The 71,817-nt window shown below is 43.2% G+C and overlaps 1 protein-coding gene and 1 long non-coding RNA gene across 4 annotated transcripts; one reads left to right on the top strand and one right to left on the bottom strand.

Annotated features, from left to right (window-relative positions):
- Positions 1–486: 486 nt before the first annotated feature.
- Positions 487–16,211, top strand: LOC144218342 (uncharacterized). Of its 2 annotated transcripts, none has more exons than XR_013331120.1 (3): positions 487–635; positions 5,725–5,808; positions 15,953–16,211. It is a non-coding gene; the product is annotated as an uncharacterized LOC144218342 (long non-coding RNA). The 2 variants fall into 2 exon arrangements; XR_013331121.1 differs by lacking the exon at positions 15,953–16,211 and adding an exon at positions 10,061–11,863.
- A 3,588-nt stretch (positions 16,212–19,799) lies between these two features.
- On the bottom strand, positions 19,800–27,055 carry OSR2 (odd-skipped related transciption factor 2). 2 transcript variants are annotated; one of them, XM_077748193.1, is made up of 4 exons: positions 26,715–27,055; positions 22,163–22,932; positions 21,002–21,101; positions 19,800–20,251 (listed from the first exon to the last, which is right to left on the bottom strand). In XM_077748193.1, exons 2-4 carry the CDS (start codon positions 22,816–22,818, stop codon positions 20,177–20,179), a joined length of 831 nt encoding a protein of 276 aa, XP_077604319.1. In that variant the 5' UTR covers positions 22,819–22,932; positions 26,715–27,055; the 3' UTR covers positions 19,800–20,176. The 2 variants fall into 2 exon arrangements, with proteins under 2 accessions (XP_077604319.1, XP_077604318.1); XM_077748192.1 differs by having other exon boundaries at positions 19,800–20,333.
- Positions 27,056–71,817: the final 44,762 nt, after the last annotated feature.

Raw genomic sequence — 71,817 nt, forward strand, 5'->3', positions numbered from 1 at the left:
TGAAGGGGCTCTGTCCCGGCCCTCGGCCCCCGCGCGGCACAGCCTGCTTCCGCGTGCGGCACCAGCCCTAGCTGTCGCGAGCAGTCGACAGTCCCGTGGGAGTCTCAGCTCTACTTTCCCGCCACCTCTTCGGGGGGCACTGCTGGTCCCGTTCCCATCTGAATCCCCCCAGTGCGCTTATCAACGAGTACACAGAGGTAGCGCAAGGAATTGGTATGAGCTGACGAGAAACCAGCTGCGGGCGCCGTGGTCGCCGGGCCCGTCCGCAGGGCTGCAGCTTTTCCCCCAAGTTCCGGGCCTGCGCCCAGCGTCGCCTCACAGGCCTTTCCCTGGGCGCACCGCTCGCGGCGCGGGAGGCGCGGACACGAGCGTTCCCGCACACACGCGCGGGGGCCTCGCTCCGGGCGCGCCCACCTGGCTTCCGGCCTCCGCCTCACGAGCAAAGCCGTCGAGGACGGCCGTTTGGTTCAGGCGCGAGGCCGTCGGGACCGCAGGGGGCGTGCGCGCCGCTGGTCTTACAGGCCGCGGGGTGTGAGATGCCGGACGGCGCTCGGCGAGACGAAGAGGTTTCCCGGAACCGTATTTGGGGGCTCGTGAGAGTTTTTTTCACCAAAGAGCGCCAGGAGAGGAGGCCGGTAGGACACCCTAGGCCTCGCCCTCCCTTTCTAATCCTCTCCCACNATCTTTCCTGCTTCTCCTTCTCCCTCGGTCCCTTCTGGGACCCTCTCCTCCCGCACTGCCTCTTTCTTCCCCTTTGCTCCCTTGCTCTCTCACTCCCCTCGCCTGCATCCACCCCTCCCTCCCCGCCACCACTCTCTACTTGGGTCTTTTTGATTGCCCACCACCTCTTAAGTTAATCGTTTCTTAGTTTGGAAATTATCTCCGGATATGAGGTTAATTTCATCTTTTTTACCTACTGTACATAATATGGTTTCTGCTATACAAGGGGGCGCTGCATAAGTATCAAACTCCTTTAAAAAAAATTCTTTAAAGGGAATGGATTCCCACGCGTAGGGGTTTTACGGGAAAGTTCTACACTGGTTATAGGACAAGACCACTGTTTCTTTTGATCTCTGACCCACCCAAAGGGCCAGGGTGCTTCTTGTGAATGGCGCGCGGGGCAGTGAGCACCTGGGGTCCAGGACCTAGGCTCGTGGTCCTGGCGGAGCCCCGAAGCTGTGGCCCCAAATCGGGCGCCCTAGGTAAGGCCCTCCCAGCTGCCCGTAGACTCTTCTGGCAGAGCAGTTCCTGGAAGTCGTCTCTGGCCAGGCACCGGAGCTGCGGGGCATGCCTCCAGGTTGCTCGATTCGGCCGCGGACTCAGGCCTGGCTTTCCCTCTTCGCGTCAACTCCTTCTTTGGAGAAAGGCCGGAGGTGTCCGAGAGCCTGGATTCCCTTGGCAACCTTTCTTACTCTCGTAGGGGCAGATTACACAGAGCCCTGAGCGTCGCCCACGTGGCTTCTTTCTTTTTGCTCTGTTAGTGTGTTGACCTTATCTGTTTAAAAAAAAATTCTGTATAATATAGATTGTATATAATAAATATATTCTTACCGATTACCTGGGCTTGCATGAACAGAAAGGTGTTAGCAGTGGGCACAAGTGGCGAAGAGTCTTCCAGGAGAAAAAGAGATTGCCAAGACTGCAACTGGGGGCACTTAGGGCCACGATACAACTCATGCTTCTGTTGTGTACTAAGTGGCTTTGGGCAAGTCACTAACTCGCTCTTTCCCTTCATGTCCATCGTTTCCTAAATGAAAGTTGTCGAGTAAGCTATGTGATACTGGGATCTTGTTTCAACCTAGAGAATCTCCCCGACAAAGAAGCTTTTTAAAAAATCTGATTAGCTTTTGAATTGGTTTTGCTTTTCTTCTTTTTAGCCCCTTTTATCTCTGTTACATTCAGAGAAGGAATGTTGGGAAACAGCTTACATTGAAAAGGAGAAAACATTCAGCGAAGTCTGAAAAAAGTGAAGAAAAAGAAAGTGATGAGATCAATTAATGTAACTTTTTTTAAAAACTTACCCAATTTCCCCAATGAAAATAAAACTGAGCAGAGCCTTTTGGAGCTCAGCTTCGGGTTCAGATTTACAAAGGAAAACTGAAGCTCAAGTTTGTAGAGGGCAGGATGTGCATTGGCTTCCTAGGTCCCAATCATACTGTAGATGGAGTACCCCAGGCTGCTAAATGGAGTACTCTATCTACATCTTAACTGCTTGTTCCATCAGATGTATCTCAAAGCAGTTGTGTCTTACTCTTCTAGAGGTTAAGGGTGGAACCTGATCCAAGTAAAATGGAGAAATAAGGACCAGGTGCAGAAGAATGAAATGTGGTTTAAGGCATCTCCAATAACATGCCACCTAACTCAAAGTCCTGCTTATGGCTTCTTAGGTTTACACACAGCATGGCCAATGGCTAAAAACTCTCTTCCTAAATTCACTCCTTGGTTAACAAAGAGTTTGTATCTGTTATGAGCTAGGCACTAGGAGTTAAGTGCTGGAGATACTGTATTTAACAAACGTTGGGGTACAATTTCAGGCTAGTGAGAGAGATGTGTAGACTGAAAAGTGCTGTTGCATAGTGATACATGGGTATCATGGGAGCATTAAGAAAAAAAAAACAGAATCAAGATCAAGGAAAAGCTCTACAGAGGTGTGCCCCTTAAGCTGAACTTTAAGGAGGGGGACTTGGGCAGTTGGGCGAGGGCTGGGTTTGGGGCAATGAGTAGGCATTCAGATGATGTGCCTGAAGGCCCAAGGCTAGAAATAGCTTCCTTTAGAGAAGTTCAAGTAATCCTCTAAAGCAAAAACAAATGGTAAGAATGAAAAATAAAGGGATAGTGGGGAAAACAGCTGAAGAAGCAGGCAGAGAGCCTCTATCTTGAAGAACTTTATGTGCTGAACTTGAACTTTATCCTGAAAGCTAGAGGAAGCTCTTAAAATATTTTAAATGAGAAATAAATGATAAAATTTTCATTTTAGAAAGATCACTTTGATGGGAATGTTGAGGACACAAAGGAGGGTTGGGTAGATTATAGAGAAACCAGTTAGAAGACTATTGCAGTAATAGCTGATAGAAGTGATGAGAGTCTGAATTTAGATAGTTATAGTGGCTGTAAAATGATATTGAGGGAGGATAGGGGGAGATGGAGGGAATGATATAAGAGGTAATAAAGGGAACCTAAGAGAACCTGATGGCTAATTGAGTATGAGGGATGAATGAAATGAGGAATAAAGATTCCTAGGCTTCTAGCTTAGGTATCTAGAGATTTGAAGGTGCTACCTACTAAGAGGAAAGCCAGGACTGGAACAGAAAGAGGATGTGATCAGTTTGGGAGCATGTTGATTTTGTTGTGTTTGTGAGACACCCAGGTAGAGATGTCAGATGAATGCGTATCTGGGTCTGGAGTTGCGTACTGATCTGGGCTGAGGGTAAAGATTGAGGTCACCAGCATAAGAATAGTAACTGAAGCCGTGGGTTTGATGAAGCCATTCAAGAAAAGTGCCTAGTTAAAAAATAAATTTAGGAAACACTAGCAGGCCATCAGAGGAAGAGAAAACCTTGAAGAAAACTAAGAAGGAATGGTCAGAGAGGCAGAAGGAAAACATAACAATAAGCATCATTTTGGGGGTACCTATTATCTTCTAGTCAGTGGCCTAGAATCTTTATATACATTATTTCATTGAATCCTTATAGCAACCCAAAAGGTAGATGTTTTCAAATAGAGAAATTCAAGTGCTGAGAAGTTAAGGAACTTGACTAGAGTATGTTTAGGCTCTGAAGTCAGATGAAACCTAGATTGAAATCCCACCTCTCAATAGCTATGGGATATGAGCAAATATATAATCTCGCTGACTCTCGATTTCCTCATCCACAAAATAGAACCAAAAGAGAACCTACCTTGGAGGATTATTGTGAAGATTAGATGAGGTAACATATGTAAGATGCCTGGCACAGAGTGAGTACTCAGATGCCTGATAGTTATTATCCTTATAAATAACTATAAACACATAACACTATGTTAACTTGAGTGGCTACTGTGTCTTCTTTAGTTCTTTGACACAAACCTGGACTCAAAATTCTCACCAAAGGTCCATAGTGCACAACTGAGTTCTGATCTGGACTACTATATTATGGTAAGGCTTTACTAAAGATGTGGGCATGGCCAGATGAGAATGAACACAGAGCACGACAAAAAGCTAGATAAAGTGAAAGTATATCATTTCATTTTAGGATCTCCTACCAATTTCGCACCTTCCTGCATAATTCCTTGGAGAAGTCATCTCTCCCAAACCACCAAGGAAGCATTGTTAAATAGTCAATATACATCAAAGTCCAATAAGAGTGTGATCTCACAGGGCATCAAGAGTTCTCATTGCCAAGACCCACCTTCCAAGAGAGGAACTTATCTGAAGAACTGCCCCTTCCAGATGATTCATATGGGGGATGCCACTTTTTTTAGAGTTGGCATGCCTATCTCTAGGAGTATAGCCTTAAACTATGGCCTCAACAGTATAGCCTCACTAGAACACAACAAAATAAGCCCAACATTCATATAAAAGTTACACTGTTTTTCGTAATTCTTAGAAAAGATGGGACTTCTTATATGAACTCTTCTTAATCTTCTGTGACTCTTAGGCCATCTTCTACTCAAAAGTCACTCTGAAAAGGAAATTTGGATAAAGCCAGAAACTTACAATAATCCAAATACAACAAAAAGATATATAGCAAAGGGGACCTACCAGACTGAAAGGAAGAGAAAGTTTTTGTCAGTATAATTGAGAAAGAACCACAAATTTATGTTCTCAAAATTGAAAGATGTAAGCAGATATAGAAATGAATAAATTATCGGTTAGTGTTCACTCATGTGTTTTTAATCCCGTAATATGATTAGGTATTTCAAAGTATAGAGACTTTTGATCATGGCTTTAGTACAATTCATAATGGCAGTTCTTTTTATTTGTTTCTTCACACTTGTTTCAAGGAATGTAGAGACATATTCTGCCCTAGGGCTTCAGTTGGTTTACCTCTAAGGTGATGCCATGCAGATTTTTTGAGGACTACACACAGATAGAGATTTGGTAAGCAAAAGATTCCAAATGTAACCTTATTTGCCCATTTAAAAAGCCATAGCCATTAACCATTTTTATGGTAATAGTTACCTGTGAAACTTAGAAAAGCTGAAATGTATTTCATTGACCCACAGCATCCATTTTTCATGGGAAATGTTCCTCTTTAGGTTAAGAATTTTAATGCCATCTGTCAGGACAGCAGTACATATCCCCCAGACAACAACAAAAAAAGAGTTGTGGTTAGGCCATGTGGGACATGCTGTGTTAAACTTTGTTAATCAGGTCTCTTTACTACTGGGCGTGTCAGAGACGTTAACTGTTGATGTGCTTTGTAAAGTTTTAGATGTATTTAACTACTAAATCCTTTTGGTCTCAGAGGGTCTAAAGAGACTTTTGTGTTACAGATCATGCTTTGAAGTAAACTACTCTTTGCAATTACCACCTGACCATTACTGGGATAGCATACTTCCACTGGAGAAAGTCATTTGAATGCTCTCTCATCACATTCACTCCCACCAGTGAATCTTCCTTATCCTCTCTGTTCCTCCTTCGCTGACGAGGGAACCTTCTGCATATTGCCACAGAAGTCAATGCATATCTGGATCACAAGATATTTATTTATTAATGTTTTTCTTTTTCTTTGTCTCTTAAAACAGATTAATACAGTGCCCAACACATGAAGATACTCAAATATTTGTTGAATAGCTATCAAATGAGCGAGAAGTACTGGAAAAAAAAAGGTAAATACAATCAGAACAATTTCTCTGTTGCAGATATGCCTTAGGGTTCCTTNGCTCCTGTGAGTGGAACCATAGCTATATAATTCTATTGGATTGTTTCCATAAGGTTTTAGCTCAAGAAAGAAAACATGACTAGGGAAAGGAATCCTTAATTACATCTTAAAAATATGATCAAAAGCAACATTTAAGAAAAGTGTTTCCAGGGAAGAGCTGAGGATGACACCCGGTTTTATAGTAATTCATTTTCCCATACCTCAGAGCATGTGATCAAAGCTGATATACATTATCTCAGGCTTAGTACCAGGGTGATTCATTTTTTTTTTCTTACTTTTTTTTGAAGCTTTTATTCTGATGAATAAATAGATTAGGAAGAGCCAAACCTGGGCTAGCCAGGTGTAGACTCTGAGAGTCCTGCTGCCTGATCTGTAATAATACCCCCCCCCCCTTAATGAAGAAGCTGTGGCCTTTGGCACCTTGAAATAACTATCATGCAATTCAGATCCTTTTGAATCAAGATAGGAATAATAGCATGTTAAAACTTGCAAGAGGAGGACAATGAAACCTCCTCATTAAATGTGGAGGAGGTTGCAAACAGATTAGTTATTAGGCAAATCAGTGTGATACAAGTCCTCCTGACAACCTGTATGCTCAGTGCTGGGATCATTCAGTTAACCTGGGCCCCGGATTTAAAAGATTCAGACCCAGTAAGGCTTCAGCTCTAACCAGTTAATCCTCCTTCCTACCATACCACCAGAGGAGGAAATAAAAGTATGAAGTTTCTAATTCCTTCTCCCTCCTCCCGTAAGTTGTGCCCAACATTGATTCATTGACAATTGTTGACACATCTCCAAGGAAGACTGAAAATTTCCTAACTTTACTGGCATTTTTGCATGTGAATAATGAAAACTTCCTAGTGTAGAATCTGAATAAAGAAATAAGAAGCAGTGTATTTGTCTGAGGACCTGGTGGTGTGGTGACAATTCTAAACATCTTACAAAGTTCAGCTCAAACATCTCATCTGTTTATGTGAGGGGAATTCTCTGCCTCCTCCCCCAAGTCTGCAGCTTCGAGAAAATAGAGGGCAGGCCTAGGATCAATCATTGGAAGGTGCAGTTAGGTGAGTTTTGATTAAACATAAGACTTCTATAACATTCAGAGTTATCAACCGTACAACCTATGGCTTCACAAAAGAGTGAGCACTCCTCCAGTTAATACTATATGAAAGTTGGACAAAGACATTTCTAAAGTTCCTTCCAAACCAAAGACACTGCTGTTCTTGAAGCATAATGAAGAACACACCTTTGAAAATATGCTAGCTGTCCTGACTAGCAAACCAGTGTCCCATCAGCTCTGGTTCTTACCTTCTTTGAAAAGTCATGTTTCCTTCTTCATTGGTTCTGAGAACCTGGGAGGGAGGTGAGGCTGAAATGTAGAAAAAAAGTAATACCTCCTGAGAAACTAAAACATCTTGAACTCATACATATTCACTGTTGGATATTTTGACAGAAAATTTCAAAAAAATTTTTTAAATAAATTATCAGTTTCTAGGAAAGCTTCAAGAGAATTTATAAAGCTAAATAGTACATGTAATAGTAATTATAATAATAATAAGTACCTAGGGTCCATACTGAAGTTTATAGCTTTCAAAACACGTTCAAGGAAATTCCTTTACTTTATTAGTTTTTTCTCCAGTTCACTGCTTTCTGTTTTTTTATGCAATAACTTAATTGAGATATAATTCATATGCTGTAACCTTTACTGATTTTTAACCTTTTATAAATAGTAAGAAATAAACTTAATGCTAAAGAAAAAGTCTTAACTTTATTTTTTTAATATTTTTATTTATTTATTTTTAAATTTTTTAATGTTTTATTTATTTCTGAGAGAGAGAGAGACTGCGCTGAGCAGGGGAGTGTCAGAGAGAGAGGGAGACACAGAATCCGAAACAGGCTCCAGACTCTGAGCTAGCTGTCAGCACAGAGCCTGATGCAGGGCTCGAACCCACGAACCGCGAGATCATGACCTGAGCTGAAGTTGGACGCTTAACCGACTGAGCCACCCAGGCGCCCCTAATATTTTATTTTTAAAGCAATCTCTACATCCAGTGTAGGGCTCAGACTTACAACCCCAAGATTAGGAGTCTCATGCTCCACTGACTGAGCCAGCCAGGTGCCCCCAAAATGCTTTAACTTTAAAACAAACAAGCAAAATAAATAAATAAATAAATAAATAAATAAAACAAATAAGCAACTCTTCAAGAGTCTGTATCTTACTAATATTTAAATTTAACTATGTGAGATAGATTGTAAAGAAGAAAATATTTTGAGGCAAAGCTAGAAAGACTTTTGAGGCAAGGTTAGAAAGAGAAACATTGATGATATAAGTGTGCGTGTATGTATGTATATATATACATATATCAGAAAATATTTTGACAAAGACAAAGGTTAAGAGGAAAAAGACATCTGAAAAATAATATAAGAAGACAAACATTGATGATATAAGTGTGTGTGTGTGTGTGTGTGTGCACATGCGTGTGTGTGCGTATACTTATCAGGGGAGTGCAGAGGAGACAAGGGAGTATGAAACCTGGAAAGTAAGTTTAGTTTGGTGAATATCAACAGGGCTGATCAGGGCTTTTGAGAGAGGATGGGAAAGATTAAGAGACTAGCCAAGTTAATTTGGAAACAAGCCAGGTCCACATGTAATAAGCTAAAGAATTGTCTAAAAGGATAGGTAATTTAAGAAGGTGGTCAAAGAAGGCTTACTGCACAAGAAGCAAAGATAAATCAAAATAGACTGGTGTCCAAAGTTTAACTCAAGGGAAAAAATAACTTGTACAGATTCTTGTGGTATATTAAAAAAAAAAAAGACAAATGGCAGATACTCTATTAATCAAAGATTCATGCTACATTTCTGCATTCTGTGTTTTGATTCCAATCTGAAGTGAATGATTCACCAAAAAAACCACAATGAAAAAAAAAAGATTGCTAGTTCAACAGATACTAAATAATCTATTTTTAAAGACAAATATAATTACAGGATCCAGTTAAAATAATGCCTTTTAAAAATCACATGTGAAGAAGAAATATGTATTATATTTGAACTTAAAATATGACCTCTTAAATTTTACCAAGTGTTCCAAGCATAAATGTAGCTAGAATTAGTGTAATGATGATCCTATTATTTCATATTCATTTTAAATGTTAGAAAACTTAAAAATCCCCAGTGGATTTTTCACATCAGAATTTATTTCACTTAGTATTCTTTACAAAATGAAATTGTTGTTTTTACTCAACGTCCATTTAAGTCACAGTATAAATTAATGCATGCCACTTTACTATAATTAGAGCATAACTGATTAACCAAATGGTTACTACTACTACTACCACCACCACTACTACTACTACTACTTCTACTACACATAGTGGAAATTTTCAAAGCTGATTTGTCTTTTACCATTTTGTACTGCCAATACCACATATTTTCACTTTTTAACCAAATTACTCTTTTTATGTCATTTGTTCCAAATAATCAGTCCAGTTACTTTTGTTAAACCTGATTGGATCAGAGTGTGTACATGGGCAAGTTAATCATAACTGAGATTTCACAAATTACTAAAATGCTGTTCATTTGTTAATATTTAAAATTATTATTAGATATAATTTATGCACATTTGTGCACTCTGTGTACTCTTATAAAAAGAAGAATTAAAAACTCTGCTCTTTGAATACTTGGAAAATTTTAAGACACCTAAATAATATGAAAATAAACATTTCTTACTTTTTTTAAATCACAGATGTCTCTGAAAATCTGATGAAAGCTGCAGCTTCCTCTTCCCCAGCAATGTGTATATGCACATGAAATTTTGCTTACAATTTCACAAAGTTTTTAGACTCTCTGAAGTCTGCCTATGGACCCACTAGAGTCCATGAACCCTAGGTTAAGAACCTCTGCAATAAACCCACACTTGGCTTTGGCAAGATAGAAAACTTACCATTAGAAAGTATGACTGTTTAAGTGTTCATTCTTTAGGGCCATGTATCTGAAAGGAATGATTAAAAAAAAAAAAATCCTCCCTAAAAAACTTTGGCTCAGTTATCCCTCCTGTTTAGCCTTAAAATGAGGACCAATTTCCTTTGGGTCAAACCCCAAACTCTTAGTGTCTTGACTTTCTAAATGCTTGACAACTATAGACACTTTAATGAAATCCAAATGGGTGAAATTCAACACTTCATTCTGATGCTCTTTACAGATGTTCTTAATAAGGACACTGAAGAAGCCTTTAGAAGCCTAGCTTCACACATCAGCCAAGGGAAGAAAGAATTCATTGGAAAATGAAGATAATAAGTAATTCTGGAGTGTTCCTGTACCAGTCAATATCAAGCACTTACAACATAAACCTATAATCAGCTTTGTAGGGAAGCGTGTAGTGCACAGAGGTAGAGTCTATTGATAGATTCCTGGGTAGCAATAGTGTTAGACCATACTACATTCTGATGTTGAATAGTTAAATTCTGCTCAGAATACTTTTCCCATAAAGGCTTTTCTACAAGTGACAGCTTTTTTTTAAAAAAATGAATATAGAAAGAAGCTGAAACAATCCTCTTTGCCTATCATAATATTAAAGCAATGTTTAATAGCAATGAAGACAGAAGTTGTATAAATGCTAGGATTTTATAAGTAGAATGGATGTTATCACACCCTGTAGGTAGATTAGGTCACCATAATCATTCTGTTCTTCTACTCCCTTTGTTTGCCAACAGCGGATAAAAACTCACCTGAAATTTGTCTTCAAAGCTCTGAATAGGATAGTTGCAGTCTGGGAAATTATTTTCCAGAACATTCTTTGAGGCCATCTGGAGAGAAAGGTTGGCACACTTAGAAACAAAAGCTTACATTAAACATTTTTATCAATGAATTTGCAACTTTGAAGGTGAAAAAATACTCAATTTTTCTGACAAGATATTAGTGTTATGGGCTCTTTTCTTACAATTTTCAAAGGAGTAGTGTCAGCTTTATAGGAATGTGTGGAAGTAAGGCACAGTAACCTGAAAGGAAAGATCAGAAAGAAAGGTACTCAAGATTTTGCATTAGATTAGTCAGGCTTGTGAGTTCTGATCCAGAACCTGTCACTTTTATTTCCTATAGAGCCTTAGGCAATTTACTTCACTCCAAGACTACTCCCCCATTCATCTCTTTCTTCACCCATGAAAGGAAGATAATGCTGACCTACCTAATATAAGAAAGTTGTGTAAATTTCATGTTGTGTTCAAAATATTCCAATAATTTAAAAACTTATTCAGTTAAATTTTAGCATTTGATAAATTTATAACTTTTTATCTTATGTCTTAAAGTGGAGATGGCCACAAAACAAGTGAGATATTGTCTGTGTGTTTTTACCTAACACCATCAATAATTAGATTAACATTAAGTTAGGGAGAAATCAGGAGGAAATATAAGTATTTGGGAAGGTAGAGAGGGAATACAAGACTTGAGAACTGGATTGAATGTCAGGAAAATAACTTTTCTTCACCTCGATGGTCTCCATCCTCAAATGTAGTCCTTATCAATATGTTTTTATATATTCACATTTTTTAAAAATGTGGCCTCCTTCCAGTAGAATGTAAACTCCAAGGATGTAAAGAATGTGGCTTTCTGGTATACCAGTATATCTCTAGCATCACAGAGTAGCTGCTCATTACATATCAATATTAGTTAGTTCCTAAAGTCCTTTTCAGCTCTAAAATCAACTTTAAAAATTTAATTTAATTTAATTGTTAAGTAATCTCTATACCCAACGTGGGGCTCAAACTCATGACCCCAAGATCAAGAGTCAAATGCTCTACTGACTGAGCCAGCGAGGCACCTCTAAAATCAGTTTCTTCTTTGGGGATAAAAAAGGCTTATTATGAAAATTTCCAAGCATGTAGAAAAGTATGGAAACTAACATAAGCTCGTACACACATCACTTAGTTTTCTGAAGTCTTAACAATTTCAGTATTTGCTTCAGATGTTTTTAAGCAATAAAATATAAATACAATTGAGTCCCTCTTCAGTGTATAGTGTCCTTAATTTCTTTTGTCTTTCTCCCCAAGTAACTGATATCCAGGATTTAGTATTTATTATTTCCAAGAACATTTTATACTTTTACTATATTTATATGAACGATATATCATGCCTTAAAATGTACATGAATGAGACATACTTGTCATTCTGCAAACTACTTTTTTGGTTAAGTTATTGCCTTTTTTCTTTTTTTTCCTTTTTTTCTTTTGACCTGGGCAGGAGGTAAAGTGTTAATCAAGTTTACAAGAGCATCATCTTTCTATTTCTAACTGTTTCTATCTCTGAACCCATAGAAATGGGGGGAAAGTCCTTATAGAAGTCAAAAAGGTTAACATAAAATAAGGAACCTTCATATGGATCTAGATCAGAATCAAAAACATGGCCATGTCCTGTCATCACATTATGATATTTATAACACCACACTGCCAATAAGTGATGTTGCAAAAATATGGTGCCTCATAGTAAACACTGCAGAGGACTATGAATGGGTCCCACTGAGCTTATGACTATGGTCCCGTGCACAAGTGAAGTAATTTTTAGGATAGAGAAATACTGACTCTTTAGACCATAGCAAAATAATGAGAAATGTTCATTTCTGGCCCATAGTACCAGTTGAACTATTGTTTTAATTCTGGCCTTAAAGAGACAAAATATCTATTAGTTTAACTTTATGTTCCAAATGCTTGATCTTGTGCAATTCATGTAGACTTGAATTTCAGATGATCTATTTGGAAAGCTGAGTTGTGGGAACAACTTATCTTTACTATTAAGCAGCTACTATATTTCAATAGATATTTCCTCATTCAATAAATATTAAAATGCAATAAAGAATATGAGAGTATTTGTATATCTACTTAATGTAGTTTCTTTTTCCTAGATTAATTTTTTGTTTAGATAAGAGACATAGGGCAAGAACAGTACAGTTTCACTGGGAAGTTTACCTTGGTAAAAAGACAGGAGCTATTACATTCTATCTTGTCAATGATCCATGGATAATGGGTCACCAGGGGATTTAAGAACTGTATCTTTCAGTTCTTGCCAGGGAGGTATCTCAGTGTGCACTGATGTGAACCATAATATGACACACCTTGAAGAATCTTCAAAACCCTCAGGCACTCTCTCAGCTGCTGTCATGAAGATAGGGGGCTAAAGGTTGTCAGTTAAGCATAGTATTTTATAAATAATTTCAGTAACAATGATTTTCCTATTTCTCATGTTAAATTCTAATAAAGAGATTTAATCCTCAGGTTTAGAAGTCTTTCGACTTCTTTTCCATCATCTTAGAGGAATTACCTATTTACACCGATATGGAAAAACAAAAGACCCAATAGATATATTGTTTTATTGTCAAGTGTGTGTGTGAGGAGAAGTTGCAAAATACTATTACTCTGTAATCCTATTTGTGTGTGTATGGTTTTAAGTATATGATTACCTTTGCATATCCACAGCAAAATATCCAGAAAGACAGACCAAAAATGTTAATAGTGGCTACCTCTGGGGAATGAAACTAATAGATTCATTAGTGGGGGTGAGGAAATAAGAGGCTTCTACTTTATAGACTTCTGTACGGTTTGAATTTTTTTTTACAATAAGCATGATTGTTTTTATCAGCTGAAAATGATAAACACGTTTTCTTTTCAATTTAAAAACTTTACTGTTAATCAACAGTCATCCAAAGAACCTCTAAAATTTCAGAAATTTTAGAAAAACACATGATATGACAGTTTCAAGTAGAAATTAATTTGTAAACCTGCATTTATTTTTACTGAGTTAATGGCATATTTTATGAGAGAGAAGTGATATGATTTCTTGGTATTTTCTAGCTTTTGTGAAGTGAACAATGCTTATCTAATAATACATTCATGCTTACCTCAATGAGAACATAAATCTTACAAGGTAGTGCAAACTCACATTGTACAGATGAGAAACTGAGCCTCAAAAAGGTTAAATGTTTTGTCCATAAATAATTCCAGAGCTTAAAAATATTCAATCCATCTTTTCTTTTAATATTTATTTATTTTGAGAGAGAGAAGGGAGGGAGAGCACATGAGCAGGGGAGGGACAGAGAGAAGAGAGAGAATCCCAAGCAGGCTCCAGGCTTAGCACAGAGCCTGATGCAGGGCTAAACCCCATAACCACAAAATCATGACCTGAGCCAATATCGAGAGTGGGATGCTTAACTGACTGAACCACTCAGGTGCCCTAAATCCATCTTATGACTTCATGTCCATAAGTCATATGGCTTTTCCCATCACAAAATATAGTCACCTACTCTGAAATTTTAGTGTAACAATAAAACAATCTAAAAAAACAATTTTTAGGTTGTGCATACACACACACCTCAACACATAAAGCATTATTCATAACAAGTTAATGTTCTCTATTCAGAAGCCAAAGTAACAAATCATTTGGTGACAATATTTTGATCTACAAATAAAAAACAGAATTATTTTTACCTCTGTTGATTTTCTCATCTTATTCGATTATTATATTCTCTTTATTCTCTTGCCACTTTAAGTTAGCAAATGGATTAAGAGAACAAAAAATAACAAAGAAATAAAATATCAAAGCCAAAGATGTCTATTAGTGTAAAAAAGAAAAAATCTAATTTGGAGACAGCCACAATAGAAAAGAAAAGTACATAGACCATAGAAGAGTAATAAGAATAAATGCAGAGGAAGATTTCACCACTTCAAGGACATGAGTAAATAAGTAAAGAAAAGTGGGTTGAAATTTGTTTTATGTTTATTACGGTAGGCACATAGTAAATGGCTGATGGATAAGATAAAGGGAATGATGGTGTCAAAGGCTAATGCAGACATTCTCAGTTTGTAATATACATAAGAACTACCTGAAGTGTTTGTTTAATATACAGAGTTCTGAGTCTTTATCACCAGGAATTCCAAGTCACATACTGGATTAGGAAGAGCCCAGAAATAAGTACCCTGGATAAGTCTGATGATCACACCTGGAAGAACACTGAGCTAGAATTACTGAAGCTCTTAAAAGGAAGAAAACAAAGAACCAGTGTACTACAGAAACCTAGAGAAAAAATAGGAAAAATAAATTTGAATGGAAATCAAGGAAAGGAGAAAAAGGAACTAGTAAGATGTAATGAAATTAAAGAAATGGTTTAAAAGAAGCAAGAAGGTATATGTGGGTTTGTGTGACAAGAGACAAGCAAAGGCTGGTCAGAGGCAATAAAGAGGGGGAAAAAATGAGGAAACTAAGGCTTTATATTGAATTTTTAAAATAATGTTTATTATCTTTTCCTTTATAAAAGTAACACATGCTTATTGTGGTAAAGTTGAAAATAAGAAAAGGAGAAGAGGGGCACCTGGGTGGTTCAGTCAATTACGTGTCCAACTTTGGCTCGTGAGATTTTGGCTCAGGTCATGATCTCATGGTTTGTGAGTTTGAGCCCCAAGATGGGCTCTATGTTGACAGCTCAGAGCCTGGAGCCTCCTTCAGATTCTGTGTCTCCATCTCTCTCTGCCCCTCCCCCACTCATGCTCTGTCTCTCTGTCTCTCTCTCTCAAAAATAAACACAAAAAAACTTTTTAATAAAAATTTTTAAAAATGTAAAAAAAGAAAAGAAGAAGAAAAACACATCTTTGGCTTGTTACTCACGAATCACTCTTATTAACATTTTGGTATATTTTCTGCTAGTCTATTTCTGCTTAGTTTTTTCAAGGTTTTATTTGTTTATATAGTTTGGGTAATATTGCATATGCCATTAAATATCTTGCTGTGTTATAACATAAGCATAAGGTTATTGACAGAAACTTAATTTTTAATATCTGCTTAATATTCACAACACTCAGTTTTCCTTTCTTCCTTGTTAACAGAAATCAGGTTTTGGTTTTTTTTCCAGGCAACCAAGAGTTTCAGAGAAGGCTAGCTCCATTTCTATGCTTAGAAGATGAGTTTTATTTAGTCTAAGTCCCTTATGGGATAAGTCTATTTTCCTTGTCAGCAATTGGCTGAGGAAGGAGCAGGTTGACCTAATTCTGACCAATAAGTTATATGGGCCAGTCTACAGGTTGGATTTATGCCGAAATTCTTAATTCTTAAACAGCGATACAAGGAAGAAATAAATCCTTTTTCTTCCCGTGAAATGTGTGTGAAAAGGAAGAACTAGCACTGGTGGTTGGAACTGTTGCAACCATCTTGTAGCCATGAAGAGAGCCAGTCTACACACTAAAGATGGGACAAAAGAAAAGTAAGAAGAACTGGGCTCTGGATGATCTTGTCAGTCCAATTAATTATGCATCTCTGGATCCTACCTTTAGACCTCTTGTTCTGTCAGAAAATAAATCCCCTATTGTTTAAGCCTCTTTTATTAGTCAGGTTTTCTGTGTGTAGTAGAAAGCTATACCTAATAGTATAATATATACCTAGTATAATGCCATACATAACAGATATAGCATTATGATTTACCCAACCATTTCCTCTTATAGACTATTTGGGTTACTTATAGTTTTTCACTATCATTTTTTGCCTTGGATAGTTATATAGAAAAAGTTATATAGCTTAGATAATGTAATTTGTGTTGGAGGGGAAAACAAGCAATAAAGAAACAGGAATGAACTTGAAATATCTCAGGTCATCAAAGCTGAATCACTCTAAATCTCCACTCCCTTTATTGCTCATTACTGTCAGCAGAGGTGGTTATCAGTGGAAAGTTACATTTCAGAAGAGAAAATTGAGAAATACATTCTCAGTATAATACAGTTAATAAACGTGAACACAAATAATCCTCAAAAATATAAAACTTATTCCTTTTTACAATGTGTTATATGGTTTCATCAACTTTTCCTCTTATTATTATAATAATATTAAAGTTACTTTGGGAATATGAAAGCTAGCACATTATGCCATGGTAAAACCCTTGTAGTAAAATTTGCTGTAGATTTTATTCTGTGTTCAATCCAAATGCATGTTGTCTATCATGTTAGCAATATTCAAGAACTAATGTTTCCCAAGTACCTTCCAGGGGTAGGCTGCTCCTCTAGAATCAAAAGAAGGGCAAGGTACCTCACTGAACATAATTTAAGTGAAGAGGTTCAAATGTCTACGCTAACATCTGACAAATGAATGGTAGAAGAAACTTCCAGTATATGCTTCTGATTTCATCACTAGTAGTAGTTAGGCTTATTTATAATTTGAAATTTTAGATTTGTTTGCTTTTCAAATATTCAGTTGTCTTAGAGTTAAACTTTTGAAAGTTTCCTCATGTAAAAGAGGATGTGCCTGTGCAAAATAGAATTTTAATTACTGCACTTATAAAGCCCTAATACAACAATGACCTACATTTCAATATTAGCATCAATCATGTACCTAACACATTCATAATTTTACATTAATAATTGATTGCAATATAATTAATTTTAGATATTATTTTTAAAATCCCACACATGGATTGCAAAATAAGATTAAAGTCACAGCTGAATACTTAACTGTTGTACATGAAGTTCTTCAGCACTGTGGTTATGACTCGTGATAGTTCCCATTCCTGGTCTCTGGCCAGGAGTATTGATTCATGTGTTGACTATGGTAGAGGGTGTAAGGAAAACACAGGCTAATCTAAAACTCAAATAATGACTCTTTCCTAAACCAAAAAAAAAAAAAAAACACCAAAACCAAAAACCCACACCAAAAACTCAGATTAATTTCATAAGCTACAGGGTATCATTTTCCTTATGATGTCTTATAAGTTTTTCTCACATAAGATTCATTTCCTGCATTCTTGAACATAAAGAAGAAAACAAACCTCTGAATTTGAAGAGGAAAGAACCCACTGTTCAAAAGTTCCCCTGAGATCATGAGGTGTGGAAAGAGAATGAAATGAGGTAGATCCCTTTCTGAGTCTAGATGGTTGCTGGCTTCAAGAGTGCAGATTGAAGAAATGAGGTAGATCCCTTTCTGAGTCTAGATGGTTGCTGGCTTCAAGAGTGCAGATTGAAGGAAGAGAGCTATTAAATTAAGCCCTATTGTAGATTTTTAAATTAGCTGAGTAGTCAAGATCCCAAAGTGTCCATTTGTTAAATTAATGACTATATAAATAAATCAACATTAACTTTTGAAATAGTGTGTATCTGGGAAGAGGAACTGCTTTTTCCACTTTCTCTAATTTTTCCTCATTTCCTTCTGATTCCCATTGTTTAACTAAAATAAATGCAGAGGAACCATATTCCTATCTAAATATCCTTGTGACAGGGACTTCAAGGATATGCTTGAGCTTGATAGCGAGCAAGGGTCATTCCTTGATAATTGGACTGAACCCTGTGCAATGGAATTCTGACGCTTATAGTTGGTTGGGGTGGGTGGGGAAGCGAGACTGAGGACATGGAAAATGCCTGCAGGATTAGGGGAGCTCTAGGGACAGTCAATGTGTAACCCTGCCCTAAAGTATTCAAATCATCTGTGCCAAGGTAGGCAGGATCTTGAGAGAGGAGAGGTAGGGAGGTCACTGAGTTAATTCTGTACAAACACAAGAAAACAAACAAGAGTTTCAGTCTTCTAAATACCACACACACATGCACCCTCACACTCTATCCCTGCCCCCTCTCCTCAGTGAAGGCTTGGACCCATCCCATGTTGGGAAATACATTTGTGTGAGCATTAGACACACAGGCTTGGTGAGTGGACACTTTGTTGGATAGAATTCATCTCTCATGAGAAGCATAAGTGACTTCCAGCCAGTTCCCTTGAGAACAGAGTAAGCATTGAATCTGGAACACTTTTGAAACCTCTTTGTAAGTTGTGTTGAACAAGGCACTGGCAAAAAATTTGGAATCTAGTCCTCAAATCGCTATGTACCCTTCTGGAGGATTCTAAAGTACAAACACAGGATGTGATGCCTAGTCCCTAAAGATGAAACATGCCATCTAACACAAATATAAAAATGAAAAAATCTGAGAATACCTCATTTACCCTATTGTTCAGTGTTAAAGTCTGTGAGTACCTTCTGGGCTGCTGGGCTACGGGTTCCTCTGATGTTCGCTCCTTACGTTCAATGATTTCCCTTCTAGTCTCTGCATAGTACCTTAGTTTATCTGTATCCAAAACCTTCTGCCCCAATCCTATATAGGTTGACATGATACTAGTGTCACATTCTCAGGAATCCTCTGGAAAAGGTTGAAATGCCTCATAAGATTATGACATACTCCCCATGAGCTTCACACAGAGTACCTATACTTGTGTCATTTTCCCAGGGACAAAAGATCAACCAGTGATGATTGTCACTTTGCAAGTGACCTAACTCAACTCAGCCTTGCAGAGAAATCTGAACCTTCTAGAAGAAAACATCTCCACCCTAGGAAAGCAATATTTTCACAGCTAAGTAGTTTCTCCTTTCTCCTCTTGCCCTCCATCTTCTGAAGGTTGTATCTTCCTGCACTCTTCTACTGAAACCAGGATAAAGTCTCTGTCTGCAGTGCTAAATCATAGTGTTCAAAGTCTAATGGTAAGAGAAGTCCATCATAAACTTTGACATTAGGTCAAGGACTTTTCCCATCTTGTGCTTTCAGGTAGGTCAGTCATGGAGTTGCACGTTATTAATAATGATCATTATATTGCTTTTATCAGAAGGAATAATACACAAAGAATTAGAATAAACAAAAGAGGCTAAAACCTCAAGGGTATTAATTTTAATATCTTTGAAAAACAAAAATTCCAAATCCAATTGTCCAATTCAAAAATGCCATAATACAGAAAGGGAAGAGCTGACATTTCAGTAAGAGAATTGTGAGAAGTCTTATTTTAAAAACCTAGGGATAAAGAACACCCTCAATGTTGAGTATTTCAGAGGCATCCTACTCTCTCAGAACCCAGAGGAAGAACAGAATTAAATAGCAAGACACTCTGGCAGAAGTGTTGAAACAAACAAGAAAAAGTTTTATTTTGAAAATACACTCTTTAAAGATAAATTTGGCTTCCATTTTCCGTATCTAGGTGCATCCAACAAGATACAAAAACGAACAAAACAAAACAACAAAACGAAGACCCACGACATTATGTACAGAGCTCTAAAATGAGCTGTGAATATCTACAAGAAACTAGCATATACTCTTTGTGAAGGGATGTACTGGTGTAGCTTTCTACAGTCCTCAGTCCTTGAGAAGAAGAGTTAACTCCCTGGAGCTGCAGGTGCAGCTACAGCAAGGGAAGAGCTGGGGTCAGTGAGGGGTTGGGGGTACGACCCTTGGGTGGGAGGCGTGGAGAGGTGTCTGGGGAGGGGAGCAGCGGCGGCACGGGACACATCCTGGGCTTCTCTAGAAGTCCTGCCGCGGGGTGTGAGTCAGGCTGTGCCGCCGCAGATCACAGTTTCGCCTGAACACTTTGCCGCACCGCTCGCAGCTGTAGGGCTTGATGTCTGTATGGGTGAGAAGGTGAGTTTTCAGATTACTTCTCTGATTAAAGGTTCTTCCACATGTGGGACATTTGTGTGGAGATTCCTGTTCAGATGTGAAGCAAGCAAAGGATTAATCCTTCACACCACCACCGCACCCTTCTCAATAGTTTCTGTCTTATCGGTATCACAAGCGTTAACCTAACACGCGCACGACAACAAAAGAGGGGACTTGCACGAACAAATCTGGGGCCTAATCCTCCAATCATGAGGGCACACGCGCAGGCACACATAGAGGCCCGATTACACTGATAACTGCCGGTGGCCACCGTGGTGGGCTTTGTGATTTCCAGCTCTTTACATTTCATCACCGTGTCACAGGCAGGAAAAGGAGGAAGGAAAAACTCTAATCCTCTCTTAAGGAACGACATTCTCCCGGGTAATAAGGCTCCTCTTTGCTGGAAAATTAAACTATTCCTCAATGTTCTGAAAACTACAAATTATGAGGCCCCTGGGAGAGAGAGCATATGGGATTTCACCATGCCTCCATTATCAAAATTACCTTTATTTCCTCCCAAACACGAAAGCTTTAAATGCAGGGCAGATGAGATGGGGGGGGGGGGGGNTAAAAACAGTTGAGTGCTGCTTTCCCCACTTCGAAAACTAAATCTAAACGAGCCTTTTAAGAGAAAGAGCCTGGCATTGAGCACCTTTGTGAGCAAAAAATGATAAAAGGAAACCAGCCATTGTTTTTAAACAAGAAAACAAACTTACCTGCATATGTAAAGTTTTGTGAACCGCTAGAGTTCTAGACTGACAAAATCCTTTCCCACACTCCTGACATTTGAAAGGTTTTTCTTTGGAATGGATATACCTGAAAATCAATATAAGGTTTCATTGAAACGGTTTTACACCACGGTGAGGAGTTTCTTTTGACAGTTACTCAAAACGAAGTCGTGAAAGGGCAAAAGAAACGGGATTCCCATTTATGTTTATAGATTGTATTTTTTTTTTCTGTGTAATTCTGTTTATGGTTAACCTCAACTAACAGATTCTTCAAAACATTCACCGGACGCCGGCTTTATCTACACTTGATCGCCCTCTCTGGCGTATTCTGCAGCTCAAAATCATGCCGAATGAGTCCTTGGTCTATACAGCTTTCTCCGGGACTGAAACTGGCCAAATCAGGATGTTAGGCAAGGCCGAATTTAGGAGAACCGATTTTAGCGAGTCTCTAAACAGCCGCGGAGGATCCCAACAGAAGTCCCAGTGCTGTTGAACTACAAGTAGAGCCCAAGAAAAGATACGCCCACCCCCACTCCTTGGAAGCTTTTACCGGATGAAAACACTTAGTTATAGTATTTCTTCAATTGCCATTTAATAATGCAGAGTTTAAGGTCGTGGGATGTGGCGGGGTGGGGACCTGTTTGTTTCTAAATTCAGTGATCTCAAGACCCCCCAAAATAAAATAAAAGGTCCCCTAAGCAGGCTCTGGGGCGCACCTGGGGGTGCGTAGATAAGGAAGGGAGGGAACCCAAGTAGAAGTGGCCCGAGTAGACTTCTAGAAATGGTCTGACGGCAGCTATAAGTGGTACCCTCCGTGGGAAGGTCTTTGGGGTCCCTCGGCTTTACCTGTCCCACCCCCCACTGGCGACCCGGAGGAAACTGGGAACCGAACACCAAGACCAACCCATCATATTGTAGCTGCCTAAGACTGAGGAAAGGCCCTCCCGCATCGCAAACAAGGACGCAGCGAGAGACAGCAGAGGAAAAAGGTAAATGCTGGGGGTTAGCAGCAGCTGGCCAGGGAGGGGCTTTGGGCAATATATTCTGGTTTAGAGGGGATTTTGGTGACACTTGGGACTGTCTATCAGGACTCGGTATTCTGGACAAGGTCGACTTCCCTTCCCAGGCCAACCTCTTATCCCACCTCACCTGTGATCCCGCAGATGATCTTGCCTCCGGAAGGCCTTGTGGCAGATGTCACACGTATACGGCCTCTCGTCCGTGTGGGTCCTCTCGTGGATCAGCAAGTTGTAGGATTTGGTAAAGTGTCTGCCGCAAAACTTGCAGATAAACTCTTTTTTCGTTTTGGAGGGCAACCTCCCTCTGGAGGGCTTTCTGTCCGGAGTCAATTTACTGAGCCCCGAGATGGGGCTACCCAGCCCCGGGCTCAGCTTGGTCAGGTCTCCCATCTTAGGGGGATCCTCTTGCGTGGCGGCCACGGCCAAGTTGGCAAAGTCAAAACGGGGCCGGTCCTTGTGCAGGGCTGGGAGGACGTGGGCAATGGCCCCCTGCTTGGGGTGGAAGAGGTGGGTGGTAAAGGGCAGAGCCGGGAAGGGGAAGCGCGCGTCCACGAGGCCCTGCGCCGCCGCCATCTCGGCGATGGTGGAGCGGGTGATCTCGTGCACGTTGGGGTACCCCAGCGTCCAGTGGTTCATGTGCATGGTCTGCACGGCGCTGAGGCCGTACAAGCCCTGCAGGTGGTCCACGGCGGCGGGGAAGGTGTTCACGGCCTGCAGGAAGGAGTAATTGGTGAGCTGCAGCGACGGGTGGAGCGGGATGGGCGCCGGCAGGGCCTTGCTCCCCATGTTCCCGGGCGCTGGGGGGCGGAGGGAGCCGCCCCTTTCTTCCAGGACTCAGAGGCAGGTGGGCGTGGGGGCTCCGGCGAGAACCCAGAGAGACAACGGCACGCAGAGAAAACCCTAAAAATGGCAGGGGAAGAGAGGGGGAGAGTTGTGACTATTACCCGAGCCGGCTCGGCCTGCCCTTTGGCGCCGACGCGGGTTAGCACACCTTCCTTCAGAGTCCTCCTCCGCACACTACTCCAGGGCTCCCAAAAGGAGTGGCGAGGGGTCCGCATAGCGCCTGCCGTCCGGGTCCGAACCGTGCTCAGCCCTGGGGCCAGGGAGTCGGGCAGGGCAGGAAGTGGCCTTCCGGCGAGCCGGGCGCCCCGGCGGCCCTGCCGTGGGCGCCCACGGGAAGGTGGGGTGGCGGACACGCACGGAGCAGAAGACCCAGGCCCCGGGGGAAAGGAAGGCGGCTGGGGAAGGCGGTGCCTCAGCAGAGGCAGCACCCAGTTCAGCCCATCCAGCCCACCCTGTCCGGCGGAGCTCGGGCAACCNGCCGGTCTCGCCCCGCGCTGACCTCGGAGGTTTTCTTTTTCCTTCCTCTGCCTCAGTCCCATTTATCAGCGGTGACGGGCCGCAGGAAGGAAAAGTGACACCTCCGGGGCCGGTTCAGCCTGGAATCGCCCCCTCCTCCTTCCCAGGAGCCGTCCCCTCCCACCCCCCACCAAGATCCCTTCCAGATGGTTCAGGCTCCCGGGGGGGTGGGCTGCGTGGTGTAGGATAGGGGTGGGTGGGCGGAGAACCTCCCTGAGGCCGGAACCCCTTCTCCCGGACTGAGCGCCAAGCTCTCGGGAGGCCGGAGCGGCTTCCCAGCCTGGCACTGGAGCCGCCCCTCCACCGGGGAGGCCTCAGGAGATGAGAAGAGAGGAGTGGAAGGGAGAGTGGGCTCCCTGGGGAGGGATACGGAGGGGGCAGCAGGGGAGCCGCGGTGGGCCGGGTACAGTGCGGCTTTGCCAGCCTGGAGGAAGGTCGTTTATCCGCTGGGAGATGTGTGCGGCCTGGGCCTAAGCAGGGCGCACGCACTCGCCTCTTTCTGCGCCCCCAATGGCAGTACAGAGGTCTGATTTCAGACCCAGGTTCCCCAGGACATCTCACCTGCATTCAGGGTAGGCCCACCTCTTCCCACTGCCCGCCGCCTTTGAGCAGCGGTGCCGCCAGCTCCTCAGACCTGGGCCTTGCCTTTGAGGGCGGCTCCCCAGGTGCGGGACTCACAGCTAAGTGCTTTCCCTGGAGAGGGGCCGGCGGATCGGTTAGAGCCATCCCCCTTGTAAGCCTGGCTTTGGAGCCCAGCAGGAAGGTGGGAAAGTCTGTCCAGTGTTCCCTCAGCACCCATCCCTTTACACGCCTGAATCTATTCTAGTGCGCTGTGAAGTGTTGCCCGTGGGTCGGAGGGCAGACTTGTGAGACCGCGCTAATGACACAGCGCTCTGACAAGGCAGAATTTGGTCGCTGCAGTGAGGCCCACACCTTCTCTCCCTCCTCCTCTGTTTGGAATGCTCAGAGACAGGGATTTATTAATGAACCGCTTCTGCCTGGTGGTATTCGGTCTGGGAGTTCAGACTGGGGGTTAATGAGAGGTGTGGTCAGAGGGTCTCAGTCAGACCATTCAACCGAAACTGTAAACCTCCATTAGTAATAAACTTTCCCACCACAAATCACGATTCATTTTTGTTCAGTGGCAACCCTCAAGCCCTCCTAGAAAGGCACGGAAAAAGGATTCTACTAATATCCCTTGTAGTCTGAGTAGTTCCTTTTCCACTGAAAATAATAAATTACATGTGTATTTCCTTCTTTTTGTGTAATGAGGATTTTCCAGAGACTCAAAATATTATTTTCCCTCTAGTGTTAAAAAGTGGTCTCCCCCATAGAGAGGAAACTGAAATTATTATTTGGGTGTATTCCCAGACTAGATTTCTTAGAAATAAATACAGGAGGCAAAGTACAACTCCCACCACTGTTATGGGGGGGAGGGGATGTTGTCAACTGAAGGAATATCACCACCTGTAATTTCCACTTCAAATGCACAAAGTGAAATCTGCCATAAACATTACACATTAATTCTGCCAGCAAAAAGTTGAGTGCCATCTTTCTTCATTTTTCTTCAAACGGTTTGTAACACAAAAATGAGCAACTCCATTACAATTCAGCTCCAAAGCAGCACAAAAGTGCTATTTCACAGTAAGATTTGATTTTAATTTGTAGGACAGTTTCTTCATAGAAGAAGAGCAAACCAGTGGTGACTTCCACCCTTTTACAAACATACCAACTCTAAATAGCCACCAAACACTTTTGCCATAAATAATCAGGGAATTTGGATTTCCACTCTCCCACTGAGTTGCTGGAAATATATGTCAAAAGATGTTTTAAGTCAGTGAAGAGATCTAAAATACTTTCGTTTTGTCTGGAGTTGAGCATGTAGTTCCCACACCGAGCTTCAAGCAATAACAGAGGTCATCATCCTCTGCTGTCATTTCTCCACTACCCTTTTTCGGACCACTGGTTACTTTTGATTTTACAAGGAAAGAACCAGTGAAAAACAAATATTTCGGTGAAGCTGAGACTAATTTTCTTTTATCAGTCTTCTTCACAGTGATTTCCAGGCATGTACAGAGTTTTGTAAAATTTAATTCACTGGCTGTCAACAAGTGAGATGTGTACATACTAATTTCACTCCACTGAAGCTTTCAAAACATTGGAGAAAAGAGGTACGTGGTAATTTGATAGAGTCTTGCTCTTTGGTAATGCTGTTATTACACTGAGTTATCTAAAAATAAGACACAGTCAGGGGTCATCTGCTAAAACCTGTGTGCTAGTGTGAGAGAAATGACTGATGGATCCGTAGGCTTGCTGAATTTCAGCCCAAGCCACAATGGAATTTTACATAAATCAGGGCTATAGTCCTAGTAGCTATAAGGAGATCATTTAAAAAGTAATGATGATGGCCAGGCCGGATCAGGTGAACAGAGGAAAACGGCCGCGAAGTTCCTGCCCCTTCGCAGCGCCTCTGCCTTCCCGAGGAGTTAATTAAATTAAGATGCCTTCCGCATAATCTGGGTTCTGTTTCTCTGTGCTCCCTCGCTCCCCCTGCGCCAGCAATTTTCTTGTTTTGCTCAGGACTGCAGTTTGTTTAGCAGAGAAAGTAGCTGTCTGCGCCGCCGTTTCGCTACGGGAAACGCCAGCCCTCTTTTGTTCTCTGCTAACAGGTAGGGAGACGGATCCCCCGCTCCCTCCGCAAACACCTATTTCTCCTTCCTTCCTGTAATCGCCACGAGTCCTTTCTCTGTTGCTCGTACCCCAGAAGCCAAGCGTTTAAACCCTAAGGGAATTTGCCTTCTGTCCCCTCCTCCAGGACTGGAGGCTAGGAGGAAAATCAAAAGCCCAGCACAAGGTTGGAGAATTACCTAGGACTGAACCGTAACTTCCCTCTTGAAACGCGCTGGCCAGGCGGGCACGGCGGGGTCCCCGCGCGTCCGCGCTGCGCTGCCGCGGCTGCCCTGGGACGGGGGGACCACGAATAATACTACGGCACCATCAGAAGATGATGGAGTTTTATCTGAACCTACGCTGATCAGCTTTCATAAGAAGCCTTGCTGAATATTTAGATTAAATGTCGCAAAACAAAACTAAAAACAGCGCAGCCAAGTGTGTATCGCTGGGTGTTAGCTGGGAGTGGCGTGCCCGGAATCCGATAAAGTGAGAAACACAATGCCCCAAGACTGCATCCATATGATTTCTTTTCACGGTTCTGAACTTGGGGCACGCGGGACCGAGAATCTGAGCGTCCCCTACACCCCCTACACCCATCCTTCCTTCCTTGCTTTGGGCGGCTGCAGCCCCTTCCCAGAGCGGACACTCACCTCGCTCAGAAAGGTCCGCCTGGGCACCTCTGCTCAGACCCGGCCCAGGTAGTGAGGCGCACGGCTCGGAAAAGTCATTGGGTCCTCGCCGGGCAAACTTCTTCTTCCGAGCGGAATCACGGGAGCCGCGGACATGATCTGGAGGAGGACGGGCAGCAAAAACGAGAGCGGATCCTCGCCTTCGTCGGAGACTGTGGATGTGGAGTTTGTAAAGCCCGGGGCTTGCAAAGCGGGCGCTCAGCGCTCGCGCGGAACCCCGCGCCTCCGCGAGCCTGTAGCCGCGGACTCCGGGTAAGGTCGGAGCCTGCAGCCTCGCAGGGCCATCACCCTCCAGCGGCGCGCGCTCCGAGATCTGTCCCTGCCCGCGGCCCTCCCCAGGCTGCTCGCGGCCGGGAGTCCCGGGCTTTAGTAGCAGCCCCGCCCCCCCTTCGGGCGGGCGTCCCGCGGCAGCGCAGGGCCCTGGGAGCCTGGCTCCGCCTCCGAGCCCGGCGCCCGCTAATGGTCCACTCTGTTTACTTGTGTTTGGATAGCAACTGAGTCTTAAAGGCACAGGTTTGCTGGAGGTTTCCCTGTTAGAGAGATGAGCCGAAGGTGACTCCGTTCAAAATTCACACACAAGCAAAGCCCACCCCCTTCCTTCGCGGTGCCACTTTTCCTTACGCTGTTAGAAACCAAACAACTGGTTCTCCGCTTCCTGAAGACACTGTAGAGGAACCCAAAGGGCTTTTTTGTAGTTTTACTTGGCGCGCTCGCAGGATTAATTTCCACATCTTAATACGTTTAATATAACCATCTTATAGGGTAAAGGGTAAAGTCAATCAGTTCTAGATTGTAGAGTCCAGCACATATCACCCTTCCCTCAATTTTAAACACAGCTTTGTACATACTTTTTGTCAATTATGACTGTATCTGTAGTCTGCTTTTGCTTGCTGTTTTCAAAACGAAGTTTGTTTTTAGAGGTGACAATTGACTAATTTCGTAACCACCGCAGAGACGTATATGGAATGTCGCAGAAGGTATTTCCTCCAGTATTTAAGGTTTAATCAGCCAGTGTACATTTTATAAGCAGTTAACCGACTTGGTTAGAGGGGTGGGCATCTGTAACCCATTGGCGAACAATAAAGAATCCATCTGGAATGGGTGAAGAACAATCATTTTAAATTTTTAGGGGAATACTATTGTAGTTTCTCAAAACATGTACATCTTCATTCCCAGCCCAAAAAAAAAAAAAAAATGCAGTTCATTTTCAGTCTCCAGGAAACTTAATCGAATTTGAAGTGTAGTGATAAAATTTTCAGGTTCTTCTGAAGGTTTGGTCCTGTGTGAGCGTAATTGCAGAACCACTTCAGCTACGCCGTTAGCAGGGCGACAGAGGGGGAATGACACACTCATGGTAAACAGTCTCTTTCCAGATGAGATCTGTGTGAGCAACACTGAGAAAAACGCCTTTCGTCCCAGACGAGTCGCCAGAGGGGATTTGCGTTAGCCCCCGGCAAGCTCGCGCTTTGAGGGGCGCCTGTCTTCCAGCCAAAATGGTGTGTACAATTCAAAAGTGTTCCGTCAAAAGATGGTGTTGGATGTGCCGCCCCCAAGGACAATTACAATAATCTCGTCGTGCGGGGAAGTGAGTTAATATAAGCAGAAGACTAAAATTTGTCAAAGGTTAACCAGTGATTGGTGAGCCAGGCAGAAGCTATGAGATATTGTTTTATTAAGATACAATCCCTTCTGTTTTATTTATGTCCAGATGGATGGAAGTTTTCGTTTTTCTGATGAAATATAATTCAGGAATAGTAAATCCTTTTTTCCTTTCTTTCCAATTTCAAATTCTCGAAGGTTAAAAAGTGAGCTTGGAATAGAGAGCCAACTGTTTAATATCCTTCAGCATTTAACTGTTTAAAGTAGATTTGACAGCATGGAAGTAGCAGAATGCGTAGGAGTTCAGGGTTTTGTTTTGTTTTTGTTTTTGTTTTTGTTTTAAACAAGTTTTCCCTAGAGGGTTCTTTAGGGGGGCTTTCATTTCAGCGCTCGGTCCTGAGCTCCAACTACCGGGATGCCTGCGGTCCCCTCTCTCTAACCACCTCATTCCTTCCGCAGCTTTTCTCAATTTGGAAGATTTGGAGGGAACTTTCTCTTCTTTCAGACCCCCAGGACACACACTCCCGGGGTGGTGACCTGAAGAGTGTTCCTACGCTTTGTATTTCCTCTTCCAAAGTGGAGGCAACTCCCCAGCGGCCGGCTTCACACCTTCCCACCCTGTATGCGTCTGTGCACGGAGCCGCCCGCTTTTCCCGCGGGCTAGACAGAACTTCCAACTTCCCACGAGCTTCGCCCTATTTCCGCAAACCTCCTGGGCCCAGGTTGTTTCGCAAACGCGTTTACCTAGCCCACCCCAGCCTCCGAAGTTCCACAGCGTTGTCTGGGCTACGCCGGCTCGAGGGCTGCTGTTGCTGGAAAGGTAGGGAGGAGTCGACGAGACGACGAGTTCCGGGCTTTGGGGAAAGCCGCTTCGCGCGGCAGCGCCACGGCAGCCTCCGCGCCGGGCAGGTGCGCGCCCCAGGCCGAGAGCAAGCCGGAGGCTGAGCGCCGCGCGCACGGCACGCAGGGCTTCCCGGGCCGTCTCCGCGCCCACCCCGGTGGGGGCCCTTGACTTTTCTCCAAGCTCAGCCCCGGCGAGCCCCTCGCCCACGCCAGCGTCTAGAGCGCACGTTTTGTGGGGGCCCACCCAGGAGCAGCCTCGCCGGCCGGACTCCCCAGACGACAACGCCCCGCTGGGAAGACAGGCCACCCGGCCCTCGTCGAGTTGTGGGGTCCGGGTGTGCGGAGAGGGAAGTCCTGCAGCCTGCAGCGGCGCAGCTACTCGGGGGGTCTGGGTTTCCGAGTCTCTGCGCTGCGGTCCCGTTCTCCCTGCGCCCTCCCGGAGCTGCGCCGCCGATTCCCTCTGACATTTCCGCCAACTCGGTCATCTGCTGTCCTCGCTCTGGGTTCTGGGTTTTCGACACCAAGGACGCTTCCAGGGAAATGGCTAACAGACCGACAAGGGGCGCGCGAGCAGTTGCTGTTCAAACCCGAACTGCTGAAAGTTTACGCCCCCGGAGGACGGGGTGAAGGCCGGAGAAAGGAAACGCAGGCTTGGAGGAGGAGGGGGCCCACGGAGTAGTCCCCTCGCTCCCGCCGCGGCCCACCCAGGAGGCTCTGCCAGTAAAGCAGCGAGCAGGTGTCAGACAACAGTCCTCCTGGCAGTTGACTTCGAGCTTCTCCCACTCTGACCGCGCGCTGCGGACATCCTAAACATGTTTACCCTTTAAGACACAAATTATGGTAACCCCATCTCTTTTCTCCAGGAATCCCAGCTGCCATTACCTCTGAGGACTTGCCTCCCTTCTCCCCAGACTTCCTCGGCCTCTTTAGGGCGGAGACCTTTTGCATTTGAACTTCGCGCACTCTCTGCCGCTCCCCGCCCCCACCCCTACCCCTCCCGCCGGGAGGAGCTGGAAGCCCAGGTATTCTTCGGGCTTGGGCGCTGTGAGAAGGCCTGCGAAAACCTAGAAGAGGATTGAGGGCATTGGGCTCAGAACTGAGGGCGTGGAACAGAGACCAAAAGACTAAGAATCTTATCTTTTAAAAAAGTATGTTCGAGTCGGCGCTTTACACTGGATGGGTTGGGAAAGCGCAGTCGCGGGCTGAGCTGCGCGGCCCGCGGGAAGGGCCGCAGCGCCCCCTGGAGGCAAGTGCGGAGCACTACCTGGCGCGGGGGCCGGGGGCGGCCCCCCGGTGCGAGTGCTTAGCCGCCAGCGACCCCGCAGGCCACAGGATTCCTTTCACCTGCACCTGGGCCCCTCTGCTGGGGAGGAAGAGTCCTGTGCGCCGCAGGGTTTCTGGGGAGAAGGCCTTGACCTTCTGTTCAGTCGATAACGCACACATCCTTCCTGGCCCCCCACCCCCCCATCCCCGGCCCCNGCGCCACTCTGGGAGGCTCTGACTTCCGTAGGGCAGGGCAAGACCCCAGATCTGACCCCAACGCAGGGAGTTCGTGGGCGGTCCTGTTCTGATCAGCTCAGATTCCTGCAGATTCCAAGGCCTCGGACATTGTCCCTGTGGGAGCGTCAAGAGAGTTTCTTTGGGGACCGTATTAGGAAAGGCCAACACACTCCCCAAGACTTCTCCTACCCCATCATTTGAAGCCCTGTCGCGAAGGGGTCTCCTGGACGGACCGTGCTCTCCTTAAGGCCGAGAGCGGGAAGAGGCGCGTGGCGAGGCTCCCAGATCGCACCGGGAGCCTTCCCGGGACGGGACGTGGCGGAGGGGCGGTGTGTGCTGAGGACCACTTGCCGGTTCCAGCCATCCCGTCCCTGGGCCCGGCCACCTCCTGAATGGGGCCAGGGTGGTCTCCCTAGGTCTGGGTCCTCACTCCGCTTCGCTCGGCTGGAGGCCGAAGCTGGCGCCCTTCTAGCCGCTGGTGTGCGTGGCACCGAGTCACCGGGAAGGGGGAGCTGTCTGCGTAGGCCCTAGATCGAGTCGGAGGGTTAGCTACGTGGCCATCGCAGGGGTGGGCAAGCCTAGGGAGAGACCCTTTCGTAAGCCTGGGTCTCGTCGGTGTTTGGCTTTCCCCGGGGCCGAAGCAGCAAGGACCAGCGCCGAGGCCAGGCCGCCCCGCGATCCGTCAGCGTTTCTGGAGTCGCGTGGTGCTGCTAAGGGCCTGGCGCTTGAGAACCGCTCCGCGCCTTTGCGCGGCGCGCAGTCTGGGGAGGTCCCGCTGCGGGGCAGGAGCAGGGAGCAGCGTGGGTCGGCTCCGCACGTGCTGGGCGCGGGCGGAGCACCGCAGCCCCGAGGCAGGCGCCTCTGCCCAAGGGCCCAAGGGCATGGGCTTGGGCCAGTGCGCCGGGACAGGGAGCGCGCTCAGCGTCACCGTCCCCAGGGAAGCGGATCTCCTGAAGTTTGCAGCGACACAGAGCCCGGTCAACTCCTATGCTCCGGAGTCAAAGGACAGCTTCGAATTCAAGGTGCTTTTCTAACCGAGCTCGTTGGCGTCGGTGACTAAGCAGCAGCAGGACAAGACCCGGGAGCTTTCCGAGGGAGGCCCCCGTGGCTGGTTCCCCTCTGGGGCATCTCCACTCGCCCAGCGTGGGACTGCCGCAGCCCTCGCACTTCGGAAAGATCCTCAGCAAAGACTAGGACAGAATCTGCAAACCTACCTATTTTTGTTAGGCTTTCACTGAAAATACAAACACACAAACTTACTTGCCAACGCTTTTATATTGGGAAAATTCAAACGAAGAATCTTGATTTCCAATGAGCTCCCGTCGCTATACCGCAGTAAGCTAGCTGGATCGGAGCAGTTGTGCTCTCGGTTTTCTGTGGTCTGTTTTTTCTAAATGTCTTGGGTTGCCTTGGAGTTTCCAATATTCGCTGCACAGGTCGTTTGTCTGAGACGCTGGGATCCGTCCAGAGTGACTGTCTAGAGCAGCAGTTCTTCAAGTGTAGCCCAATAGCATCAGCCACGGCTGGAACTTGTTAAAATGCAGATTCTCTGGCCCCACTTACTGAGTCTGTGTTTGAACAAGCCCTACAGGTGATTCTGTTGCCTGTCAAAGTTTGGGAACCACTGACCTAGATCATGTTGGCATTGAGGACGTTCGTGGGTGTAGGGAATTTATCTTTCCCTCTCTTCCTCTCTCCCTCCTTGCTTTCATTTCCCTTGCCACCACAGACTGGCCTGGGGCAGCTAATTCATTCATTCATTCACTCATTCACTCATTCATTCATTCACCTGATTTCCAGAGGTAACTTCCAAGTCCTTGGAGATTTGAGGAGGATGCTCGAGGGATCTAGGCGCCAACCCTCCCTTCAAGGAGACAGGTCTGAATGTGTGGGCAAGAGTGAGGGAGAGAAAGCAGTATGGGTGCCTTCCTGTTTCACAGCCAGTTTTTGTTGTTGTTATTATTATTATCTAATATGGGAACCGGCATAATTTCAGGAAATGTCCCTGTTAGAGACCACACACCTCATCGCACCTCATTTTAGTTTCAGACCCTTTGGGACTCTTGACTCTTTCCCTTGTCCTGTATTCTCGTGATAGTATCTTTTTCCTATTTTTATCTCATCCTAGTGGTGCATACACTTCCTCACAAACCTTGACACACACTGCCCACACTCTCCCTGTCCTCTCTGCACTGGGTCAGAGTGCCTGACGCCAGCAGAGAGGAGGAGGGAGTGTCACAACCGGCAGGATCATGTCTGGACCTGGGCTAGAAGCTTCTGTGCCCTTGGATTTCCCTGAGGCTGCACAGGACGCTCTAGGGCAGCTGAAACTGACATGCATGCTCTGCTCAGACTCTGCAGGGGCTGACTCCCACTTGCTGCCTTCTTGTGTCTTGGGGTCTCTAACTCCCCAGCTTCCCAAGGTCAGCTGCACCTGGGCGTTGACCTCGAGATCCTCCACCTGCGTATTTGTCACCTTAAGACTGGGTCAAATCCCATTACCAGGGGCGCCTGGGTGGCTCAGTCGGTTAAGCGTCCGACTTTCGCTTAGGTCATGATCTCGCGGTTCGTGGGTTCGAGCCCCGCGTCGGGCTCTGTGCTGACTGCCAGCACAGAGCCTGGAGCCTGTTTCAGAGTCTGTGTCTCCCTCTCTCTCTGACCCTCCCCTGCTCACGCTGTCTCTCTCTCTCTCCTGGAAATAAATTAAAAAAATATTTTAAAAAATCCCATTACCATTCGCTTTACCCCCTGCCAAGCCCCCAGTATCTAAANTATTAAAAAAAATCCCATTACCATTCGCTTTACCCCCTGCCAAGCCCCCAGTATCTAAAAATTTGGTAGTTTTCTTAATGCCAGATCAACCTCAAACTTTCACCTTGCACTTTCTCTTTAGAACCTTGACTTGAACTTCTGTTCTTAGCCAGGCAAAGAGGCACCCCCACTGGACCACTTGCTTCCCTCGGAGATTATCTGTTTGTGGGCAGTGAGGACAGTAAGGAGGCACTTTGCCTCACAGGCCGTGGGGGGGTCCCTTAAAAACAGGGTCTAACTGGAAGCCTCTTGTCTATTTTTAGATTCAGAAGAAAAAAAATATTTCATTTTAGTGAGCCAGTTCAGGGAAGCCACTGAAAAGGCACAGAAAAATAATTTTCATATTGACCACAGTCACAAATTGTATCAGTACTCTGCTCCATTGTGACAAAAGTTGCTATTTTAACAGGTCCTTTTCTTTTGGGGGTTTTCAAAATATAAAATGTATAATGGTCAAGAACACGATAATCTCTTTACAACCTGTGATCATATTTCTTAACAGGATTTTGCTTTCCAGTGCTGATGGCTTGACATAGTAACATTCAAAGCCACCAGCACTTAGTTAGGAAATGCCAAGGCCAGTATTTGAATGCAGACACAAGTTTTAACAAAGGAAAATGTATATCCCTGTAGCTGTTTCCCTGTGAATATTCCCCAGCAGATGAATACACTATTTTTGAATCTAAGCCAAGTCACAAACTCTAAAAAAGTCTGTGAGGTGCCAAACTCATAAGGAATATAGAATTCCTTGTCACCGAATATTTTTGAGTGTCTACTTTGTGCCAGGTTCTAGGCATTGTGTTATTGAGACCCTGAATTGCATTCTGACTTGGGAGTACGGCAAGGGGTGGGTTTTTTAAGGCTGATTTCCTCTGGTTTTGTTATATTGTTAAAGTATTTGTACTTAATAGCAGTCTTTAAAACACTTATTGAACTCTCTCTTACATTTTTAGATCATTTTTACAAGTCGAGGGGAGAAAGGCAGTATTTAAGCCAGCTCATTTATTGGAAAATGAATGCCAGCACAGCCTTAACGTTTGGTTTTCCAACTGGAAGACCTTAATATCATGACAACATTTTAGAATCATGTTATTTCCATCATGCCAGGTGATAATTTAGCTGTAGATTCCTTGTGATTGGTGACCATTGGTTCGCTCAAGCCTGTTTCATGTCCTGACTCCGCAGAGAGCCACGGGAGTGGTGGGGAACCCACCACACTCCTTCCTCTGGCACCCTTGCTGGAGGGAGGGGTAAAGGAAGTGGCAGACAGTTAGGGTTGCCCCATTCTTACTCTTCCTTGGGAAAACTTAAAGCAGGACCAGCTCAGATCCAGCTGGCTTCAGAGAATCCAGGTCTTGCAAGGAACGATGAGCTCCGTTATCTTTGCCTCTAAGTTCAAAACGTGGATAACTTCAGCGAATCGGGGCACATGGATGTAAGAAGTGGAGAGGTTCCATTCTATTCTTACCTCATGTACTGTGTCACAATGGCTGGTCACACTGCCTATCTTAGCCACATACTCCATGTCACAGTGCCTAACCCCTCTTCTCATGTCCTCTCTCTCTCTCTACCCGCTCCAGCCCATGCCTGGCAAATCGGCTGGCCTCCAGGAATCAGTCTGGGTGGATGCTATGATGTCAGGACACCAGGCAGCAGCGTTTCTAACATGTGTTAGACCACGGTTGCCTTTTCCTTTCCCTGGAAAAGTACACAAAGTGCAAGTTGTCTCCCAGGCCATGAGGCACACATCCAAATGCCCTACGTGGTGGGCCCGCCCAGGCCCAGGAGAGTGTGGAGGAGAACACGAGTGTGTCATATGGGTGTGTTCACCAGTTCTGCTCCCCTCCGTCTCAGCCTTGACCACATTCTTTTGACAGGCCATATGGCCTGGGAGTGACCTGGAATATATTAGAAGCACTAGCTTGTAGAACCCTCGCAGAACAAGGGAGCAATGACAGAGTGGGACTTTAGACTTGTTAATTTATTTAACATATTTTATTTATTGGTGATGTTTAGTATAGTAGGACTTGTCATAGGTGCTGGGGATACAACAATGAATAAGGAGCTATGGTCTAGTGGAGAGACAGACAAATAAACAGGTAATTATGATACAGTATGAATCAGAAAACCTGCATCCAAGGCCCCTAGTTAATAGTCTATTATCTTTTTTAAAATATGTTTATTTATTTATTTTTGAGAGAAAGCATAAGCGGGGGGAGGGGAGGGGCAGAGAGAGAGAGAGAGAGAGAGGGAGACACAGAATCTGAAGCAGGTTCCAGGCTCCAAGTTGTTCCAACAGAGCCTGATGTGGGGCTCGAACCCACGAACCATGAGATCATGACCTGAGCTGATGTTTTACGCTTAACCAACTGAGCCACCCAGGCACACCAAAGTCTATTAACGTGAGGAAACTATGCCACTTACTGGAACTTTTGTTTCTGAGTCTGCTGAAAGAAATACTCTGAAGATTAAATGACATGGATATATATCAATATTATAGTAGTTATGATTCTTTCTTATCCATTAACATGAACTGACCTCATCAGCCCCCAATTATTTTTCACACTCCTCTAAGGACTTGGGAAGGAGACCAGGGGGAAGAAATTTGACCCAGTGCCTAGTATCTAGTGGTCAAGAATGCAAAAATTAAGTCACTGCAGCAAGTATTTCTAGAGAAAAACTCATCTGCCTTGACAGTAAGATTTTATCAAAAGAATTTGCACTGTTTACTGAAAAGTAAGAATACTGTACTATGCTGTATATTACATTCTGTTGTACTCTGTTGTTTCCTGTTATTGCAGTTAGAGAATTCATGGAGTAAACTTATAAGGAATAGATTTTTAAAAGTTTATTTATTTATTTTAATTTTTAAAAATGTTTTATTTATTTTTGAGACACACAGAGAGAGACAGTATGAGTAGGGAGGGACAGAGAGAGGGAAACACAGAATCTGAAACAGGCTCCAGGCTCTGAGCTGTCAGCTCAGAGCCCAATGCAGGGCTCAAACTCACAAACTGTGAGGTCATGACCTGAATGAAAGTCAGATGCTTAACCAACTGAGCTACCCAGGTACCCCTAATGTTTATTTATTTTTGGGAGAGGGAGAGAGAGAGAGAGAGAGAGAGCAGGGGAGGGTCAGAGAGCCAGGGAGATGCAGAATCCAAAGCAGCTCCAGGCTCTGGGATGTCAGCATAGAGCCTGATGCAGGGCTTGAACTCATGGACCATGAGATCATGACCTGAACCAAATTTAGACCCTTCACCGACTGAGCCACCTAGCCATTCCCCCCCCCCTTTTTTTTTTTAAAGAATAGAATGTCACGGACATATGAAATCTTAAGAGGAAGGAAATTGTATCTGTTAGACTACAATTGAGCTATGAGTATCAGAAAATCCAAAATCACAGTGGTTTAAACAACTGAGAAGTTAATTTTTTTTAAGATTTTATTTTTAACTAATCTCTACACCCAGCATGGGACTCGCACTCAAAACCCCCAAATCAGGAGTCACGTGCTCTACCAATTGAGCCAGCAAGGTGCCCGATCAACAGAGAAGTTCATTTATCTCTCACACAAATGTAGGCAAACCAGAATCAATATGGTGGCTAGCTCCTTGATTATCAGGTACTTGGACTCCTGTCTTGTTCCATCAACATCAAGAAATGATTCTCACTGTGTAGTCCAAAAATCACTGCATTCCAGCAGAGCAAGGAGGAGGACATAAAGGTCAAGCACCCCTTTTTAAAGGAGATTCTATCAAAACCAGAACCTAGACACACAGCTATTCGCAGCTGCACGGAAGGTGGGGAAGTGTAGTCTTTACTCGGGCTGGCTGTATGCCCAGCTAAAATTCAGTCTTCTATTACTAAAGAAGAAGAGGAGAATGGATACTGTGATGCCAACAGTCTCTGCCACAGGATGTGTAGGCCTGGTATTTGGTTCTTTATATATGTAAATGTGTTGGCACCATAAACACTGTCATTGATTCTGGATAGTGTTCACTGTCCCCTTTGCTGCTTTTATGGTTTTAAACACTGTCTAGAGTGGCAGGTTTCTGTTTTGGAACCCCTCAGCATGTTGTTGCTACTTAATGGTGGCTACTGGTGTGTGACTTTCTGCTTAGAGTGGGGAGGTGTGAACAAAGTACATGGGTGGGGTTGGAAACAAGAGGTGTCAGGACTTGTTCGGAGATGACCTTGTTGTGGGTTGTGAGGAACACCACTGGTACCGCGTGGCAACATTCCTGAGGTGTCAGGCGGGCCATGTGAGTAGGTCTTCTGCAGGAGTACTTCATTTATATTCTTGGAATATGGGGTGAGAAATGAGACAGAACATACTAGGGGAAAAGTGGAAGCCTTAGATCCTTTGTGGCCCCATCCCTGTGTAAACCAGGCTTGGGGGGCAGCTACAGAAGCCAGGATCTGACTTTTTACACCAGAGGCAGCTAAGGTGCTGCAGAAAATGTGCAGCTTAGCTGCCGCGAGGGGCAGAGTGAAAACTACCAGTGGACCCCCCCACATGGCAAAGAGGCTCCCCCTTGGCTGCACCCAAAGGACAATCTCCAAAGAAAAGTGAGGAGAGACTTACCATTTTAAAGATTTTTTAAAGTTTATTTATTTTGAGAGAGAGAGAGAGAGCATGCGTGCATGGGTGAGGGACAGAGAGAGAGGGATACGGAAGCAGGCTCCTCGCAGACACAGAATTGATGCTGGGCTCGAACTCACCATGAGATCATGACCTGAGCCGAAACCAAGGATAGGATGCTTAACAGACTGAGCCACCCAGGCGCCTTAAGACTTAATTACCATTTTAAATTGTCCTGGCCTGACCTCTCTGCCTGGTAAACTTTACTTCTGAGCCTTACCCCATATTAATACTTACAGGTTTGATTCTCCCCATCCAAGCCTAGGAGAATACTTATAAAACAAACATGAATTTCCAGGTATAGAAGAAGGGGAGTGGCAAGGGCCTGCAGATCCCCAGCCTCACCTGGGGTACCCCTGCAGGATGCTGCTTGGCTGGGGCAAGTCTGAGCATGGAGGTCACATGTAGAGCATTAATGCCAATGTGTGAGGAGAAGGATTCTTTCCCTTCAGAAACATCTGGAGTGACACGGAAGACATAGTTATACACATTTACACGAGCCTCAGGGGATTCCCATGCCTGAGAGAACTGGCTAGATAGTTCCTATTACACATTTATTTCCTTAAAGGAGGTATTTTATATTCTACCCTGTAATTCTATTCCTTTGGCTCCCCACCCTGCTAAAAAGGAAAAGAACACACAGTCCAAACAATTTTTAAAACCAAGGGTTTTTTTTCCCCTCCAAATAGTAACTGTGCACAATTCGTGCAGCTTTTACACACATCTGTAAGCTATGACTTGTTTATACCAGCCTTTACAATATTTTAAAAATAAAGTATAATGTTTTTCAGTCTGTATACAATAGTATTTTCTTTTATCAACCCCCCACATGCAAATGTATTTTCCCTTTTTTAGGTTGTAATTACGTGTCTAAATAGTAATGTACACAATTGATATATAGGAAGGACATGTATGTTTTACAGCAAACATACCAAAAGGTTCTAAGATACTCATGTTGATTCTTTAAAATACAGTTACTAATAACCTGCAGATTTAGAAACGGCCACCTAAGTTGGATTGACCCTATTCACTGTGTTGGGTTTAGAGGATTTAGGACCATGGGATGAGAAATTATTTTAGAGACAACATAATTCAATTCCATCATTTTACCTGTGTGGTCGCAGAGGCCCAGGAGGACAGAGTTTCTCAAGTGAGTTGACTTTTCAATGGCCCAAAGCTGGACCTCCTGGGTTTCGGAAGGGGGTCTTTCTGTTATACCTCACAGTCTTATCTAGATTGGAGCTGCAATTTCCCTCCAAGGAAAAGATGTTGATTTGATCTCTGTAGTCTGCGGGGTGCCGCATCGAGAGCCTCCGAGTACTGGAACTCCAGCCTTAGCCATCCTCCAGGCTTAGCTTTCCCAAGTGTAGTTGAAGGACCAGCATTGTTGGCCTCACCCGGGGCTGGTTAGAAATGCAGCCAGACCCAATGAATGAGAATTTTAACAAGATCCTTAGGTGATTTCCCTGTAGATTAAATTTGGGAAGAACTCCTCCATAACTGTATCCACTGCCAGATTGTTTCCTTAAAGATCTGTTTACTTTCCTCTGATCCATTAAGAACCTATAATGGCTTCCTATTGCCTATCTGTTTCTATGCAAATGTTTTAATTGTCCAGTTTCAATCTACCTGTTAAACTTGATAAGTACAGTTTCCCTCCTCATATACTAGACTTTCTCTATAGATGGATTTGGGAATCTAGATATTTAAAGATCTGCCCAGGTAACCAGCTTTCCTGGGTCCTTAAATTGGCTGTTTGAGCAATAATGATCCAAAATGTTGCTTTGGTATAACTTAGTATAGGAAAATCTTGGAAGCCAGCAAGCACTTCTTCATGCTACCTTGTTTTCCTTAGATGCCAAATCACAAAAACTGTTTTCCTTCTGACTATATTTTTTTCTTATTTCTTTCTCTTTCATTGACTTCTCACTTTCTCCCAATTTGAAAAGATAAACTGTGTTTGATTCCCAAATTTTCTTTTCCATTTCCTTGTTAATCGTTACCAATAGGAGTGAACATTCCTGGAGGTCTATTTAGACCATTCTGAGATCCAGTCATGGGTTGATCTGTCTGCTTTATCTGATATTCCAGTGATCACCAGGAGTGATTTGGCTAATCTGGTTTGCTAAGTGCAAACCTCCACCTATCCCATCATTCCATTAAAGTCCCTTCTGATGCTGTGCTTTGGTCAAAAAGAACAACATTCTCTGAGTGAATCAAGGTTAAATCAATTAATGAGCTCCAAAGTTTAGAGGAAAGAAAGCTCTTAACCATGGGTCCCAGGTCTGAACTTATGCTAACAGTTTCCAAAACAGGGTATTGTTGTGCACACTAGAGTGTAATCTATTTCAGTGTTACTGGTTTCTTTTTTTATGTTTTATTTATTTATTTTGAGAGAGTGGTGGGGCAGAGAGAGAGGGAATCCCAAGCAGGCTCTGCACTGTCAGCATGGAACCTGATACAGGGCCCACACCCACAAACTGTGAGATCATGACCTGAGCTGAAACCGAGCCTGACACTTAAGCGACTGAGCCACCCAAGGGCCCCATGAGTGCTCTTCTCTTAGAAGGCAATGATTTAGGGCAGGGCCAGTTACCAGAGATTTTTGTACATAGAAAAGACTGTTAGCAAACCCAGTTCCTCTCCTGGCTGTTCACGGTTACCTCATTACAATGGTGATGTTATCTGCTGAGTATCTGGGCTTACCACTGACCACAGCAGAGGCCTGGGCATTATTCGCTCAAATGATTTTCTCCTCCTCCTCTCTCCTTTTTTAAAATTAAATGTGTGCAAGATGGATCATGCTGGGGCAGGGTTGGGGTGGGGGTGGTTATTCCACTGAGTACAATGTGTACTTTTTCAGCATTGTGCTACTTCCATAAAGTAGACTTTATGAGCTGTATGCTTGCATTTTTGTTTTCTGAGTTATTGTTCTCTATCCTACAATTGTTCTATTAATTTGATAGTATTTGGTTTCAGCCAAACATTTGTTCCAAATTCTGCCAGAGCAAAGGGAAGTTTCCAGACAAAATCCTGCCCAGGAGCCCTCTTCTTAAGCAAGCAGAACTTCTTCAACCCATTGCACCATCTCCTCAAGGGCATTCAGGAGCTGAATGGGGTCAATAGTTGGGTGCTGGCTCAGGTCGCTTCAAGATACCCAGTCTCTCCGTGTCAAGGCACATCCACAGGCAATTCTGTAAGCAGCTGGGCGGCAGGGACATGGGTCAGACAGAAGCCGTGCGTTAACCACCAGATCTGGGGGTTGAGAAATGAAGGATGAAAACTTGTGGGGTCAGCTCCTTCCTTCTTGGGCTGAGCGTTTTCCTTCAGGCGCTGCGCAGGCCGGGTCACCTCGGAGTGACATTTACATTCCACTCAAGTAGTCCGCTTTTGTGACTCCCTGGGGTTTTTCGTGAGTCTAGAGGTCACTGTCTCTGACAATTAAGCTTTAAAGTTAATTCCCAAGATAAACAGAGCAAATTGACACCACTTTGGTTGTAATTTTTCTTGCTCCAAACTCTAAAAGACAACAGGGAACCAGCTGCCAAACTCGGTTCCTGGAAATTCAAGAAACGCAGGCATTTTTATTTTCTACCTTTCTAAATGAGGCAGCTTAGGGCCGTCAGAAAAAAAACCCGTGTGAGCATGTAAGTGTCTTAATTCTACCATTTTGCTTGTATCTCTGAGAAGACAGAGAATCATTGTTTCCATTTTTTTTAAAGCTACGTAAGTAGTGGTTTCTTTTTAAGCTAGAATGATAGAGAGTTGTAATCTTTTTAATTCAGACCTTGCAGCAGAAAAGCTGGGCTTACTTGAGAGCTGTATTATTCAGTTACACACTGTATGGAACAGGGAAAGTAAATAGCTGAACACATACTTTATAATTACACGCAGGGGGAATTCAGAACTGCAGTGTCAGGAGCGAGTTTGGGGGCCTGGGCCGGCAGCTGCAGCTTCTGGCTTCCCTCTCACAAGCTCAGGGGCTGAGGGCACGAGAGAACAGGAACCTGGAGACCCCAACAGGAACCCTGGTAGTGGGGGGAGTTGAGGTGCACTAAGCAGAAAAATGAAGGATCCGTCACTCTGGGCCTCAGCTAGCAGGAAGATAATGAGGAATTATAGAAGAAAATGAGTGCCTATACAGGAACTCTGGAGATTTACTCTACCATTTCCTAGATGGTGTTCAGGACATCTCAGGATTTTAACAATTTTGCTGAAGACCAAGATTCTGTTATCACATAAGCTTGGGTGGCTCAGTTGGTTAAGCTGCCTACTCTTGGTTTGGGCGCAGGTCATCATCTCACCATTTGTGGGATCGAGCCCCAAGTCAGGCTGAGCGCTGACAGTGTGGAGCCTGCTTGGGATTCTCACTCCCCTCTTTCTGCCCTTCCTCCACTTGGTGTCTATTTTTCTCTCTTAAAATAAATAAACATAAAAAATAACTTGAGAGAAGTTGTATACTAGATTTCCTAGTGGAGAGTCAAAACTGGTGTTTGCAGAACCAAAGCTCTGAGATGTCAGTCCTACAGTTAAAGATATCTGTTTAATGCAGTCTTCCTCATCTCTATTTGATTTCTAAGGTTCCTTTCAGCTACAAAGTTCTAAAAGTCCCGTTGAGCGAGCAAGTTCTACTTTTTTTTTAAAATATTTTTTTATTTATTTCTGGGAGAGAGAGAGAGACAGCATGAGCAGAGGAGGGTCAGAGAGAGAGGGAGACACAGACTCTGAAATAGGCTTCAGGCTCTGAGCTGGCAGTCAGCGCAGAGCCCGACGCGGGGCTCGAACCCACGAACCGAGAGAACATGACCTAAGCGAAAGTCGGACGCTTAACCGACTAAGCCACCCAGGCGTCCCAAGCAAGTTCTACTTTTTAAGCTAGCTCATTTGATGACAGAGATATTTGTGATAATTAATTCAGATTTTAAACGTGTATTTATTATTTAGTTTTTGAGAGAGAGAGAGTGTGGGAGCAGGCGATGGGGCAGAGAGAGAGGGGGGCAGAGGATCTGAAGTAGGCTCTGTGCTTACAGGCTGACAGCAGCAAGTCTGATGCAGGGCTTGAATTAATGAACTGTGAGATTATGACTTTAGCCAAAGTTGGATGTTCAACTGATGGAGCCACCCAGGCGCCCTAATTCAGATTTTAAAACTCAGATTATAGGGCCACCTGGGTGGCTCAGTCAGTTAAGTGCCTGACTTTGGCTCAGGTCATGATCTCATGGTTCGTGGGTTCGAACCCCGCGTCAGGCTCTGTGCTGACAGCCAGCTCAGAGCCTGGAGCCTCTTCAGATTCTGTTATCTCCCTCTCTCTCTCACCCTCCCGTGCTCACACTGTGTGTCTCTCTCTCAGAAATAAATTTGAAAAAAACATAAAAATATTTAAAACTCAGATTATATAATACATGGATATATTATATCTGTTGGTTAATCGTCTGACCTTGTCTCCATTCATGATCTAGCAGTTTGTGGGTTCAAGCTCCATGTCAGGCTCTGTGCTGACAGCTTAGAGCCTGGAGCCTGCTTTGGATTCTGTGTGTGTGTCTCTCTCTCTGCCCTTCCCCCATTCACACTCTGTCTCTCAAAAATAAACAAACATTAAAAAGGTGTTTATTTTAAAAAACTCAGATTATAATACACTCAAAAAGCATAACGATTTGATTATTCTCATCATCAATGCAGACTGAGGCCAGCACAATTTGTACCAACCTGATCTTTTCATTGCAGTGCTGTTACTCATAAACTGTGTGACCCTGGGTATTCACTTAACCTCAGTTTCTCCAGTTTTGATGTTTGAATTAAAAATCTTTTCTGGCTCTAACACTCATCAATGTGCAGGAATATTGATTAGAGATTCTTTTTCCAATAGCCCATGCAGTTATTAAGCCCTTCCCCACTCATTCCACTACAGAATTTGTTAATTAGAAAAGTAATGCCAGTTACTGAACAACCTTTGGAAAACCATAGAAGAGGGAAAAAAACAGTGGGGTTTGGTTAACGAGTACTTACTACATGCCAGACACTGTGCTAAGAGCTTCACTTGTATTATTAGCCCAAGGCCAAACCACACCAAACTGCTCTGCTCTGTAAGTCTAGGAGCCTAGGAAGGCCACTTTTAACTCATCAAAGGTGGAACAGATATTAACTCTATCTAGCTGTTCCTAAGGGTCTGACCAACAAACCATCCAATCCCTCATTCCCCCAGTCTTTGAAAAAGGTGTATTTCAAAGCACAAGCATTGCGATTATCTTGCTTTTCACAGCTTCCAAGGTTGTGTGTGTGTGTGTTCAGCCAGCATTCTACAGGTTATTTGCAGTGTGCTATAAACCCAGGTATTGATAAGACAGATCAAACATTTTATCCTAGTGAGGTGATAGCCCTGCATTGCTTTATCTTTAGAGTTCTCTCCAGGGGCCATGGACTGACTATGTCTGCAGAGGGACAGTCAGGATGTCTACAGAGCATCACTGAGTAGATGGGAGCAGGGCACACTGATAATGTTAGGACAATTGGAACTGTGCAATGCCACAATTGTAGACATGTGATAGGATGCCAGCCTGCTTTTAACATCCTGACTCATTTTTTCTGCTCTGACCTTCCCCAATACCCCTCTCCCGTGCATACTGACGTACCCTATAGACAAGCCTATGTTAGCCAGGACTCTTTGCAAATGACAAAAACCCAATACTGACTAGTTTAAGCCATAAAAGGAGTTCACTGATCCATGTAACTGACAAGTCAATGGATTGAATAACTTCAGGCACACCTGGATTTAGGAATTCAAGCCATGTTATGAGATTCTCTCTTTCTCTCTCTCACTCTCTCTCTCTCTTCCTTTGCTTTTCACCATATGCGACCTCACTCTCCTCTACTGAAAACAACTCCTACCTTGAGGCCATGAACATAATCTTTATAGTTTACAATCCTGGAGGAAGCTAATATGTCTCCATGCACATTAGTAGCCTGAGCCTTGATATAAAACTGCCCGGTTATACAGTCTGTCTCTACCACCTAGTTGTCTGATCTTAGACAAAGTACTCTATCTTTGTTCCAAGTCCTTTATCTGTAAGGAGGAGGTAATCGTAGCATTACCTTATTGAATTGATAGGAGGATTAAACAAGATAATGCATCTGAAGCATTTAGAACAGTTCCTGGCACTTAGTAAGCACTCAGTAAATGCTGGTAGTTGGAGAAGAATAGAAGATTTGGCTCGGCTTGTGCATATGCCTATCTCTAGATAAATCGCCGTGGGAGGGGCGATAACATACTCTGATTGGCCAGACTTAAGTCACATTCCCACCTTTGTGTACTGGGAGGGCAGTATACCCAAATCACATTGAATCATAGAGACATCATTCTGAAAGGAAGGGCTGTTGGGCAGACAAATAACATATGTCCACTCTTGGGCTAATGCCTGGTACAATCCTGAGCAAGACAGGAAAGAAACAGGTAGCCTCAGCCCTGCTCTCTTGTATGATTTGGAATGAAGTTGGATTGCCAGCATGATCTCACATTCAGAGGCTAAAGCCTGGGCCTAATGGAGCCTTAAACTGGAAGCCTCCCTCACTCGCAGGACTGGGCTTATCTGTATGTTTTGATTTCAGCTCCATAGCTGCTTGGTTACCCAGCCTCGAATGCCTGACCCTGTGTAGAACTGGGACACAGTGTGAACTTCATTTTGCTTGGCCGTGGCCTTTAAACAGCCTGGTCTGGATTCTCGTCTCATGAACCCTGGGGTTTGAACTGACACCCACACTACTACCCACTGCTGCTGCTGCAAACCTCTTGGGACTTGACTTTACCTACTGGTTTGGACCAGCTGATACTGGCCATGCCTAAGCTTGTTGAAAATGAAGATACTGTGCCTTAGATATCCCAGGGTCAGTTTTCTCATGGTCACCTCTGCCCTACCCTAACTTCTTGTGTGGCCCCAAATCCCAACACATGTGAGTCCCATTTTAACAAGATGAGGCTCTGTGTTGTTTCTCAATAGCCTTGCCTTTACAACTGCATTTTACACTGTCTCTTCTTGGATAGTCATTCTTTTAGGGCTCTGTCTCTTACTCTAAAACCTCTTCCCATGTCCCCGTCCATGTTACCAGGTAATGTAATAAAATTTTTTTTAACGTTTATTTATTTTCGAGAGACAGAGTGCAAGCAGGGGAGGGACACAGAGAGGTGGGGGAGACACAGAATCTGAAGCAGGCTCCAGGCTCTGAGCTGTCAGCACAGAGCCCGACGCAGGGCTTGAACCCACGAACTATGAGATCATGACCTCCGAAGTCGGATGCCCAACTGACTGAGCCACCTAGGAGCCCCTGGGTAACATAATTTTTTTTTTTTCTTGAAGAGAGCATTATTTTTAATGTCTTAGCCCAGGACACTCATGTGGAGGTCACATGAAGTGTGGAAAACTTAAGTCTCCATAAATGGCATCTTGAGTTTGGTGGAAAGTTCCAGATTCTCTAAAAATGTAATAACTAGTTGTGTAGCTGGCTAATAAGTTACATTTCCATGTCAGTGAGTAGGTATTTATTTTACAATTAAAGATTCCCTAAATACAAGAACTTCTAAAGAGCAGATAAAAGCAGCTGCAAATGTGATCGCGGAAAAAATATCAAGAAAGGAAACACAAGCAGACCACAGCCTTCCAGCTGCTCTCCCCCCATGCTTATCAGCATTCTTATTGTCAGGCACATTTTGAAGTCGGAAGGCACTTTTCCAAGAGCTCTTGCCCTTATACATGGTTTTTGAAATATTACAGACGTTCTGGTTCCTTTCAAAATAGCAGCCACTGTCCCCAGAACTATTCACTATTCTCCTCATCCTCTGTTCTCTCCCTGGCCCCTCTTTGGCACCTGTGGCTTCCATCCTGATGTTCAAGATGACAATTTCTAATTAAGAAGAGGCTGTGACACCACATACTTTAATGTGAGCTGAGTGGAGCCAAGGTTAGCCTGTGATTTATGTGATCACTCTACTCACTGGGGCAAGCAGGGCTTTCTTAATCCTGTTCATACCTTTATCCTCGCCTCCTCCAAGCCAGCCACATTTCCATCTTATTGTTGCAGCTGCAGTGAGTTCCTTGTCACGAAACTGCAGTTTTCCAGAGATGGTAATTCCATCTTCCTGAGCTGATTCAAAGATTAAACAGAGTGCTTTAGAGATCGCATTCTCAGCAAGCAGCAAGGACAATCAAAAAGTGGTGCTTGAGCCAAAAACAATACAGATTTCAGATGGAAGGAAAGAGGGACTGAAAAAAATGAAAATTACAGGCATTTGAGTGAGTTTATAGTTTTGACATGGAGCTGCCTTCTATACCATAAAGGCTTTTGTATCACTATTTCCTCAAAATCCTGGTCCCTCAGATAAACGTGTGAGTGAAGTGTACAGTACAGAAAATAGTCTCTTTCCAGTTCTCCCACCAATCTGCTCTCTGACCTTGAAAGTGCTAATGCTTTTCTTTTGCAGAATATTTGTGTATCTCTCCTTATTTTATTATTTTTAATGTTATTTATTCATTAAATATTTTAATGAATTTTAATGAAGTTTTTAATTTTATTTTTGAGAGAGACAGACAGAGACAGGGAGACACAGAGAGAGAGAGAGACAGAGAGAGGGAGACAGAGAATCTGAAGCAAGCTCCAGGCTCTGAGCTGTCAGCACAGAACCCAATACAGAGCTTGAACCCACAAACTGCAAGATCATGACAGGAAATAAAGTCAGACATTTAACTGACTGAGCCACCCAGGGGCCCCAGTTTATTCATTTTGAGAGAAAGAGAGAGGGAGAGGGAATGCGTGAGAGTGGGGGACGGACAGAGAGAGAGGGAGACACAGGATCCCAAGCAGATTCCGCGCTGACAGCAGAGAACCCGACGTGGGGCTCAAGCCCACAAACTGTGAGATAGTGACCTGAGCCAAAATTGGACGCTTAACTGACTAAGCCACCCAGGTGCCTCCGTCTATCTCTCTTTAACTTCTCAATGAGTGTCTTTTCACGCCTTGTGATACTGCGAGTCTGATACCATATTTTGTCATTTTTAATTGAAAGACAAATTGCCACTATCCCTAAGGCAATCAGAAAAATTAGGATGACTGAGCAAAAAACTGGGTGCCAACTTTGTCTTAGGGGTTGTCAGGAGAATTTTGGCAGCCTGATGCAGAGAGAGAGGGGGCAGTCAAAATCTGGGGATGACTTTGGAGAGCACCCACTCTGCTCAGACAATCTGGCTTTCTAGGGGTGACCCTAGAGAGGGTTCAGACTTGGCAACACTACTCTCATCACAGGACAACCTTCCAGGGGGAATCTAGTTTTGAATAAGGGACATCCTTTGCCCTTTCCCACCATATAAAAAAAAGAAAGAAAGAAAGAAAGAAAAGAAAAGAAAAGAAAAAGAGGATTTCGTCTTCTTCCTTCTAATTGGCATCCTACTTACTGTATCACACACCAGCGATAATCCCAATGCATTTTATGACCATAGGACCCAACCTTGGTGGGGTGGGGGGAGGGTTTGTCCCCAATTCCACTCAACTATGGGAAGAGAAAGCTGGGTCTGTCCCCATTCCTGGGAACTCTCACAGCCTTTCATTGTACTTATTGCTTTCTGAAGACCTGACTTCCACTCCTGACTTTCCCTCTTTTTAGTTGTTGGACTTTGAGACTCTTTGTCCCTCAGTTCAAGCTTTCATAAAGACTGTTGCCCGGGCAGTATGATTTAAGGTTCTCAATCAAACCTACTTCCATGGCCAAAATTCAGTCTATAGTGACTCATCCCTTTGTCTACACCCTTTGTCATGGTCTTTTTTTTTTTTAATTTATTAAAATAATTCTGGACAGAAATAATCCATTGGTCACTCAGGTTGATGCACAATGGAAATAGTGGCTTTGTGAGCTATCTGAAAGTTTGAAAGAAGGAAAGGTATGCATAAAAGAGGAGCAAGGATCCCCAAGAAATAAACTGTATGGACTTCACAACTCTACCCAGGACTGCCTGCTTATATACCCTTGTCATTTCTTTTCCCCATGTACATAAAGTCTTTATATAACCAGTCAGGGTAAGCGGAAATTCAATTTAGCAGAGAAACAGAAGCAGATAATGTTTGTTTCTTGACAAGGGAAGTAATCAGCCTTTGTTCACAAACTTACTAAACAGACAAGGCTTCTCCCTACTGTCCAAACTACAGTTGGAAGAAACAAGAGGTAGGTGGGCCTGCCCCTTCCTTGGCACCCTCCTCGAAGTTTTCAGGGGCAACAACGGCGTCCTTGTGTTCATGCTTCCTTACTTTCCTGACATGAACTCTCTGGGCCCTCAAACTTCCATGAACCACTTAAGAAGGCCTGACAACTCTTTCAGGGAACCACGGACAGTTTTAGCGCTCAGGCCTTCGTTTTTTCTTGTATTGCGAATCTAAACAGCTTCCAAAGGAAAAGGAAAAACAAAAATAAAGACTTGGCTGGCTTGGCATAAAACCATTGACACACCTCCAAATTCTCTCCCATCACTGTCAACACAAACACACATGTTTCTGCAAAGCAGAGTGATCTGTGTGTATATATAGTTCTATGCTTTGCTTTTTTCATTTTATTCCATCTATGCATTTCCATGTCTTGGCTGGTATTGTAGATGTAAGATTTTTAATGACTGTAGAGTGTTCCATCTTGTTCATCAACCTCAGGCTGCATGACCATTCATCCTTCTACTGTGAGACTGTAGGTAATTTCGGCCCCGGGAGGATCCATCTTGGAGGAAATGTGCCTGGAGTTTCGCAGGCCACTTTTGCAAGTAGTGCTAGGCTGCAGGCTTGTTGGTTGTGGTTTTGTGATTTCTTCTGCCATAGTTCTCATTTTGTTTGCATGAGGATATTCTTTCTGGTTGCAGTTGCTTTAAAATATACATATTCATTTTCACCAGCTATTGATGCATCTGTTCTGAAATGCAGTTAAGGCCCATCTTTAAAAAAATCAAGGGTTGTCACCTGTTGATGGAAAGTTTATTACACTTGTTCTGCTTGGGCCTTGTTAGAGAATAGCATGAAAGGCAAAGTGAAATTTTATTATAATGCCCAAGAACTGAATCCCCAGACTTATTAACATAATATTTGCATTTTTTTCTGTTCTTTTTGTTATTTTAGAACTTCTTCTAACGTGGGTCATTGGCTGTCAACTAGTATAAATTTTGCCTCATTACAATTTGCAACAGATATATTTAAAACCTTTCCATTTGATCAAGGCTCCACATTTTTTTTTAATTAGAAGCTCCAAACATCAAACATTTTGAAAAACCATGGATAGTACACATCCTAGTGCTCTAAATGAAATGATGTTAGCAGACAGCCAGAGTTTGTCAATCCTCAGTGGAACCAACTGTAGCTAATTTCAAAAAAGAAAAATAGTTTCCATATTTTATAGAAAGGTTTCCATTAATAAACATTATAGGGGAATAGTTATTTTTCTTCAGTCTTTGAGAACAAATGAGTATGTATGCATTAAGGAAATGATCAAACAGGGGTTCCTGGTTAGATCCGTCGGTAGAGCATGCAACTCTTGATCTCAGGGTTGTGAGTTGGAGCCCCACACCAGGTGGAGAGATTACTTAAAAATAAAATCTTAAAAAAACAACAACAAAGAAAATAGGGGCACCTGTGTGTCTCAGTCGGTTAAGTGTCCAACTTCGGTCAGGTCATGATCTCATAGCCTGTGAATTCAAGCCCAGGGTTGGACTCTGTGCTCACAACTCAGAGCCTGGAGTCTGCTTTGGATTCTGTGTCTCCTTCCCTCTCTCCCCCTCCCCCACTCACACTCTGACTCTGTCTCTCAAAAATGAATAAATGTTAAAAAAAATAAAGAAAACCAAAACAAAGAAAATAAACAGCATGCACTTTAATAAACCATAGTTTATATAAATCAGAAAGTAAGAACCAAGAATGACAATAGTTTGTAAGCAATACTGTATAAATACTAGAGTTCTAAAGTACCCAACTAAATAATAAAATCTAACAGCCCTCATTCAGCAACCAGCAATGCCTTATATAGTAGAAGCTCAACAAATGAATTCTTGAATCACTTTTTATTCATTTCCTGATTTGTTAGTTCACTCACTCCATTCATTCATTCATTATTCAATAAATATTGAGCCCTTACTATTACAATGTTCTGAACTATGTACTTGGGAATAACAGATTGAGTAAAAACACAGTGTCTGTCCTATCTCTCTAAGATGGTGGTTACTATGAAGTATTTGAATGTAGCTGATAGAAAACAAAATGGGACTAATTGTGGCTCAAACAGTATAAATGTTTGTATTATCTCACTTAACCAGAAGGCAAGAGGCAGGTGGTCCCAGGGATGATTCAGTGACTCAGGGAAGCCCAAGGATCCAGGTTATTTCTGTGTTTCTGCTCGATGATCCTTAGATGTTGCATGTCACTGTTGGTTGCAAGATGATTGTCAGTGTAGGCTTTACAGTCTACATGCAGAGCAGAAAGAAAGGAAGGAGGGCAACAGCGGCAACTTCTCTATTGTCTGACCTTTTTCTTTTTTTGATCAGGAAGCAAAATCTATCCCAGACGTACCCCAGCAGAGTCCCTTTATGCCTTCTGGGCTAGACCCAAAGCTACAAGGGAGACTTTCCAAGCTCCACAGTGGGAGAGAGAAGGGGATAGGGAATGGCTGCTGCATTCCCAGCTAACAATGTCTGTCAACAAGGAACCTAGTACAGAAGGAAATACCTCCAGGCCCTCGGGCGTGGTAGCAACTTGAAGATTCATTGTTCAACGTATTCCTTCATTCAGTAGATTTTCTTTATTCTTTTTTTTATGGTTTTCTCTCGGCCAGACCATGATGATATAGCAGTGAATAAAAGACACTACTCTTGCCCTTGAAGAACTTAAAGTCTAGAAGGAAAAATAGATGGTAAACGAATAACTGCAGTAAAAAGAATGAGTTTATATCATCAGATACTAATGACCCTATTAGGATTTAACTTCAAATTCAATCTCACCAGGCCTCACTGTTCCAGGAGGACCCTTACTAATTTGCTGTAGATGGAACTCTTGATACACCCACCCATCCATGCAACCGACCAACCCATTTCAAGGATGTATTTCAAGCACAAGTATTACAATTAGGCTTGTGTGTGTGTGTGTGTGTGTGTGTGTGTGTATGTGTGTGTGCAGTTTCACAGTTATGTTCTTGGTAGACTTTCTGTATTTAACTGGCTCCTCCTAACTATTTACATTGTGGGAGGAATCCAGGCATTGACAAGGCAGATCAAACAGTTTGTCCAGTGAGGTTGTAGCCCTTTGCTGTTCTAACTTCAGCCTCTCGCCCTGTGTCTCCAGGGACCAGAGGATGTGGCCTGGAAGGAAGCATGGCTGTAAGCCAGCACAGGAGTCCGGGGGGCTTACTCAGTGTACACTGGTAGCATTTGAACAAATTGGAGCTGCTGGAAAAATCAGAGAGCAAAGCCCCGGCCCTGGGAAAAACCGTCAATGGACTCTGCCAGGCCCCAACAACGGCTGGGCCACTTGTGGCAACATAAAAGGCCGACATCCCGGCCATGAGTAATGTGCTCTTGGCAGCTGTTAAAAGGGGCCTAAAACCCCACTGGCTCCTGGACCCAGCCGGACAGGCCAGGTGCAGGCTGACAGGAGAGCTGTGTTGATTCTAAAGGCCAAAGATGTTATTTTGAGGTTTGACTGTTTATGTCTCATTACTGCTAATTTCCATGAGTTTGCATCTCTGGTGGAGAGATCCATCTACACATGAAGGCTAGTCACTACCCTATCCCCACCCCCGGTTTTTTGTTTGAGGAGAGTCATTTCTGGGAAAACAACAATCTTCATGTGGAAGTTTCTTACACAGTTTGAGTTTGGGCTTGTGGGTCCCTCTCCTCTGCAGTCTCTCGGTGGAAATGAGCAGGACTGTCCTAGGATACATTTAAACCAGGTTTTCTTTCTACTTCCCCTCCCTTTCCTGTGCGTGTACCTATTGAAACAGTGGCTATACAAGTACATAAAAGTATTAGCTTTCTCTCGTACAGTTAGAAAAATCAATGGAAAAGGATCAGATTGATAAGGCCATCCTTCTCCCCCCACACAAAAAAAGTAACATGTAGAATTAAATTGGACAAGCAGTGTGCGGGAGACAGAAGGCTCCCTCCCCAGGACTTAGTCCATTTCCCATGCTGCCCTTTGACTGTGTGGGACCTCATTCCGCATAGCCCTTTTCTGGCCTCTGGCCATACCTTCCTTTGCTCCTGACAAAGACTTTTTTTTTTTTTCTATTATAGAAAGTTCTAAATATATACAAAGAAAACCAGATAGTATGATAAACCCTAATGTATCCATCACATGCTGCCATTTCAATGTCATCTCTACCTCAACTTTCCCTCCCTACCCCATTCTTATTTTCCTCACAGCTTGTTAAGGCAAAATTCACATTTGTTGAAATCACAGCTCTTAGCTGTACAAGTTTGACAAATGGATACACCACCCATGTAATATGCACTGCGTCAAAATATAGAATTTTCATGTCCCCAGAAAGTTCCCTCACGTACCTTCCTGGTCAATCCCCACAGGCAACCATTGTTCTGATTTTTTTTAAAAATCTCAGGGGTGTGTATATGTGTGTGTGTATGTGTGTGTGTGTGTGTTGCCTGTTTTAGAACTGACAAAGATTTTTCTGACCTGTGTCCTATCTCTGAACTCTACTCTCAGTTTCCTAAGACAAGAGTCAGCTTATCTGCTGAGACAATACACTCTCATCTATGGGTAGGTGCTAATGGACGGATGTGTTACCCTTTCAAGTCAAATCTTGGCATTTCACAAAGGTCCTGGAGATACAGACATTAGATCCAAAGGGTCCCTCTTCCAAGGTGAGGTCTCGTGGCCAGCTAGGGTGGGGGGGCATAGTGGGGACCCCTCAACTCTTATCCCCTAGGGCCTTGTGTGTGTGGTGCTAACCAGGGTAGGATATAAGATTTGTACACTGATATACAGTTGCATCTTGCTTGAGAAATCTTTGCTTGTGAACTCTCCCTACTTCCTTCCATCATTACCAGGGTTTATTCTCACTGCTTTGGGCCCATCTGTTTGAGCCGAGCTCCCCTGACCTTTTCTTCTGCTTGGCTGTCACACTGCTACTCTGCTCTGCCTTTCTGTGAGGCCAGTCCTGATGTGGCTGACAAAGGCACCAAGCCCCGTCCCCATGTCCCAGTTGTCAACCTCTCTGCTGAGGTATGAGTTCAAACATTGGAAATCACCACCTAAAATGAAGATTTAGATTTTTTTTCTATAAAGTTGATAATACTGTGATAACAGTGTTCTCTGAGGTAAGACAGCTACGTTTTAATGTAGTCCCTGGTTGACAGTAAAACTGTACCTCAATAGAGAGGAAAGAATATTTATTGAGCACCTATTATGTGTCAGGTTCTCAAACAGCTTCTAAAATAAGTTAGCAGTAAGATGTACCTCAAATAGCTTGTCTCTGTAAGTCATTCAGCAGGACTTTGACCCTTTAGAGAAACCAAGGTTTAGCTTCACTGGGGAAGACTTGACAATATTTCTGCCATTATAGCTGTGATATGTTGGGCACCAACTATGGGCCAAGCACTTAACATACCTTATCTCTACTAGTGCTTTTGAAGGTAGTTATCTGAGTCTTTAAAGGAAAAGGGGAAGGCAAGGAAACATTTATTGTATACCAATTTTACACCTGATATCTTAGCCTATCAAGTAAGCATCATTTTTTTTTTTTTTAAATTTTTAATTTATTTCTAGGAGAGAGAGAGAGACAGCGTGAGCAGGGGAGGGTCAGAGAGAGAGGGAGACACAGACTCTGAAATAGGCTCCAGGCTCTGAGCTGGCAGTCAGCACAGAGCCCGACGCAGGGCTCGAACCCACGAACCGCGAGATCATGACCTAAGCGAAAGTCGGACGCTTAACTGACTAAGCCACCCAGGCACCCCAAGTAAGCATCATTATTATCACCTCTTTACAGATGTACAACTGAAGGTTAAATGAGTTAATACAAGCAAGGTCCTTAGAACAGTGCCTGGCCCATAGAAAGCACTACATAAGCATTTACTTCGATTTTTATTAGGTAACTTACTCGAGGTTGCATAGCTAGTAAGAAGCAAAGGAGGGGTCATGAGCTCGTGGTCTTTCCCCTACCTTACTGACAGGAATGGTTTCTGAGTCTTCAGACCCAGAAGACATGGCCCTAAACTTGGGTTCAGTTCCTAGTATTTGGCAAGGGGTTGCTGGGGTCTGGAATCTACATCAGGAAGGAAAGGTTTCTGCCAAGATGGATGAGAAGCCCGTCTCTGGGTTTTGCTTCCTGGAATGCAATCTGCATTGCTGTCCTCTTTGGAAAAACTATGCTGGTACATCTCCCAGTTGCTCAGAGTCCTGGTCAATTGGAAGGCTATTAATCACAGATTTATCCAAAGCTTATCCATAGGAAATCAGTTAATCTAAATATTTATTAAGTGCCTATTATGTGTTGCAGCAATTAAAGAGATTCTCATTAATGTGTGCATTTCAGCAGGTCTCTGAAATCATCCTTGCTGTGACCTAGATGCCCTGGTTACCATCTATTTTCTGATTTCATCTTCTGTCTGTCTCACATTTGCTCACCATGCTCCAGCTACACTGGCTGTCTTCCTATTCCAGTGACACATCAAGCTTATGTCCATTTCAGAACCTGTGCAGATGCTCTTTCAGTCTGGAATGCTCCTCCTCCAGATCTGCTCGTGGCTGGCTCCTTTAGATTTCGCAGGTCTCATCAACAAAGTCCCTGACCTCAGCGAGGGCTAACGAGCCTAGAACCACTCCCATCTCTCCGCTGATTTTTTTTTAATGTTTTATTTATTTCTAGGAGAGAGAGAGAGAGAGAGACAGCATGAGCAGGGGAGGGTCAGAGAGAGAGGGAGTCACAGACTGAAACAGGCTTCAGGCTCTGAGCTGGCAGTCAGCACAGAGCCCGACGCGGGGCTCGAACCCACGAACCGCGAGATCATGACCTAAGCAAAGTCAGACGCTTAACCGACTAAGCCACCCAGGCGCCCTCTCCGCTGATTTTTAAATGATGTTGTCCTGTTTATTTCCCACCGAGGACTAATCCCTGACAGAAATTATAATTACTAAGCTGCACAAGGAGCAGAGACCATGATCTGCTAATTTAATGCCGTATCCTTGGAGCCTAGAACATTGATGCCAGTTAATATTTGTTGCATGCGTTATGGTTAATAATAATGCATTCTATTTGGATAATGCCTTGCAGCCACACATAGTCATGTGGTCCCCCCAATAATCAGGGGAGAGAGGGAGGGCAATTATACTTACGTTAGAGGAAATGAAACTTGAGTGTCAGTTGTGAAGACCGACTTTAGTCCTGATGCTTATTCCCTATTTGCCTTTAAAATTTTTTTTGCATCCTTCCCTGTGGGTTCAGCACTAGGCTGGAGGCTGGAGGTTTAACATACCCTTTATCTCGAGGAAACTTGCCCTCTGGAGCTTGTACGGGCTCAGGCCACAGTGTGATAAAGAAGTACACTTGGAACAGTAAAGGAAGACTTTTCAGAGCTTTCAGCAGGAGGTGTTGAGTCTGCTGCTACTTTGTAGGTCTCTGAAAAAGGAGAGATTTTCTTTTGCCTTTAATGGTTCCTGGAAAAGTTATCCTAAAGTAGAAGGAGGGGTAAGATGATGCTTTAATGCTTGGTTTCTGTCACTAGTAAAGAAGTATGAGATACCATGTTGGCATGGGTGAGGGGTGGTGAAGGATAAAGGAATGGAAGTAGAGACAGTGGAGGGAGAGGGAGGGAGGGAACCGTTCCTTGCAGAAGGACTGGATGGGTGCAGCGGGGAGGGGGATGTTGTCTGAGTGGTGGGTACTCCATGTGACAGAATGACAAATACTTCTTGTTTATTTTTGAGCGAGAGGGTGGGAGAGAGGCAGAGAGAGGGAGACAGAGGATCCAAAGGGGGTTTTGCACTGATGCAGGGCTCAAACTCATGAACCATGAGATCATGACCTGAGCCAAAGTTAGACATTTAATGACTGAGCTCCCTAGGCATCCCAAACAACAAATACTTTTTTAAAAATTTGAGTATAGTTGACACAATGTTACCTTAGTTTCAGGTATACAATGTAGTGATTTGACAGGTTATTATTTTATGTTCACTACAAGCATAGGTACCATCTGACCCCATATATGGCTATTACAATGTCAGTGGCCATATTCCTTATGGTGTGGCTTTTACAAAAATGACAAATACTCCTTACCTGAGCACATTTTTTAATAAGACTCTGTTTTAAAAGTCTCACACACACACACACACACACACACACATATAATCATTGCTGATTATTATTTGCATTTCAAAAGGATTTCTCAAATGGTAAAATAACTATTTTTTAAATGTTTACTTATTATTATTGAGAGAGACAGAGCACGAGTGTGCGAGGAGCAGAAAGAGAGAGAGAGAGAGAGAGAGGAGAATCTGAAGTAGGCTCCAGGCTCTAAGCTGTCAGCACAGAGACAGATGTGGGGCTCGAACCCAAAGACCACGAGATCCTGACCTGAGGCAAAGTCGGACACTTAACTGACTGAGCCATCCAGGCGCCCCTAAAATAAGTATTTTTATATCCAATTAACATTTGAGTCTATTAGGTGTTTTGTCAGGCATTTTTACACTCTCTTACTCAATTTTCACAACATTCATTTGATATGAGTGTTTTATCTACACTATCCAAGGGGAAACGAAAGCTTAGAGAGAGGGTTTAAGGACTTAAAGTTATATGGTTAGTGGCAGAAATAAATAAATTGGTACCTAAATCCAGTGTTCTTTTAAAAATGTAGTCCTGAATAGGGAATTGTCGTACAACACATAAAATGTGATTCCATTTAATGAAAGATGTGTTCAACTTCAATTTTTCAAGACGTTTTCCTTCAATCAACCACTTGTACTGTCCTTGTGTGATAGACCCATCTTTCAAGAACATGTTCAGTGTACCAGGACATTTAGCTCTTACATGTCCCCGCGCATACGGTGCTGGCTCAACCATCCTGTTTTGAGGTCCCTTGTTTAGAAATCTATTCCACTTAAAGAGAGCTGAGGACAGTATGAAAGTACTAAAAACAACTGGCACAATTAATATGTCAATAGCAGCAACACGAAGTGCAAGGTTGAGTAATTTGGGCCTGTGTGAACAAACAATTGAAATAATTCAAGCTTCTTTGTGAGTGGTGTGTGTGTGTGTGTGCGCACACACACACACACACACACACAAGCCTACCTTACAGACTTGAAAAAAAATTGGCATTAACTAAGACTAAACACTGAAATAATTTTCACCTTAATTTATTGTATTAACCATAAGAATATTTGGTTAGAAAGAAGCTGAAGAATCAGAATTTTAATGCAGTTCCAGCCTGAAAAATCCAGCCTTGGTATTTTTGAGTGAAGGGAATAGAAGCTAAGAGTCTCAAGGTCTGTCAGTCACGAGATGCCCCAGGTAACAGCCCATGGCTGCCAACGGCAATTGGCATGGAGACCCTGTTTCCATTCCCAGACCTCTGTTTCCTCCTAAGCAGAGATATTCCTTTGTGCCTGTTGTGGAAGATTCTTTTCCTCTGGTTCGGTCACACTGTGTTGCGGAAAGGGATTTAGTTTAACGCCTGAGTGGGCAAATGTGGTGCAAGAGGCTTGAATGCTGAAATCCCTATGTGAAAATCTTACCTCGAATCTCCTTGGCGGCACAGAGACACATGTGGACATCTTCTCCCAAGGAGCCTGGATGAAGGCCAGAGTCTTGCCCAGCAAGTGTGGGTGTTGAAACAACATACCTGGTTATGACTCTCCGGGGACTGTTCTGTGAGGGTTATGCCACTCCGGCTAAGACGATGGGCTTTCCTTTCCAGCTTGACACACTGGATTGACTTTTTAAAAAACAAACAACAGTTTCTCTACTCTCTTTTCCAGAGGTTTTCATTCTTTTGCTTCTGGCTGAGTAGTGTTTAGAGAAGAGAGAGAGAATTCTATTAGGCACAACAATGTTTTTCCAATTTTAGATTTAATTGACAAGATACTTCCAATTTGTGGAATATGAAAGAAGCATAAATCAAATAAATATATCATTGCACAATTTAAGGAAAACCCACATTTGTTTTTCAAAATACAAGAGATTCTTCTGTTTAGTGACTTTTTTTTGTATTTACCTAACACCAAAATTTTTCTTAATTTAGTTTTTTTGTTGTTTATTTTTGAGAGAGAGAAAGGCAGACAAAGGATCCAAAGCAGGCTCTGCAATGACAGCAGAGAGCTGGATGTTGGGCTTGAACTCACAAACCGTGAGATCATGACCTGATCTGAAGTCAGACAGTTAACCGGTTGAGCCACCCAGGCGCCCTTTCTTCATTTAGGTTTTGGGTTTTTTTTGGTTTTTTTTGTTTTTTTTAGTTTTAAACATAGTCAAAACTATTTGTTAGGATCACATAGTCTTAGTTATCTAAATAAAATTTTCCCCATTTAGTATGCTGCAGGGATTCTTTTCCTGCTCTGGTCTCATGGTTCCACACCGAAGACTCCTTAAAGTAATATTCCCGATCTCCCTCTACTCCTCTCCCGCTGGTTTATATGTGGGCCTTAGAACCCAGGAGGTATGGCTCAGACTTTGTGGATTTCACTTTCCTCTTGGCTCAGCTGCCTACAGAAAGCATGTTCTCTGGCCTGCTCTTCATGTGGGACTGTTAGCAAGGCATGGTCTGTCCTCATCAGGAAAGCCATTGGTTCTCCATATCTTCCTGTGACCAGGCAGAGACGTTTAATTTGCAAGCACAGTGTGAATAAGTCCCCTGTGGTCACAGACCTAAAGCCACATTCTCCAGTCCACTCTGGGAGATAAAAGTTGGTAATGGAAATCAAGCTTTTGATCCTAAACTATCTTACTCTTGTTTTCATCTCTCAGTTGGTTTTAAACTCAGGAGGTGAAAACAGGGGCTTAGCTCTCTAAAACCTTGAGATGTGATGTTGTATAGACAAACTCTATTTATTTATTTATTTAAATTTAAGTTAGTTAACATACAGTATAGTGTTGATTTCAGGAGTAGAATCCAGTGATTCGTCACTTACATATAATACCCAGTGCTCATCCCAAGTGCCCCACTTTAATGCCCATCACCTGTGTAACACATCCCATTTGCACCTCCCCTCCAGCAACCCTCAGTTTGTTCTCTATATTTAAGAGTCTCTTATGGTTGCCTCCCTCTCTGTTTTTATATTGTTTTTCCTTCCCTTCCTCTACGTTCATCTGGTTTGTTTCTCAAATTCCACAAATGAGTGATATCATATGGTATTTGTCTTTCTCTGACTGACTTATTTAGCTTAGCATAATACACTCTAGTTCCATCCACGTTGTTGCAGATAGTAAGATTTCATTCTCTTTAGATTGTATATAGGCAAACTCTTAATTTTTTTCTATAACCAACAGTAATTTTTAATCAATATTTCAAGGCTAGATAACACTGCTATCAACTGTAACAAATATGAATCATCTAGGATTAAACTTTGCTCTTTTTTAAAAATTAAAAAAAAATTTTTGGTTTTATTTAATTTTGAGACAGAGAGAGACAGAGCATGAGTGGGGGAGGGGCAGAGAGAGAGGGAGACACAGAATCTGAAATAGGCTCCAGGCTCTGAGCTGTCAGCACAGAGCCTGATGTGGGGCTCGAACCCACAAATTGTGAGATCATGACCTGAGCTGAAGTCGGACGTTTAACTGCCTGAGCCACCCAGGCGCCTCTAAAATTTTTATTTCATTAGTTTTCATTAAAAAGTACATGCTCCATAATATAATTTGGAAAATAGAAAAAAATTAAGATAATTACTCTTATATGACTGCCACTCAAAATATACTGAAACCAATTATTTGGAATATTTCCTTAAGAATATATATATTTTTGGGGCACCTGGGTGGCTCAGTCGGTTATGCATCCGACTTCGGCTCAGGTCATGATTTCACAGTTCATCGATTTGAGCCCTGCGTTGGGCTCTGTGCTGACAGCTCAGACCCTGAAGCCTGCTTCAGATTCTGTGTCTCCCTCACTCTCTGCACCTCCCTTGCTCGTGTTCTGTCTCTCTCTCTCAAAAATAAGTAAACATTAAAAAATTAAAAGAAAATAATGTATATATTTTTATAAAGGTTTTAAAATTTTTTTAATGTTTACTTTTTTGGGCAGGAGACAGAACACGAGAAGCAGGCTCCGAGCTATCAGCACAGAGCCCAAGGCAGGACTCGACCTCACAAACTGTGAGATCATAACCTGAGCCAAAGTCAGCCGCTTAACCGACTCAGCTACCCAGGCGCTCTAAGAATATTTTCTATGAGTAACACACACCCTTGTAGCTGTCTTTGTTGCTTTGTAAAGGACGCTGCTGGTAGATTATTGATCTCTCCAAGGGCAGAATCTTGACTTAACAATTAGCTGTGGTCCACCTAATTTGTCTATACCAAGAGAGCTTCTTTAACTTAGAGCTTCAGGGAATCAACAAAATAATTTACTGAGAATAACCAAACTCACACTTTATAAAGAGAACTAAAGATAAGAGTACACTTATCATGATGAGCACTGAACAATGTACAGGAAGTGTTGAATCACTACATTGTACACCTGAAACTAAAAGAGCACTGTATGTCAACTATACTGGAATGAAAATAAAAAGCTTTAAAAAAAGACAGAACTAGAGCTTACTGGATTATATGCAACAATCTATAAAAAGCTGAACAGCATCATCTAACTCTGGTTCCTAGTTCTTCCTTTCCAAGAAGGAGTGACAGTCTTTTCCAGAATGTTCCTTCCAGCAGTGTGCAAAAATTGCTGGCTGCTTCTTGCCTTGCTGTGTGTGGGCATCACCAGGATCCCTGCGACCCTTCTGCTCTGTTTCCCTTGCTGAGTGTGCTGGCTGACCAATAAGCTCTTTCTGGTGGGCCATGCGTTCAGGCTGTCCTTGGGGCTGCCTTCTCTCTGCCCAGTTGGATTTCTCTTGAGCACCATTAAGGACATCTTAAATGCCTTTTGGTGGAAAGACTAATTTCCTCTAAAGTTTGAGTTGAAGAAGGCTACCCTCCCAGGCAGGACATAGACTTCAGGAACACTTCCTGTGCAGTATCATTTAACACTGCAGTCTCTTACAACTCAGCAACGACCGAGAGTGACTAATGACTAATCATCTAGTGATACAGGTTGTATAGGGATAAGGCTTTATTTAAAAATTCAGTTGTAAATTATGTACTATGTATATCCAATAACAGACAGGGGTTCCTGAAAAGTATTCCTCAGAAAAGAGAGTCACCCTATGTTCAAGTCTTTATAAAGTCTATCACAGGTAGCTCTCTCAATTATTTTGTTTTAAATAACAACCTACTATTTCGGGGAAGAAATGTTAGCTTGAAAAACAAACTTTAAGGGCGCCTGGGTGGCTCAGGTCATGACATCACAGCTTGTGAGTTTGAGCCTTACATAGGACTCTGTGCTGACAGTGCAGAGCCTGCTTGGGATTCTCTCTCTGTCTCTCTGTCTCTGTCTCTCTCTCTCTCTCTGCCCCTCCCCTACTCTCCCTCTCTTAAATAAGTAAACTTTAAAAAACAACTAAAAAAAGTTCAGTCAATGATAGTTTTCTGCATTTATTGAAGTTATCTGCTGAAATCTTTAAGTTAATAAAGAACTTAATACGAAGTTAATAAATCATTCCTGAGTGTGATGGTTAATTCTGTGTGTTGATTTGACTGGCCATGGGGTGCCCAGATTAAGCATTGTTTCCAGATGTGTCTGTGAGGATGTTTCTGGATAAGATTAGCATTTGAAATGTAGACTCAGTAAAGTAGATTGCCCTCCCTGGTGTAGACAGGCATCATCCAGCCCACTGAGGGTCTGAATAAGACAAAAGGTAGAAGAAGGAAGAATTTGTCACTCTTTTTCCTGCCTTTCTCCTTCAGCTTGGACATCTCTTCTCATTTTCTCCTGTGCCCAGATTGGGATTTACACGACTAGCTCCCCAGGGTCTCAGGCCTTTGTATTCCACATTACATCACTGGGTTTTGGGGTCTCTGGCTTGCAGCACCATGGCAGATAGGAAGATTTTCCATCCTCCATAATCATGTGAGCCAATTCATTAAGATACATCTCTGCTTATATCCTATCGGTTCTGTTTCTCTGGAGAAGCCTGACTAATACACTGAGGTCATGACTACACAACTGTAAATGTTGGTTATATTTATAAGTAAAGCTTTAAAAAATTGATAATCTCTTTACAGATGTTGAAGACAATGATGTTAAGTATGCCTCTGAAGAGTTAGAATAAAATGTTTTCACTAAATATGAGGGTGGAAAAATCTTTTTGTCAGTAAATTTTCTATACATGTGATTTGGGATATATATTTCCAACTAAATTAATAAATATTATAAGGAGATACCTAAATACATTATTTTCATTGCTAAAAGTTTACATATTCCAGTTTTCTGCTCCTAAAACTCAGTTGTTTTGAATTTTTCTGGGGCACTTGGGTGGCTCAGTTGGTTAAGCGTTCAACTTAGGCTCAGGTCATGGATCTCAGTTTGTGAGTTTGAACCCTGTGTCAGGCTCTGTACTGACAGCTTGGAGCCTGGAGCCTGTTTCTGATTCTGTGTCTCCCTCTCTCTCTCTGCCCCTCCCCTGCTCACGCTCTGTCTCTCTCTCTCTCCTTCTCTCTAAAAAATAAACAAACATTAAAAAAATGTTTAATTTTCATTGGGATAATTTGGTGTGTAGTAGTCACACCAATATAAGTTGCCTTATATTCAGGCATATTTAATATAAGCAACTGTGCATTTTCACTTGATGCATTCAGTGTTGAAGTTTTGCCATTTCCCCATGGCTTTATGAAGTTGTGATAAATGTAATTTTAATGACTGCATAATACAGAATACAGTGGATATACTAGAGTTTATTGTTAGACATTTGATTGTACCTTGTTTTTCACTATTATAAATGATGCTGAGGTAAAATATCTTTGTATGAAGCAATTTCTGTCTCAATATTATTTTCTTACAATAGAAGTTTCTAAGTAGAATGATGGGATAAAGGATATAAATATTTTAAGATTCTTGATGTTTGTCAACTTGTTTTTTGGTAAGATTCTCTTTTCTTTCTTTTTTGAAATCAATTAACACTTTCACCATCAAGACATTAATGGGCCTGTGCGCCTTGGTGGCTCAGTCGGTTAAGCACCCGATTCTTGATGACTCTTGATTTCAGCTAGGTCATGATCTCAGGGTTCATGGGATCGAGCCCCACATTGGGCTCTGTGCTGACAGCATGGAGCCCACTTGGGATTCTCTCTCTACCTGTCTCTACCTGCCCCTTTCCCACTCTCTCTCTTTCTCTCTCTCAAAAATAGATAAATAAACATTAAAAAAAATTAATGGGCCAATTTCATCATCAGCATTAAGAAGTTATGTTTATTTTGTTTTCAATTTAGCTATTTATTTATTTTTTGTTTTGNGCTTCAATTTAGCTATTTAAATAGATGAAAAAATTAGGTCTCATTTCTGTTTCAGGTTATCCGATTACTCAATAAGTTATCACCCTGTTTGTTTTTTATTCCAGTTTTGTTAATTGTCGGTTATATCATTTGCCTATTTATCTTTTGGGGAATGTAGTATTTTTCTTATTGATGGGGATAAATTATCCCATAAAGGTAAATAAGTTTAACTATTTAACTAATATTAAGTAAGCATCTACTACTATGCTAAGCTCAGGATACAGGATGAAAAAATGATCATAATCTCTGATCTCATGGAGCTAATGCTTGTGGGAGAGATAAACATTAAACAAATATATACTGTATATATATATTATATGTTACACAATTATATGCTATGTACATACTTTGGTAAGTACTATGAAATAAAAATACAGAATGCAGTAAGAAGGCATAACATGAGAAAATAATAAGGAGTTAGGAAAAGTTCCCTTGGTGAGAAAGTAACAGTAAAGCTGAGTCCTGAAGGATGAGGAGGAGTTAGGCCATATGGGGGAAAATGTTACAGAGGGTACTATATGTGCAAAGGCCCTGAGGCAGGAAAGAGCTTAGGGTATTAGAGTCACTGAAGGAAGAATGACATGACTAACATAACAGAAAGAGCAATGGAGAGATGAGTAGAATCCTGGTCATACAGTGCCTTTTAGGCTATTAAAGGGTTGGATGAGGTGAAAGGCAGGATAGCAGTAATCAAAGAGCCTGATTAGATTCTGTGGTCAGATTAACTGAATTCAAATCCTAACTAGTTCCAGTTGCCTATTTGGGGAAAATTGCTTCGTCTCTCAAGGCCTCTGTTTCCTTATCTATCAAATCGGATGGTAAGTGGGGGTTGTGGAGAGTAACTGAGATGATGCACGCAGGGCTCTTTGCACAGCGTCTGACACGCTGCTTACTATTAAGTGCAATGGGAAGCTGTTGAAGTGTTTTTTGTAGGAAAGTGACACAATGCCATCTCTTACGTTTCTAAATGACGCCTGGTTGCCACACGGAGGGCTCAGGGAATTAGCTGGCAGGTTATTAGAAGTGAAGGCCTGGCCCAGGATGGTGACCGTGGGAGGGCGCAGGAAATATTTTGGAGGAGGAATTGAGAGGGGTCTGTGATGAACTGGATGGGGGTGGTGTGGGAGGAAGGTGTCAAGGACGACTCCCAGGTGTGGGTACATATGAACGACTGGGCAGATGTGGGTGTGACTGAGACTCTACTGAGAGAGGAACACTGGGTGAGAGGGCCGTTCGGAGGAGTTGTGTTTGGACCTGTTAAGTTATGGAAGACACGTGGAGATTTTATGTCCAGGGCACTGGATCTACAGGCGCAGAGGTCACAAGAGAGGTCTGAGCTGGAGATAAAGATTTGGAAGTCACCGGGATTGAAAATGGGTGAGGTCACCCAGGGAGAAGGAGGGCGCAGAGAGAGGCCACGGCTTACCACCAGGCCCTGAGGAGCTGTGACGTTTAGAGGTCAAGTAGAGGAGAAATGGCTGACAAAGGAGGCTGAGCTGCAGAAGGAGGAGGAAGCCCAGGAGAGGATGACGTTGTGGAAGCCAAGAGAATAGGGTTTCAAGAAGCAGGGAGTGCTCCTGGAGTTTTCCTGGCACAGCCCCAGGCGCCTCCTCAGAGGAGCAAATCTCCTCTTGCGAGCTGAAGGGTGACCCACCCAAGGACGGGGACAGCACATGTGAAGTCAGTCCTTCTGAGAAGGCCTAGGGTTGACCCTTTGTCCTCTTTACTGCCCATTCTTTCCCAGCTTGCCTCTTCGTGATTTATTTGACTCGCAGCAGTTTCACATTTCTGCGCGGGATCAGCCCTACTTTGAAAAGCAGAGGGTTTCAGACAACTGAGAAGCTCTCACGGAACGCATAAAGCCGCCCTGCCCGGCCCAGCTGCCTCCTTCCCGGGCCGCAGCGGCTTCGGGCATCCCGGGGGAGCCGGCGTGGAATGAGGCCGCCGTGAGGGAGCAGGTGGGCACAGCCCACCCGTCCCAGCAGCGGCCAGATCTGCCCTGCGAGCTACCTGGGAACGGAATTTCAGCCTGGGAACCCTGCTGCTCCCGCTGTGCGCGCAGGAGAGGCTGAGGCAGGCGCCGCGTGCAAGGCCTGCCTGCAATCGTGTTCCCTCCGCTCTGCTCTCCTCTCCCTTTTCTCTTCGCTCTCTCTTAAACCTAGGTAATCCCTAAGCATATTTCTGCAAAGCCATTGATTAACTGAAAATGTGAATGGGGAGGGAGAGGAAGCTCAGAGTTAAGAGCAGTTATAGTTGGTAATAAAAGCTTATAGTGAATAATAAAAGCATAGGGGCTTCATTTATTTTTTATCTCGCTTAATCCTGGCAATAATCCTCTGATGCAGGAATCATTATCCCCATTTTACAAATAAATAAACAGAGGCTTAGAGCGTTGGGAAAGTTTCCTAACGTCACATGGTGCTAAAATGGTGAAGCTGAGCCTTCTATCCTAGGCTTCTCCCTCACGAGAGTCCAAACTTTTCATCACCATGCTATACCCTCTTGATGGCACTGAAGTGGGGAGAAAAATGTTCCATCTATTTGTAATTAGCATGCATTTCAGACTGCGTTTGAATCAGCTACGCATTAGAAGGTTATAAAACTCTAACTCTGTGTCCTCTTTAAAATGTAATTTTTTTGAATACTGAAGGAACACTGTATTATGTTTAAGGTCTTTGGATCCCAGAAGGTCTTTAAGGGAGTTGATTTTATGTATTTGTAGAGTTTCCCTCTTCTCTAGATCTACTTCCATTCCATATAGTTTTCTACTGAGCAGAAAGATTAAGTTACTGCTACATTTCATCCTGCTAATCTTTTATTCATAATGCATATGTCTCTTTAAAATGTTTTAATGTTTATTTTTGAGAGAGAGGGGGAGAGAGAGAGAGAGAGAGCATGAGCAAGGAGAGGGAGACATAAAATCTGAAGCAGGCTCCAGGCTCTGAGCTGTCAGCAGAGCCGAAGTCGACACTTAACTGATTGAGCCACCCAGGTGCCCCATAATGCATATTGCTTAATGCTTTTTATGAAGGTTTGCCGTATTTGGTCAAATAACATAAAACATCTTGAAAAAGGAGAGAGAAGAAAGAGCACAAGGTTTGTGCTATACCTGCTGCCCCTTTTTCTGGAAACAGTGGATTGCACCCGTTTTTTCCTACATAAAGTTGCTAGAGTATTCTCTGAGTGAAACCAACCCTGACACCTTGGCCCCAGCTGATTACACCAGGGACTGGTGTCCAAGCCAAAGACAATGATGTGTGAGCTGGATATGTGGGAGGTTAACTGCCTTTGACACCGTTTGCTGTGTGATGCGGCCGAGTCTGTTGGGTCAGGATAAACTGATGATGAGTTGACACAAAGAAGGGTAGTCAGTCACACTCTATGTCAGGAGCTGTTGTACCTGTTCTCCAATGAGGCCTGGCATACGGCCCTGGCTTGGAAGTCCAGGGATGCAGAATACAGCCAGGGACATGGAGGATGCCCTATATATATCCTTTGTGGATTGTACCATCTTCTTTGCCTATTGTGGACCCCACTTCCGAATGGCAGCCTGGTAACCTGAGTGCTGCTTCTCCCAGCAGACTTCAACACTGTCCCTACCATCATTCCTCAGAAATAACTGAATCAGATCCATTCTTATAGATGAGAAAAACTGAGGCCCAGAGCACAGTATGGCACGTGGTCACCTAGTTATCCTCATGGGAGAAGAGCTCATGTTTCCAGATGCCTAATGTAGTTTTTCAAGCTCTAGTGCTGCCTCACGTTTTAACACTCTGTGGTGATTGCATAAGGATGCTTTAGAAGAAACAAATTAATATTTACTTTAATATTCATTTATGAAGTGTGTATTCATTTAATATCTAAGAGGAGGCTAGAACTGAGCCAGGAATTCAAGAGAAAGAAAGAAAATATAGTCCTTACCCTCCAGCCATTTATAACCTAGCTGAGGAACGACATACATCAAACTATTTTATGGTTAAGTGATAATCTGAACCTATAGAATGATGGAACAAGAGCTGTATTTATGATGAGGGAGGGGACATTTCTTTTTTAAAAATATTTTTTTATTAAAAAATCTTGTTTTTATTTAAATAACTTTTTTTTTGCTTTTTTGCTGTCTTTTGGTTTATAGTGATCGATTGAAAGGATGCAAGGAGAAGGATTGCAATGCTTCTGGACTCCGAGGAAAGAATGCCTGATGGATCGGGATTGATTGGTAATGCCTGCTGTCTGTCTGGGTGCTGGGAGGGCGTGTTGTGTGGTGTCAGGTTTCTTGTGCAGGTGGATCAGTTTTACATTGAGGTGGACTCACACCGCTCCTGATGCAAGAAATAACCTGAGCAAGGATTGAGAATGAGTGTGTGTGCTTGAAATGTTGTGGGAAGATTGACCTAAGCGAATCAAGAATGGGGGCAGATAATAGAAGCAGATAACAGAATGACAAATGGAAGCGTTTGGGTTCACCCTACCACAAGACCAGTGTTTGTGAAACCGGGTGAAATGAAGGGATCAGTTGAACTCCATGACTCTTCAGGGGGCTGGGTATGTTGGGTGGGTGAAGCAGGTGTATAGAGGGGTGGCTAGAGTGGGGAGACTGTGGCTGCTCCTCACCCTTCCCTGCTTCCACAGCACAACACTGGTTTTTTCATTTTATGCACTGAGACTTTATGTAAGAAACTTTCTTTGCCTTTGAAGAAATTATTTCTAGCTTTAATAAAAATGAGTTTGAAAATCTCTGCTATGAGCAAAATCTCTGGAGATTTTTGTCCTGTGAATTTAGTGATTTAGGAAAATTGATGGGGTACTAGTTTGTAATATTAAATCTGAGGTGGTATTAGGGTATTGCTGCAATTTTCAAGTGTGAGGAGACAAAGCTCTGACTTAGGATTAGGTCAGTTGTTCCAGGACAAAAGATGATTAAGAAGAATAATTTCAGAGGCAGAGCCAGGGAAGGCACTCGCACCCAAGGAAATAAATAATATATAAAATGAAATTTTGTTAATCTCATCAACCTGGACTCTGCCAAATTAATTTAAATTATAGACTATAAGCTTTATGAGGATATAGATATCTGTCTTGTTTCCTTATGTTGGTGCCTGGGACATAGTAGGTGTTCAATAAATATTTATTCCCTTAAAAAAAGATCATATGTAACTATTAGGATGATTTCTGCTGGAAATAAAAGAAGTCTTGACCTCAAATTGACTTAAATGATAAGGAAATCTATTAGATCAGATCACAAGTAACTTCCAGGCTCAGTGAAGTCAGCAGCTAAGTGATATCCTTAAGGACCCCACTTCTCTCCTCTCCACCCAGCACTCTTGACATTGGCTTTATTGCAAGGTGATGTTGTTCATGTAGCATAGTTGCCTGTAATGATCGAGCCCCATGTCTCCCTAAACATTTCCCCTAAACATAGACTGTAAATCCTTAGTTCCTTTGCTTATTGTCACCCACTTATCAGTCCCTGGTCCTAACCCTGGAGTGGCACGAGGATCACTTCCTCTGAGTTCTGGGGGAGAGATGGTTAGATACATGAACAAAACTGGAGTCTACTAAAAAGAAATAAGAGAGAACGGGTGCTAAATCGAGTACCCTTGTTACTCAACATGAGGTTGAGAATCAGCGGCCCCAGAATCACCTGGGACCTTGTCAGAAATGTAAAATCTGGGGTGCATGGGTGGCTCAGTAGGTTAAGCTCCGAGTTTGGCTCAGGTCATGGTCTTGTGGTTTATGGGTTCAAGCCCAACACTGTGCTCTATGCTGACAGTGCAGAGCCTGCTTGGGATTCTTCCTCCCTCTCTCTGCCCCTCCCCTACTCATGCTTTCTTTCTCTCTGAAAATAAATAAATAAACTGAAAAAAAAAAAAAAGAAATGTAAAGTCTTAGGGCTCACCTCAAGTCCACTGAACTAGAATCTGTATTTTAGTAAGATTCCCCAGGTGATTCATACGTGAGTAACACTTGAGAAACATTACCCCATACTATACACTTTAATCCCTTCCAGGGCTTTTCCTGGCATATGGAGCAGATGAATAGCTAAGTCTTCTAGACCCAGGTGTGAAGAATTAACTTCAGTGCTGTTACTCCTCAGCTTCCACGGCATTTTGTTCCTACTTCTCACATATCTTCCTCCCAGGTTAGTTGTTTAAATTATCTTTAAATCCCTAAGCTCCTAACTTCATACTTGGAACTCAATGAGTTCCTACCCATTCATTCATTTATTCAACAGACTTTTATTGAATACCTGTGATACCTGGCTCTATCTAGATTTTGAAGACAGAATAATGAACAAAACAAAGTCCCCTACTTCATGGAACCTGAGTTCTAGTTACAGGAGAGATATTTTATAATACATTCTTTGTTCTATATATCTGTGGAGTGAATTAATTTAACAAACATTTATGGAGTAGGTGTTAGGCACCATTCTAGGTACTGGGACGACATCAGTGAATAAAAACAGGCGCGATTCCTATCTTCAATGGTCCTTACATTCTACTAAGTATTGTGGAGAGACTGATAAGTAGTAAATAAGTAAATTATGTAGTATGGTACATAGTGATAAGTGCTAAAAAAATGGAACAGGTGAAGGGGAAAATCAAGAATGCTGGGGATGTAGAGTTGCAGTTTTAAATGGAGTAGTCAAGGTGGGCCTTCTTGAGAAGGCAGTTTATGTTCTAGTGGGAGGAATGGAACATTCCGACATGTCACAAGGGGAGTGGTGATACCACTGGTGAAAATATGAACACTGTAACTGTGGGTCAATTTTTTTCTTGGGGGGGCAAGATTATGGACATGTTAAGTTGTTGCCTGTGTTGAGATAGTGTAAAAAAAAAATGTCACAGAGACAATGGAAAATGTGGGCCTGAAGTCTGCTTATAAGATCAGGGTGGATGTTTTAAATGTAGGAATCATCGGTATGGTACCTAAATCCAAAAGTGAGAGCCATGATATAGAACTAATCCACCAAGGAAAGAATCCAGAGGGAAAAATTAGGAACTCATGGCCAAGGGCTCAGGAATTCTCCTAATAATGGGTGAAGGGAAGAAGATATTTTTTCCCTTTTGCTGAGAAACATCACTAAGTGA

This window comes from Crocuta crocuta, unplaced genomic scaffold (assembly GCF_008692635.1).
Source record: "Crocuta crocuta isolate KB4526 unplaced genomic scaffold, BGI_CrCroc_1.0 scaffold39, whole genome shotgun sequence".
Taxonomy (NCBI): domain Eukaryota; kingdom Metazoa; phylum Chordata; class Mammalia; order Carnivora; family Hyaenidae; genus Crocuta; species Crocuta crocuta.

Excerpts from the sequence above, each read along its gene's own strand:
- OSR2 (XM_077748192.1), bottom strand. The coding sequence starts at position 22,818 with ATGGGGAGCAAGGCCCTGCCGGCGCCCATCCCGCTCCACCCGTCGCTG. Across the intron at positions 21,102-22,162 it reads GATCATCTGCGGGATCACAG|GTATATCCATTCCAAAGAAA; the intron begins GTGAGGTGGGAT and ends ATTGATTTTCAG. Across the intron at positions 20,334-21,001 it reads ACAAAACTTTACATATGCAG|GAATCTCCACACAAATGTCC; the intron begins GTAAGTTTGTTT and ends ACATCTGAACAG.